This window comes from Rutidosis leptorrhynchoides, chromosome 8 (genome assembly GCF_046630445.1).
Source record: "Rutidosis leptorrhynchoides isolate AG116_Rl617_1_P2 chromosome 8, CSIRO_AGI_Rlap_v1, whole genome shotgun sequence".
Classification (NCBI taxonomy): domain Eukaryota; kingdom Viridiplantae; phylum Streptophyta; class Magnoliopsida; order Asterales; family Asteraceae; genus Rutidosis; species Rutidosis leptorrhynchoides.
In genome coordinates, this window is record NC_092340.1 from 36,244,781 (window position 1) to 36,316,869 (window position 72,089).

Below are 72,089 nucleotides of genomic sequence, written 5' to 3' on the forward strand. Positions count from 1 at the left end.
GTCAATGTGGTTAAGGAACAAGTTAAGCTTGTTCTACAAGAAGATAATGTGGGAAGGCGGGACTTCTTTTATAAGAATTTCAAGGATTTTCAACCTCCCACTTTTGATGGCAAAAGGGATCCACTAAAAAGCAATCGTTGGATCTCCGATATGGAGGGGGCTTTTCGAACTTGTGAATGCCCTCTCAAAAAGAAGATGAGGTATGGTTGTAGCATGTTACGGGGTGATGCCAAGTTATGGTCGGACGCGAAAATCCAACTCTACGGTGAAGAACAATGTATGGATTTCACTTAGGACGAGTTCAAGGCGGATTTTTTCAACGAATATCGAACTTCGGCCGATCTTACTAGACTTAAGGACGAGTTGCGTGTCTTGAGGCAAGGGTCGATGGATTTAAACACTCTCAAATCCGTTTTCTTGTCAAAGACCCAATTTTACCCGGAGTATGTCGGGAATGATAAAATGTTGAAAGAAGATTTCTATCGAATCTTGAACGACAACTATCAAGATAAGATTAGTGTAAACGTGGTGAAAAGTTTTGATGAGTTGTTTGATATGGCCAAGGGTTTTGAGTCGCTCGCTTTGAGAAAGAGTGGCTTTACTTTTGGCAAAAGGAAGTTTGAAGCTACTAGTCATTCGAACAAGAAAAGTAAGGGTGCGAGTGAGAGTGTTGGTAGTGTGAAGAAAGGTACGTCCGGGGGTTTTGGACCCAAATGTTATAATTGTGGGCGACAAGGACACATGGCTCGCGATTGCACCAAGCCATCTTCTACAACCAAACTCACTTGTTATAATTGTGGTAAGGAAGGGCACCGAAGGCCGGAGTGTCCCGATTTGAACACCGACCATGTTAAGAAGTTGGAAAAGGCGGCGGGTACGGCTCGGGGACGTAATTATTTGATGACACATGATGAGGCCAAGCAATCCAACGAAGTCGTCTCAGGTACTTTCATGGTTAACTCTAATTCGGCAAGGATACCATTTGATAGCGGTGCTAATTTATCGTTTGTGTCTCCGCGATTTGTGTCTAAGCTTGATAAACCACTAGCTAAGTTAAGACATCCGGTAGAAGTTGAAATAGCGGATGGTAAGACGGTGCTAGGGGTTGATGTTTATAATGATTGTGATATCGTGTTAGGTTCCAAAACGTTTAAAATTGATCTTATCCCGATGACTTTGGGTGAATTCGATATTGTTGTTGGCATGGATTGGCTCGATCATTATAGAGCCGATATTGCATGCCATGAAAAGTCTATCCGTGTAAAGACCCCCAGTGGGGGAGAGTTAATCATTCATGGCAAAAGACGGAGAAGACTTGTGTCACTATGCACTATTGCACGGGCACGTCGTTTTCTTACTAGCGGTGGTATGGATTTTCTTGCCCATGTAGTTGATACTCGTGAAGAGCCACTATCCATTCGTGAAATTCTGGTGGTTAATGAATTCGAAGACGTTTTTTCGGATGAATTACCGGGTGTTCCGGCGAAAAGACAAGTTGAATTTCGCATTGAGTTGGTTCCGGGGGCTACTCCCATTGCTAAAGCTCCTTATCGTTTAGCACCAACGGAAATACAAGAGTTGTTAAATTAAACCCAAGAATTACTTGAAAAGGGTTTTATTCGACCGAGTGTTTCTCCATGGGGTGCTACGGTTTTATTCGTGAAGAAGAAGGATGGTAGTATGTGGATGTGCATCGATTATCGAGAGTTGAATAAAGTGACGATAAAGAATCGTTATCCGTTGCCTCGGATTTACGATTTGTTTGACCAACTCCAAAGTGCAACGTATTTCTCTAAGATTGACCTACGGTCCGGCTATCACCAAATGCGGGTTTGTGAGGAAGATATTGAGAAAACGGCTTTTAGAACGCGTTACGGGCATTATGAGTTTGTAGTTATGCCTTTCGGTCTTACGAATGCACCGGCGGCATTCATGGATCTTATGAACCGAGTGTGCCAACCTATGTTGGACAAGTCGGTAATTGTGTTCATTGACGACATACTTGTCTATTCGAAGAGTATGAAGGAACATGAACACCATTTGCGGGGTGTGTTGAGGACGCTGCAGAAGGAGAAATTATATGCTAAGCTCTCCAAATGTGAATTTTGGCTAAGAGAAGTTCAATTCCTTGGTCACATTGTGAACAAAGATGGTATTCAAGTAGATCCGGGGAAGATTGAGACGGTAAAGAGTTGGGGATGACCGACTACACCTACGGAAATCCGAAGTTTTCTCGAATTGGCCGGTTATTATCGTCGGTTTATCCAAGACTTTTCTAAGATTGCTTCTCCATTGACGAAGTTGACGAGGAAGAACGCTAGATTTAATTGGGAAAACGAGCAAGAAATTGCTTTCCAATTGTTAAGAGAGAAGTTGTGTCAAGCTCCGGTATTAGTGTTGCCGGAAGGTGTAGAAGACATGACGGTGTATTGTGATGCCTCATTGAATAGGCTCGGGTGTGTTCTAATGCAAAGAGGTAAAGTCATCGCTTATGCCTCTCGACAATTAAAGGAACACGAAATGAGATATCTGACTCATGATCTTGAGTTGGCGGCGGTTGTGTATGCGTTGAAAATTTGGCGCCACTACTTGTATGGTGTCAAGTGTACGATTTATTCTGATCATAAGAGTTTGAAACATCTTTTTGATCAACGAGATTTGAATTATCGTCAACGTAGGTGGATGGATGTGGTGAAAGACTACGATTGTGAGATACTTTATCATCCGGGCAAGGCGAATTTGGTCGCGGATGCGTTGAGTCGAAACAGTCAACATCTGGTAATACGAGTAGGATCGTTACGCATGATTATCACTAACAATTTTCTAGTAAAGCTTGGTGAGATTCAAATTGAAGCTTTTGTTAACAACAAACATGAGGAACGAATCGTAGGGCAAACGGAGTCTATTACCTTAGGCCCGCATGGTTTGTTGTCCTTTCCAGGAAGGGTGTGGGTGCCTAATATGGGGGATAATCGACGAGTGCTACTTGATGAAGCACATAAGTCAAAGTATTCCATTCATCCGGGCGCGACGGAAATGTACCTTGATCTGAGAAAAGAGTATTGGTGGCCGGGCATGAAACTAATGTTGTTAAGTATGTTGAACAATGCGTCACGTGTTTGCAAGTTAAAGCCGAACACCAAAAGTCGTATGGTATGTTACAACCATTAGAAATCCCGAAATGGAAATGGGAGCACATTACCATGGATTTTATTACAAAGTTACCAAAGACGGCGAGAACCCAATTTGATTCGATTTGGGTGATAGTTGATCGACTGACGAAAAGTGCTTTGTTTCTTCCCATTCGGGAAGCGATATCGTCGGAGACTTTGGATAAGTTGTTTATCAAGGAAGTGATATCAAGGCATGGGGTTCCTATATCTATTATTTAGGATCAAGATACTCGTTTCACATCTCGGTTTTGGGAAAAGTTTCATGAAGATATGGGTACACAATTGAAATTGAGCACGGCGTACCATCCTCAAACGGACGGTCAAACCGAACGTACGAATCAAACATTGGAGGATATGTTACGAGCGTGTATTATCGATTTCAGTGGTAGTTGGGATGAGCACTTATGTGACTAAACGATTTATAATGTTAGTTGATATATATACATATATACGAGATATATATAAAGGTATATATATATATATGCGTATGGATGTATACGTGTAGTTTAAGTGTTTATGTGAAGCTAAAATGGGGTGTACGAGTCGGGTTAGGACATTTGGGTTTGCAAACCAAAAGCTGGTCAAAAGTGGGCGTTGGGCCGCGCCGCGGCGGGCACCTCCGCGCCGCGACATATAAGCGAATCAAGAACCAGGAACCAGATTAAATAGCTCGCATTTTATGTTAAATGTCGCGCCGCGGCAAAGGGGGTCGCGCCGCTGTAAAGACCCGTCCTAATCCATAAGAACTAATACAATAACATTTGGTTACATCGCGAGGTACTTGACCTATATATGATACATTTTACAAACATTGCATTCGTTTTTAAAAGACAAACTTTCATTACATCGAACGATGACGGCATGCATACCATTTCATAATATATCCAACTATAATTGACTTAATAATAATCTTGATGAACTCAATGACTCAAATGCAACGTCTTTCGAAATATGCCATGAATGACATCAAGTAATATCCTTAAAATGAGCTAATGCACAACGGAAGATTTCTTTCATACCTGAGAATAAACATGCTTTAAAGTGTCAATCAAAAGGTTGGTGAGTTCATTAGTTTATCATAAACGATCATTTTCATAATTTTAATAGACCACACGATTTTCATTTCCATTTCTCATAAACATAATCTCATATCAGGCATTTCGCACGGCATAGAGATAAAAATCATTCATATGGTGAACGCTTGATAACCGAACTAACATGATGCATATAGAATATCCCCATCATTCCGGGACTCTCATCGAACATGATAATCGAAGTACTAAAGCATTCGTAACCCGAATGGGACATGTCAAGGTCCATAGATCTATCTTTAGGATTCGCGTCAATTAGGGGCCATTTCCCTAATTCTTAGGCTACCAAGCTAAAAAGGGGCATATTCGATTCGATAATCCAACCATAGAATGTAGTTTCGATTACTTGTGTCTATTTCGTAAAACATTTATAAAAGCAGCGCATGTATTCTCAGTCCCAAAAATATATATTGCAAAAAATTTAAAAAGGGAGCAAATGAAACTCACAATACTGTATTTTGTAGAAAAAATACATATGACAACATTGAACAACTGAACAATGCAGGGTTGGCCTTGGATTCACGAACCTATATCATTTGTATATATATTAAAATATATAATCATAATCGAGTAAGTTTATATATTATATCTTAAATTATATATTATATATATTTAATTTGTATGTATCTTTAAAGTGACTAATATTTATATAGTTAACTTATATCTATTAAATATCTCCTATAACTAATAATAATAATAATGTTAGTAATATTAATTTTAAAAAAAATGATAATTTTAATAATAATGTTGTTTTTTTAATAATAATGATAGTAAAAATGATAATTTTAATAAGAATGATGATTTTAATAATGATTATAACTTTTAATAATAATGCTACTTTTCATAATAATAATAATGATAATAGTAGTAATAATAATGTTAGTAATACTAAAATAACGATAAAAATAATAATAATAATAATAATTCTGATGATACTTGAGTTAATAATTAATACTAATAATAATAATAATAATAATAATAATAATAATAATAATAATAATAATAATAATGATAATAATAAATTTTAAAAAAAATTATACCCATTAAGATAATGATAGTAATAATACTAGTTAGATAATAGTAATCATAAAAATAATAATAATAATAAAACTTATAATAATAATGATAATAGAAATCTTATTGATAAAGATATTATTATTAATCATACTACTAATAATAATACTTATAATGATATTAATATTAGTAATAACAATAATCATGATAATCATCATAATTGTAACTAGGGTTATAATGATAATAATAATAATAAAGAGTAACTAATACTTGTATTAGTAATAATATTAACAACAACTAATGTTCGTAATATCTACTAATAATACTAATAACGATTATAATTCTAATACTTAATGATAATAATATTTATAATAATAATAATAATAATATTCATAACAATAGTAATTATAATCATAATAACATTAATAATAATCATAATAATTACTAATAATAATAATAAGAATAAGAATTAAGAGTATATACCCTTTAAAGGCCTTTTCTAAAAAAAATGCTCCAAGCGGGATTCAAACCCAAGACCTCCTGTTAACCCAACAAATGCCTTAACCGTTCCTCCAGTTCCTCTTTTCTGTTTTAATGTCCCGTTTATTTATATGTAACCCATATATGTTTCGTTACCTCTTCTTCTTTGTTCAAATCGAAAAAAAATATAGCAATCATCAAAACAAAGCTTTAAATACTTAAAAATAATAATAACAATTTAATATCAAAGATTTAAATTAATTGAAAAAAAATTATAACAGCAGCTATCTGGCTTGCTGTTCGACGAGCTGGACCAAAAAAAATTGGTTTCGCATTTTTAAACAATATTAGACCTTGTTATCTACTTGAACTATCTTTAAAATCATCATTAAAATGCACTAGCATCATCAATTGAGCCTTATTTGTAACAGATTTCCCTAATCCATTCGAAGAAAAACGTTTGACTTTTTAAAAATAAAACTTTGACTTCGAAATTCGAGTTCGTTTTGAGGATTTGGAACTTGTAATTTTGCAGAAAGTTTAAGTCAAGGATTCCTAACAAGACTGCATTAATACATTTTAAAATTGATTTCGAATTCGAGCTTTTTAAATTTTGAGTTTAAGAACATAAACTCAAATTTTTGATTATGAAATTAAGATTGTTTTAGATAATAATTTCTACATTAAATATGTTCTAAATGATCCTTGAAAACTTTCTGGATCATTAATTGATCCCAGAACATCAAAATGAGTTCGAATTTTTGGATGAACAAAAATAGTTGACTTTTTGAAATTTATCTTTGACTCGTAAATTGGAAATTTATAGAAAGAATTAGGAGTTGTAAACTTACAGTTAGTTTATTTGGATCATTCCTAACCACTCTGCATTTCTAGATTTTGTTAGTTCATTAGAAATTAAAGTTTTGTGAATTGGGTTCACGAACAGAGGAAGAGCGAGCACTCTTAAATATTTTTGGTTTTTAATTCACTCAATTTTTGCAGTAATCAGTATATATCCAAAGATTTATTGTTTTAAATTGTATCTGAGAATGACTTGTAACTAAACCCGAAATTTCTAAATTTTATTCACAGTGTCAATAGATATGCATATCAATTCGTACCTTTTATTATATTTATTTATTTATTTAATTTAATATACTAAAGTTTGTTAAGTAATGGAGTTCGTATGGGGTCAGTGAGGAAATAGGAGTACATCGTGATTAAATTGATAGCCGCCTACTTTCTTGACCCGTGTATTTAGGAACTGTTATTTTGTGCTTCCTTGTTAACCAGTGGCGGATAAAAGTCCTCGAAAAACTCTCAAAATTTTAAATTAGCTATATTTATTTATTTTGGTCATTATAGTATAAAATTCGATCATTAACTATTAAGTAAAAATTACATTAATTATTCACTCCCATCCCCCAAGTAAAATATAAAAAGTTTTAAAACTTGACAAACAACTTCTAAATATATTATTACTAAGCCTAAAATTTATAAAACTCATTCTCGAATCACCGTTTATTTTAAAATCACATAAGTTTGAATTAAACTTCTCTAAATAATAATTGAAATGTGTAACGAGTATTACAATTATTAAATAACTACATTTGCTCTACTCTATATATATATATATATATATATATATATATATATATATATATATATATATATATATATATATATATATATATATATATATATATATATATATATCATTATTTAATATTATTTTACATATTTAATTATAACAACAAGTTCATATAAAAGATTAATAACATTTATTATATAAATATATTTATTTATATATATATATATATATATATATATATATATATATACTTATCTATTTACAAATAGTTGTTCGTGAATCCGAGAAAAGTCGAAGGGTAATTGTATATATGAAACAGTTCAAAATTTCTGAGACTCAACTGTACATACTTTGCTTATCGTGTGGAAATCATATAAGATTAAGTTTAAATTTGTGTGGAAATCATATAAGATTAAGTTTAAATTTGGTTGGAAATTTTCGGGTCGTCACAGCCACGACCCTACTGCTGTGCTGACTCGTTTTTCTGATTTAAAAATGAGTGGTCCGAGGGTATTTTTGTCTTTTTGCTTGTGGATCAGATTTGTGGCTCAAATATCAGCCACTTATCTCATTTAATTCACTTTCTTTTCTCTTTTCTTTCCATCTTCTCTTCCAAAACATAAAACCCATTTGGATTAAAAGTGAGATTCGAAGGTGAAGACTTGTGATTCGATCTTTGGAGCAAATAGAAAATTTGTTCTCCTCGTTCTTAGCTACGACTTGATAGTATTGGTATGTCTTAACTCCATGTTTTGAGCTTTAGTAAATTTATGGCTAGGTTTGGTCATTTGAGTCTTGTAAGACCCATTTGGGGGTTAAATGGGTGAATTTGGGTTAAATTGATTTAAGGAAATCCTAATGACTATGATTTAGGGTTTGGTCATGAATATTGGAAATTGTAAGTGTTAATTGTGTTGTTAGTCACTAATACACTTGTAAAATGATGAAAGATTGTTAATGGGTTAAGTTTGACCAAAACTTGTAAGACTAAATGTTAAAATGGGTCAAATGGGTAATGGTTGACCTAGTTGGGTATGAATTACCCATAATTTGTGTTATTTAGTGTTAAGTAGACTATAATCACTAGCTTTTAGTGATTTATGACGAGTCTTGGCCATTAATGGGCGGTTTTGGTGTAGTTGAGTCATTAAATGCTTTTGGGTCATTAAATGCTCAAGAGTTAAGTATTGGTGGTTAGCTCCACAAGTTTGTATGTTGATTTGGATACTTAATGTATTAGGTACTTCGCTTGAGGCGTGCGGATTATAATCATCACCTTGGTGTTAAAGTGAGTGGGATATTTATGCATGTATGTATATAGTATATTTATTTGTATGCTATGGCATGACCCACGGAGCCGGGAGTGCCATAGTGTGTGTGAGTGCTCTATGATGTGAACCACGGAGCCGGTAGCATCATGGTGCATGTGTTGTGATGTGAACCACGGAGCCGGTAGCATCAAAGTGTGAACCACGGAGCCGGTAGCACTATAAAATGAAGTGTGAACCACGGAGCTGGTAGCACTATAAAAGAGTATGACTCGAATGCGTAGTGACATGAACCACGGATCTGGTAGTGTCATAGCATTACGTATGGTGTGAACCACGGAGTCGGTAGCACCATGACGTGTGTATGGTTAACCATATAGTTTGTGTATGTATTGTAGTGTAACATATTATATTTGGAGTATATGCTATTGATTTATGCTAGTTGCGGTAATGAAGGTTATTAGCGTTATATTTGGAGTTCGTATGCTAATATAATATTGCTAGCATGTTTGTGGTATGTGAGTAGGTGATTGCAAGTAGGTATATTATATATGCATGTGTATACTTATTGCACTCACTAAGCGCTAGCTTACCCCTCTCGTTGTTTACTTTTTAGATGCAGGTACGGAGAAAGGGAAAGGGGTTGTTGGGCATTAGATTTCCCATGTTGGTTGCTAAGTGGAGCTTTTGGAAGTCGGCCAATTGTTTTGGGTAGTTTAACCCCAAACCATGCTCGTGTGTCGTTTGGTCTAAAACTATCATATTAAGGTCGAACTTGTATTACATTTGATTAATGGCCTTCGTGCCAAGTATGTAAAATTTGGACGATTAAACGTTTTGTAAGAAATGGTTCATTTCATGTAACCGTTTAAGTGGCACATTAATGGTTATATTATTATATATATAAAAAAAAATTATTCGGGTTGAATACGGGTTGGGTTGTTTCAAGATATGAGCACCGCTTATCACCCACAGACAGATGGTCAAAGTGAAAGAACAATACAAACATTAGAAGACATGTTACGGGCATGCGTGATTGACTTTGGAACCAGTTGGGATCGACACTTACCCTTGGCATAATTCTCATACAATAATAGCTATCATACGAGCATCAACGCAGCGCCATTTGAAGCACTTTATGGTAGAAAGTGCAGATCTCCTATTTGTTGGAGTGAAGTAGGAGAAAGACAACGTACTGGACCATAAATTATTCACGAAACCACCAAAAAGATCATTCAAATACAACAACGATTGAAAATGGCCATGAGTCGCCAAAAGAGTTATGCTGATGTAAGAAGAAAACCGCTAGAATTTCAAGTGGGCAACAAAGTCATGTTGAAAGTGTCACCCTGGAAAGGCATTGTACGATTCGGTAAACGAGAAAAGCTAAGTCCTAGGTACGTAGGACCCTTTGAAATCACCGAAAGAATTGGAACAGTTGCTTATCGATTAAAATTACCGCAAGAACTTAGTAGTGTTCACGACACATTTCACGTGTCAAATCTAAAGAAATGTTTAGCGGAAGAGGATGTCGTAATTCCTCTTGATGAAATACGAATCAATGATAAACTCCATTTTATCGAAGAACCTGTTGAAATCATGGACCGTGAGGTCAAACAATTAAAACAAAGCAAAATACCGATATTTAGAGTTCGTTGGAACGCTAGACGAGGACCCGAGTTTACTTGGGAACGTGAAGATCAAATGAAGCAAAAGTATCCACATTTGTTTACTGATATCGCTCATAAAACTGGTACTACTCAAATTTTCGGGACGGAATTTTCTTTAACGGTGGGGTACTGTGATGACCCAGAAAAATGGCATTAATAAATTAATTACAGGATAAAATGTTTACGGCACAATAAGCAAAACATGTTATGATGAGTCTTAAAACTTTTGAAATGTTTTCATACATTCATATTACCTTTCGACCATTCTAACGATTCACGGACTATATTATGTGTATAAATGTATATATATGTACATAACTAACTTGAAACTATAAGAATTAAGTGTCTTATGAAACACCTTATCAAAGTATTACACATACAATTTTATACTACAAGCTTATTGGTTTTCAAACCAAAATATATATTAGATATTTAACGACGTAATAAAACTTATTATAAAACGTATTATTGTTTATGTAATACAAGTAATTTTTAATATTGAATTCTATAAATAAATAATAAGTTATTTAGTAATGTTAAATTATGGCATGTACATGTAAATATAAATAAATCCGGAGTATATGAGTTAGTTGATATGTCACTCATTTAATAAATAATTTAATTAATTTAATAATAATTGTGAAATTCTTCTTTTGAAATTAAAGTTGGTTGGGTGTCATATTGTAGAATGTAGAATTCATATTCATATTAACAAACAAATTAGTTGATAAGGTAGAATTAAATTAAAATATAAGATACACTTTACAGCTTATATCCTTATCAATTCTTATCAATTTAGTCTTAAAGGTTAATTAAATATGTGACTAACAATTACTGTGTGAACTATTAAATAGCACAAAATAAATATACACACTTTGCTTAAGTAAATAACTACCAAGCATAATTATTATCCTATATTATATTATTTTAATGAAAAGTATATTCAATAATAACTTGCAAGAGATTTCGATAAGATCTTATTACACATGTGATTTCAATTTTAATAGAAAACACTAATATAGACAAAGAATGATGTGGAAAGTGGATACCACCTCTGGACTTATCCCTCAATTAGCTATCAACTTTGCTATTATATATATCTACTTTACATCCCGTGATTTCAAAACGCCGTCCGTGATTTACCACTTTTAAGGCTATATATATATAGACTTATATCCATAACTCATTCACAAGAAATCCAAATTTATTTATACACTAGTAACCACCCACATCATTCATTCAAAAATCAAGATAATTAAGAAACAAAGGAATCACGTTGGGGAGTACGATCGTATAACTCGATTTCTGTTAAAGGTTGAAGTCTACGGTTGTACGTTACATGTTACTGTCACGTTTAAGTGATTTATTGCTGAAGCTTTCAAGTTAGTTTATAGATCCCTTTTTAAATGCTTTAAATATTTTTGGGCTGAGAATAAATGCACTTTATTTTATACGCAATGGGCACAAGTACATACTTAATTCTACACTGAGTATAAACCGAAAATCCCTTAGCTTTGGTAACTAGTAACTGTCAGTACATATGATGTAGACTGGTGGGCGCGAGTAATTGTATATGGATCCATAGGGCTTGACATCCCCGTCCGAGCTAGAGCGCTAGCCTTTTAACGGACGTATGTTACTTGAGATTACGACACGTTGATTTGCGTGTATTAAAACAACATGGGTAATTATTATTATAGCGTTAAGTTTAGTTACCAGGGTGCTCTGTTACGTAGAATCTATTGATAAACTTTTGATGAAATCTTGTGGTCCATCTTATTATACTTACTCGAGCAGTAAAACCAATAACTCACCAACATTCGTGTTGACCTTTTTAGCATGTTTTATTCTCAGGTCCTTAGACTGCTTTCGCTGTGATATGCTTGTTGCCTGCAGGAAGTCTCTCATGCTTTGTATAAAGTTTATTGCATTCGAAACATAACTACATTGTGTAATAAATAATTTGACTGTGATGTCAACCTCTAAAATAAAGACTTATGTATTTTGGGGATTTGCTTATACTTAAGCACTCGCCCACATGTTTATATCTTTCTATGTTTAGAAAGTTACTTATTTTAATGAATGCAATATTTTATCAAAACGTATCATATAGAGGTCAAAGCCTTACTATGGAATCAATGAATAACGTGCCGCGTCAATAGCGATTTTGACGGGTCGTTACACTTTAATATGTAGATGACGTTTCTAGTGTTTTTTTTAATAAAGTATTAATAATTTATATTTCACTTTTCTTGTATATGACTTTTTTTCTTCAAACATCCTAGCTTTTTAGTTATGCCCAACCAATCTTTGAACTGTGTATTTTAATTTCATAAATGATGATGTCATTAATATTTTATATATTAATTCTATTAAATCCCGCTTAATTAATTAAATATTAAAAAACACGATAATGCCATAAAAACATACAAAATAAAAACAAATTTTACGATTATTATGGAAAAAAATAAAACACCCTTATGACTGTATGTACAATATTTGAAACATTATGTACAATCTTATGGTAAAACATCATATTTGAAACATTATGTACAACCTTAGGATAAAACACCCACATGATCATATTTACAAACTTTAAAACAAATTGTACAATCTTCTAAAGAACACCCAATGAACACATTTACAAATTTTAGAGCATGTTGTACAACTTTATATAATAATTGTATTTTTATTTTCTAAAAAAAATTCAAAAACCATTTATTATTACTATTAATTATTATTAAAAATATAAATACTCAACTTTAAGAAAACTTTATTATTATTATTATTATTATCATCATTATTATTATTATTATTTATTTTTATTATAATAATTATAACTATAATTATCATATTATCAATATTCAAATATGAATTCTATTTACGAGATTAACAACGTTACATACGTATGCGAAAATACATGTCTCTATATATTTGTAAAAACAACGACATGTTTCTTAGTCGAATCCATGGTTCTACGGGTTATTAAAATAAATGACTTTAGCATTTACATTCACTTAATACCTAAACATGTCATTAAATTGTTTCGTTTAAACAAACCCGTGACTCCACGGGACATTTCACTAGTTTATATAAATAATACTGACATATTTCGTGTATCTTTTTAATAAACTTCCAGTTGATTCGAGCATGAAAGTATCAAATCAAGTCACTAAAGGGCCCTTGGCCTAGCGGTATGAGATGAACTCTTCAACCAAGAGTTTATGGGTTCAAGCCTCACTTAGAAGGTTATGGGTTCAAGCCTCACTTGAGGCAGTAAGATGTATATATTTGTGGTTTCGTGTGTAGATTGTAGGTTTGCCTTTCAATAAAAAAAAAAGTATCAAATCAAGTCAAATTGAACAACCACGTCAACATCAAGAACTGTTAAATCTAATCTAATGTAACTTAATAGTATTATTTTATGATAACTATTTTAGATGAGTATTAAAACTAGTAACGGAGTCAAGTCGAGCCAAGTCTAGCTTAAAAGTATCAACAAAAGAGCTCGACCTTGAAAATTCAAAATCGATCGAGATTGTTGGGCTGCAAATTATAGCCTGATAATGGAGATGTGAATTGCGGGTTTGGCCTATATGTAAGGCTTGTGCTACGACTCCAAGGTATAAATAGCACAAGCCCACCTCATTAGTCACATAATGACTCTTAAGTCATAACCTTATTAGCCTTATTCCCTTAACGCTCTTGGCAACACATCTAGGGAACGAATCACCAATCTAGCGATAATCGTGCAGGGACGAGTTTAGGCTTTAAGGTGTGGGGTCCTATGACCCCATTAGAGTATGAACACCACTAAATTTAAGTATAGGACACCATATATCTTTAAAATGTATGTTTTTTAGAGTTAAACAACCACTAAAATACCTTTCAAATATAATTAGTCTTGAAAAAACATTTAGGACCCCATTGGATTTATAATAAGTTTAGCCACTGTAATCGTGTAATCGTAACGTTCATATTCAAGATCAATTATACGTTTGGTTGATCTTGTTCTTATTTATATTATTAGATTCATCATCTTTATCATATACACATATACGTAATGTATTTCCGATCTCATACACGAATTAACCCAAGTTGGGAACAACAGAGATTTATAATACAATCTCAATGAAGCTCGAATAAACTACTTGTTTTAACTCTTGCAGTAGACTAATTCTGAATATAACAAGGCTATACAATTACTATAGTCTCTTTCGTGCAATAGTCGATAAAATGGATTCTTATATGGTTAGTTTGATTATATTATTAGACCATAGTCACCAGTAACATAGGCTATTGATCTGATCAACACTTGATATAGGAACCAAACATAGATCTCTGTTGTGTAAGCCTGATTCTACCTCCTCATTGTTCTTTGTATCTTGCAGAAACTTCTGTTCACATAACAAAATTCCTAATAAGTATAATGGTTTCGTTGCTTATGACTTAACATTAACGATAAGTATACCTGAATTTGGTCATGTAAGAGATTGATAAAGATATGAGCTTCTTGAAGCACTGAAGCCGTGTCAGTCTAAATAAGGCACCATTTAGGCTGTAAGATACGTCTGCATTTTTTTTAGAAAATCCATAAAAAGTAAAGATAATGGTCGAAAAATAGAACCTTTCCGTAAGGAGAGACGAGTTTTTGGAGGGCTGTGATCTTATCAGCTAGCTTTTGGCTTCTTCTCATAGGCACCTGTATCATATATCATAATTTTAAATTTCATTAGCTTAAATTGTACGTAAAACGAACCGTTCTATAAACAAGGGACCTAATTACTACTCCGGTAGTTAATTGTACATACTTGTTCTCTTACACATCTAAGTCGTTTTATCTGTTCCGGATGTGAAAGTTTTTTGTTCAAAACCTTTTGATCACAAACACCATTCATACGTTTCTTAAGATTCTCCATTGGCTGAAAACTCTAGATCAATAAAAATCTTACAAGAACGAAAACTTTTATTTTTGCAACCTGCAACTATAAATTTTAAAATACAGAATATATAATTAAATAAACCTGCTGACACCTCCAATCTGAAAGTTGCATTATGGGAGCTAATGGTTGATGTAAAACAGGACTACGACTATCATCAATCACTGCAGATTGGTAGGCATTCATAAAAGGCTGCTGATAGTGGTAGTTATGCACTTCTGGGTCGACCCAGAATTTGTTGCTGTAGAAAGTTTTGTTAATATCAGTAAGTTTATACCATTACATTGATACAAGTATGCTCATAACTATGGGTTGAACATACATATGTATGTAACTGTATATATATACACTAAAAGGAAAATCAAATTGAATTAGTTGTACATTCTGCAAAGGGTAAGACAGTTTTTGTTGGAAATTTTGGATAAAACAAATGGTTTTTACCAAACTTTGGACACACATTAATATATGATAACGTAATACATATTAGTAGCTATATAGTGGATTTTGTAGTCCTTGACGAGGACTTTAAAATGAGTTAAAGTGTGTCCAAAACGGATAGAATGTGAATGAGATATCGAGTCTCAATGTTGTGTGTTTGATGTAAAAATATGGAAATCTAGTGAAATGCATCTTGTCCCACATAGGAGTGGAGATAAACTTATGAGAGGTATATAAGTTCTTATCTCCAAACCTATGTCAAGACCTTATGTCATATTTTACTCTAGCACCTACTCTCGCGCAGGGGTGCAAAAACTTGGGATTTCCTGCGATCCAATGGGCGTGCCCGCACGACTTGCGAACACGAAAATTTCGGCCCGTGCGTGGCCTGTTTTTGCAATACGATTTATTTTTGGTCCATACAGTTAGCTGGGTCATGAATAAATAGTGGCTAAGTCTGCAGAAACGAATGCAATGGGCGTGCCCGCACGACCTGCGGACACGATTTATTTTTGGTCCATACAGTTAGCTGGGTCATGAATAAATAGTGGCTAAGTCTGCAGAAACGAATGCAATGGGCGTGCCCGCACAACCTGCGGACACGAATGCAGCTCCGAAAATTCCGACCTTATGCCATATTTTACTCTAGCACCTACTCTCGCGCAGGGGGTGCAAAAACTTGGGATTTCCTGCGATCCAATGGGCGTGCCCGCACGACCTGCGGACACGAAAATTCCGGCCCGTGCGTGGTGTAACGACCCGGCTTTTTCGACTTGCTTTTGTGCCTTGTGTTTTTGCGAAACTGCGTATTTGTGCGTACTGTGTTACTTTATACTCTGGAAACTTGATTTACGTGGTTTACTTCCATTTATATGTTAAAACGTGCCTTAGAGTACGTAGGATATATAACTTGATCATTGGAAGCCTTTATAACCGTTAGTGTTATTTGACGTTTCGAATAAACCGCGAACTTGCGCGCACGTTTAACTTTTGTCATAATCGGAATATTATGACTGCGAAATATTAATTATTATTTTATAATAATAATTACCTGGATTTTTGGATGCTTAATTACGCGTAGTAATTTAATTATGCACAATAGTTAGTCTTGTTGGACTTTCTACCTTGTTGGGCTCAAGCCCACCCTACTCTAGCTAGTGACCCAATTAATTAGCCCTTGTCCATGTCATCAATCCTTGTCAAATTCCTTGCTTATAAATACTAGCCCTTGTCCATGTCATCAATCCTTGTCAAATTCCTTGCTTATAAATACTAGCCCTTGTCCATGTCATCAATCCTTGTCAAATTCCTTGCTTATAAATACTAGCCCTTGTCCATGTCATCAATCCTTGTTAAATTCCTTGCTTATAAATACTAGCCATTTACCTCTCATTCAAATCACTTGCTCATTTGGTTTTCACACACACTTGTTCTTTCTTTCTTCCCTTTCTAGTATTGCTTGTTGACGACCTTTCGGACCGACTTACTACTTGCGTACTTTCATTACCGACTTTACCGCTTTTATCACTGTGAGTTATAACATTCCCTTTTTACTTTAACTTATTTTGGGAACTGAGAATACATGCGGATTTTATGTTTTACATACTAGGCACGAGTACTTAAACTTATATATGTGTGGGTTATACAACGGCATAAACATTCCCTTTAGCTTGGTAACGTTTAATCATTGGTTTTTGAACCATGAACGCGAATCTTAGATATGGATCAATAGGGTTTGACATCCCCACTCGAGCTAGTCGCGCTAGCATTTAACGAGTATTTAATACTTCGTAGACATACGCACTTGCCAAGTGTACTTTCAGGGGGTATAAACGTTAAGTTAGTTACCGAGTGCCCACGGTTATACATATACTTTATCATACTGATTTGAATTACTGATTTGAAATGCTTGTTTGAAGCACTGAAATCTCGTGGCCTACATTACATTACTGAATACAAACAAACTATAGCTCACCAACATTCGTGTTGACTTTTTAAGCATGTATTTCTCAGGTGTTTAGACGTTGTTGCTTCTGCTGTTAGCCTTGCTGTTCTAGTCTCGGTGTATAGACTTGCTGTTATAGACTTGTTGTGTTAGACTTCCGCTGCATCACTTAGAGATGTCTCAAACATGAAACTTTTACTTTGCATTCCCAACTTATGTTATTTTCAAAACAATAGCTTTGTAATGACCTTAGTATCATGTACTCATGTTAATGTTTCCTATTCATCTTTTGTAAAACGTTATCTGTTCATGAATGCAAAACTGGTTTTCAAACAGCATATAGTGTTTGACCTTGTAATGATCCTGTTGTTGATGTACCGTACACGATGATTTTGTACGGGGCGTCACAGTTGGTATCAGAGCATTGGTTGTAGGGAATTAGGTTGCATTAGTGAGTCTAGGACCGACCCAAGTAGGATTCACTAATAGGACTAATCTACAACTTGCTAGTTTACTTGTTTCTGCGGAACCTGCTGCATGCTACTGTGTTATATTACTACATGTTACTGCTTACTACTACTGCATGCCACTGCTTACTTTTACTACCGTATGAACTTGCTGCATGCTACCGTTTCCTTTTACTGCTATGTAAACTCGCTGCATGCTTTTGCTTATTCTAGCTACTGCATGCTACTATCTGCTTTCGATTGCATGTTACTTCTGTTTAGTACTGTTAATATTGCCATGCTATATACTGCTGTAAACGAGCTAGGTTGCTGTAGTGCCTGATTACGTGTTTGCTTCATGCCTGCTATTCGCTGCACCTACTTGGAAAAACTTACCTTTCCTAGTTCAGATGTTCTTCTGAACCCATTTTCCACACGTCTAACCCTAAGGACTAGTATTGTAATCCACCTGTTACTACTGTTCCACCGTTCCAGGGATCGAAACGATTCTTCACGCAATCTAGGAGGAGTACCCCTCGGATTACACGCCCACTAAAGTCGATCCTCGGAGGAGGAGATATTGGAGGATTTGTCGGAGTAACCGCACCCCGAGCTCACTCTAAATAGCCACGTACGACGTGTGAACATTCGAAGGTTGTTCAGTTCCTGCAAGATGGCTCGTATCTCGTACGCTTTCATGACCGTCACTTATCTCTTTCGTTCTTCACCACTGCTCGACGATCTGACGATATTTCTGGATTTAGTACCCTAACACTCTTAGGCATTGGGGAAGTCGGGAGGACATCTCCTTTCACAAGGTCAGAGTGCCTTCTACTGATACTCAACCATACCCAAAGACTTGGGAGTCGCCTCAAGACATATCGTACTACTACTTGCTACACATACAACTCGACGCGAGACCCTGATTAAATTTCTAGAAAGGAACCTAACGATGTACCTGAACCTGAACATTTTGAAGAAATTTTAGGACATTTAGGCATTGGTGCATGACCTATGGAACTTACGCACCCACACCGAGAAACCGTGAGATTAATTATGTAGATTTTGTTTTGAGATAGCATAGATAAAGCACCGTTGGATGAAATTGAGTAGAACTGAAAGTGATCACGTTACATTTGTAGTGACCCGAACTTTTCCATGTTTATATATATTGATGTCAAAGCAGAGGGGTATAAAATACTATTAAATTTTTGCAGGAAAAACTATTAAATACGATACAATTTTACACAAGATATTTATTTATTTATAGAATGGATATACTTAAACCTTGCTACAACACTTATAGGCAGTGTACCTAATCGTACAGTAGTGTAGTTTTTAGTAAGTCCGGTTCGTTCCACAGGGAAATCTTTAAACAAAGCTCAACGCTATATTAGTTTACTTTTATAAAAATACAAACATATATATAAGTAATATTATTATTATAAAGGGGGGGTTTTACCGTTTAATGACCGGTTTGTCGATTTTAAGATTTTAGTCGCAGTTAAAACCTAATGTAAAATATAAAATAAATACAAGACTTAAATTAAAGCGTAAAGTAAATAACGATAATGAAATTGCGAATAATAAAAGTGCGATAAAATAAAATTGCGATAATTAAAAAGTACGATAATTAAAAGTGCGATTAAATACCAATAAATAAAAGTGCGATAATTAGAAGTGCAATTAAATATAAAATAAAGGAAATTAAATATGAAATAAAAGAATTATGCTTATTTAAACTTCCGTAATCATGATGTTTGACGTGTTGATTTTAGTTTTATGCCCATGGGTTAATTGTCCTTTGTCCTGGATTATTTAATATGTCCGTCTGGTTTTTGTCCATAACAGTCCATCAGTCATAAATATAAAATGCAAGTGTCCTCGTCAAATTATTATTATACCCGAAGTTAAATATTCCAACTAATTGGGGATTCGAATTGTAACAAGGTTTTAATACTTTGTTTAATGAATACACCAGGTTATCGACTGCGTGTAAACCAAGGTTTTACTACTTTGTTAACAATTACACCAATTACCCTTGAATGTAATTTCACCCCTGTTTTAATTATTCTAGTGGCTATTAATCCATTCCCGTGTCCGGTTAAATGAACGATTATTCGTACATATAAATACCCCGCCCATCGTGTCCGATCGAGTGTATATGGTAATTTATAGGGACGCCCAATTGTAAATCTGTATATTAACATTAACAAACTTTCATTTAGTTAAACAAATATAAAGCCCATTAATAGCCCATAGTCTAATTTCCACAAGTGTCGTTCTTTTGTCCAAACCCCAATTATGGTACAAAGCCCAATTACCCAATTTTAGTAATTAGCCCAACATCATGATTACTTCGTTTTAAATAAGCATAATAATAACTTAGCTACGAGACATTAATATAAAAAGGTTGAACATAACTTACAATGATTAAAAATAGCGTAGCGTTACACGGACAGAATTTCGACTTACACCTTTACAACATTCGCTAACATACCCTTATTATTAGGATTTAAAATTAAAATTAAAATTAAAATATAAATTATATATATATATTACGTATATATTGAGAGAGAGATAGAAATAGAATATGAAATTTGATCAGAATTCGGTTTGCTTTATAGCCAGAGTTGAAAATTGGGGCTCCGCGACTCGCAGCAAAATCCCCTTCAAACTCCGCGAGTCGCGGAGATAGAAATTACAGCTCAGTCCTTGGAGTTTTCTCTGCCGACGGTTTTTAATATATATATATAATATATATATAATTAATATAATTAATTATATATTATATTATATTTATATACATAGTTAACTTGTAATTTTTAGTCCGTTGCGTCGAGCGTTAAGAGTTGACTCTAGTCCCGGTTTCGGATTTTCGAACGTCCTTGCGTACAATTTTATATTTTGTACTTTGCGTTTTGAATCTTGTACTCTTGTAATTTCGAGACGTTTCTTATCAATAATTGGAACCTTTTTGATTGTCTTTTGTACTTTTGAGCTTTTTGGTCGTTTGCGTCTTCAATTCGTCGAATCTGTCTTTTGTCTTCACCTTTTATTATTTAAACGAATATCTCTTGTAAATAGAACAATTGCAACTAAAAGCTTGTCTTTCTTGAGGAATAATGCTATGAAATATATGTTCGTTTTTAGCATTATCAAATATTCCCACACTTGAGCGTTGCTTGTCCTCAAGCAATATTGTCTTGAAATACTAGAATCACTTCTTTATTCTTCACACTTTGTACATCAGTGATTTCTATACGGCGGTATAAACAATGGTAGTAACGATATGGTTTACAGTCCCACATGACTATAAAAAATTTAGATCCATTAAGGAAATTGGATCTTTATGAAAACATTTGATCTTTTGAAAATTAAATCTAGTTTTTACCCTAGATAAGTTTTCCGGAATAACCCTTTACCGGTGTTTGCAAAATATTTTTGTGGGTTTGGTGGGTTTCAGATTTGAAAATTTTAGCTCAAAACTTGCGGTTTTGTGTCACCCACTTGCTAACCTTGTATTTGGAAAGCAACACGTCCAGTTTACTTGTCCCGTATATTACCTTTCGGCAAACTACCGTCCGGTTGTAAAGGAAAGCGTTGAACAAGCAACTGTTAAGGCAATGTCCCGTGACATGCTTTTGATTATGGTCTATAACGTGTCGGACGCAATTACTATCCTTGGTAGGAGCAATAGTAAAGCTCACCCTTATAATTTGTCGGTTTGACACAAGGTCCTGTCTTTGACCATGCTATGCAACCACCGTTCTTACGGTTGACACCCGATTTAGTTCAGGTGACCTAATGAATTCCAGGTGAATTCCTAGGATTTTACGTTCAATGGTAATGAACGCATTGAAAATAGGGTTTTCAGAAAACAAATCGGTTTGTAATTTTGATCAAAATATTTTCTCGTTTAAGCTCGAGTTTAGATATCATCGAATTCCATGAGTTTGTAATTCTCAATCTTTAAGGTCAATCTCTAGGATTGAGTAATATCAGTCTTAAAAGCTGATTTTTAATCTTTAAGGAGATTATCCTTTCTGGGGATCTGATTCATTAGTCTTATCCAGCTAATTTGCATGGTGCCCCCCCATTGTACGAGATAAATCCTTCTCATGGTTAGGATAAACCTGACCACTTGGCGACCCTGTTTAATGCTGAGGTCCGTGGATTTCCTGCTGATTTTAGTGATGACTTTTCTAGATTTTTCGTCAACCTACAGCTGGTCTGGACGACAACTTCATGACCTAAATCAAGAAGCGCGTTTCTTTTTCGGAAGACTTTACTTCCTTTTAATGATGGAATTGATTCATCGTCTAGATCCATCTCTTCTTTTCTTTCATCGGGTAAAATAGTTTAATTTAGTCCAAAGCAAAAGTATTTTCAGTTATTTGTTACAGATATATGTGACATATGTTTAAGATAACTTGGTAAATTTTCCCACACTTGGCTTTTATTTTCCTTTTTATCGTCCTCTATTCCATTTTAAATGAATTTTAACATTTTAGTTTGTTTCTCAATTTATGTCCTTTCCGAGGTAACAATAATTTCGGTGTTAAAACCTAGTTTTATCGTTCATAAATATGTATAAACATGATTTTGAATTCATTTAATTGAAAATTTTGAAAAATTTTACTAGAATTAGGTAGTCAGTATATAAGACTAGGGCTGTTCTTTTTTATCAGAGAGCACTAGATTCTAATACAACTACTGCTTTACTAGTATTTTTAATGGTAACCAAGTGTTTAATATAAAAATTTTTAAAATCCGAAAGAATTTAACCCCTTCCCACACTTAAGATCTTGCAATGCCCTCATTTGCAAGAAATCAGTAACAATTTAAATTATTGAGGGTGATTTGTGTGAAAATGATTAAATTTTTACCAAAGTTTCCAAATATATTGGCGTTTGTTTGCTGAATGATAAATGGTGCACATCATTTGTTCATTCCGTCTTGTTGTTATTTCACATATATTTTGCATCTTGTCGTCAAAATTAGTTGCTTTTGCTGAACTTAATGCCAGTCTTTGAAAATGCGTTGTTTTACCCTGTTGTGTACATAAGATAAACTGCAAACATATATACATATTTTTGAAGTTTGGTATATTACCCCACATTCAAAAATTATTAAAATCTAAGAATAAAAGTTAGATAATTATAAAAATGATTACAATATTAACAAAAATATTAAATGTATCAATAATTACAAATTACAAAATAAAAAAAATAATAATAAACTAAGGATGATATTGGTACCAATAGGGGTTCCAGGCATAACCATAAGTGCTATAGAATGCTTCGGCAGGGTCATACGTAGGATATGGTGGCTGCATCTCTATCGACCAAGGAGGGAAGACGGGTTTCGGTGTAGGAATATAGTTTCTACCTATGTGTTGGCAATGAGCTATGATCTGGTTCTGATGAACTTGCCAATCTTCAAATGCTCTCTGTCTAGCATTTTCGTATTCCTGAGAAGCTATAAACCTATGCATTTCTTGCATCTCATTCCCCCCCTCCTACATTACCTTGCTCCTGGTTTCTCTCCACCTGTGGATGTCTACCATGGTATCGTACTGCGGCGTTATTTCGCCTCTTCAAAACTTTCGCACCATGGTATACATTTAAACCTATAGTATCGCGGGGTTCCGGCTCTTCTAGTAATAATCCCCCCCGACTTATATCCACACCGAGATATTCACCAATCAAAGTAATAAAAATACCACCTCCTATTATGCTATGTGGTCGCATCCCTCGAACCATAGCTGATAAATAATAACCCACACAATATGGTATACTTACAGCGCTTTGTGGGTCTCGAATACACATATGGTAAAACAAATCTTGTTCATTTACTTTTTCTTTGTTCTTACCCCTTTGTGTAATCGAATTAGCTAAAAACCTATGTATCACTCTTAATTCGGCTCTATCTATATCCAAATAAGAGTAGTTTCCCCCTTTGAAACGGTGATGGCTTGTCATTTGACTCCACACACCGTGTGTATCAAAATTCTCATCTATCTTTCTACCGTTTAGTATCAATCCTCTACAATCGGCAGATGCTAACTCCTCAGGCGTATATATACGTAAAGCCTGAGCCATGTCCAGTAAAGACATGTGGCGCATCGAACCGCCTAACAAAAATCTAATAAAAGAACGATCGGTTAAACTAGCTACCCGATCATTCAACTCTATACTACATAACAACTCTTCACACCATACTTTATATACAGGTCTGCGTATGGTGAATAAACATATCCAGTCATTAAAAGAAGAATTACCATACCTCTGTACAAGTAATTCCCTAATTGGCCCGGCCAATTCTACAGCTTCTAAGGGTCCCCATTCTATGACCCTCGGTACCTCAACAACCTTAGAGTGAAGAGTATGCAAACCCCGTTGATATTTTGGATAATCTATCCAAAGTCTGTCAAATCTCAGGTTCGGGTGCAACTCTTTCAAATGCATATCGGAAAAGGTCATGACTGGATGAGGTACATCCTGCTTGTAGTAGTTATCTACCTCCTGTTGTTCCAAATTCTCGGCAGGAGCATTGCGGGCTTGGGATGAAGATTCACCCCTTTCATTCTGCAAAACACATCAAACACAAATTTTGTGCATCCAAATATGCATTAGTGTCAGCAAAATCATCAATCAAAATAATTACAATGACATTATCAATTTATATCAAACTTAAGCTTATTTTCACATTTTTATCAAATCTACACTTTTTCAAATAAGCATATACGAAAATTTTCGCCAAGTTCATAAGCATTCAACTCAAATAACATGTCAAAATAATCATTACTAGCAATCAAACAAGTCTCAAATGGCATTATCTTTCAAAAATCAAGTTCATGAATTTTAGACTTGAAAAAGTCCACTTTAATTCTCAAAATCATGTTTAGGCTCAAAGTTTGGATCATTTAACTACCTAGACATGTTACACTACTCAATTTAGCAACAATTCATGACAAAAATCGGCCATAACCTGTTTATATCAAAAAGCCCCAAATTGCTCAAGAACACAAACCCTAGATTATTCAAAATTTGAAGTTTAAGGCTTCTAATCATGTTAAACAACATCAATCTAGGTTATACAAGCATAATACATAAACAATTTAAGTCTAATTACACTAAAAAGCATCAAAATCAAATTGGGGAAAAAATAGCTCAAGAACACCAAAATTCGAATTAAATGGTGTTTAGGTGTAGAAATTTACCGTTTTTCTTGAGTAATTCTTAGATAGCATCCTTCTCAACATGATTTTAGCAAAAGATTTGGTGATTAACGGTTAAAAATTGTGATTTTTGGGGTTTTTTCTCGGGTTTTTTCGGGTTTTTTCGCTGTGAAATTCGCAGTGTTTTGTGTGGGAGAGTGAACTGATCGTTCAGCTCTTTATATTTTTTTTCTGTAATTTGGTCCCTCCGCGAGTCGCGGAGATTTAGGCTCCAAACTCCGGGAGTCACGGAGTTTGGTATTTTTTTTTTTTTTTATTTATAATCATTAACTTTTGAAAACAATTAAGAAATTAATTTTAAAATTTTGTTTCCCTTGTTATTTAGGACGAGGTCGTTTCGGATCGATGTCCTAGTCCGTCCTTCGACAAAATTTTAAAATTTGTCTTTTAGTAGCGATTGTTTTAAAAGCTAAGATTTTTGGGTTTTTTAATGTTTTTGGCATACTTTAAATCAATAAGATTAAAAATAATGATAATAAAAGTTCTCGTCCCTCCTTCGGGTAAAGCAATTTCGGTTCAAAGACCTAGTCTTCAACTTACGACGAATTTTAAAAATCATATTTTTAACTTAATGAGATAAAGTAAATTTTTGTTTTTAAATTCACACAACTTAAATATAAAATTCAAAATTTAAAAATTAAAAATTAAAAATTCACACCAAACTTAATTTAAAAATTTATAAATTCATATCAAACTTATATTAATTTTTCAAATATTTTAAATATATTGTTTTTACAAAGTTTACAATATTAATTTAAGATTTAAATATTAATTTTTAAAAATATGGTAAAAATAAAATTAAAAATCTTTTTGTCTTTTTATCCCACTTTAATCAATCAAATATTATCAAAAATATGCGCCCCTCTTTTCGGTAAAGTAATTTCGGTTTCAAGACCTAATTTAACTCATGACGAATTTTTGAAATATTTTGGGTTGATTGATTAAAGATATTTATACCTTAAGAATAAACGTTAAATTTCGCAGTGATGTAATAAATTTTTGAATGATATCAATAATTTCGGTCGCCAAACCTAATTTTATTTAATACCAATTTAATACTTTTTAGCGAACAAATTAGCGTTTATTATCAAAAGGTTAAAAATAAAAATAAAAATAAAAACTGTACAGACATACCTGTGAAATAGATTTCTTAGTTATATGATCTATTCCATTCATAAGATAGTCGGTTTAATTGATTTTCCATGGCTACATAGGCGTAACCTCGAGCATTCAGTGTCTTTTCTTCTAAACATATGAACGATCCGTCTCTGCATAAAGTAACAAATTCGGTATTTGAATAGGTTTGATTATTTGAACATTTACCTCCATGTGACCATTTTCCGCATTTGTGACATCGTTCTAGGTGTCGTGCTCTTCTTTTCGCTGCGGATTTTGATTTTCCTTTACCAAATTGTAACTTATTATCTTCGCATCTGGATTCTTTTCTAACTCCGTCCATTCTTTCTCTGATTACTGATACTAATTCACTCGGTAGTATGTCATTATTACGTTTAGTGATCAAAGCGTGTAGCATTAGACCATGGTTTAGTTCACAGGCAGTCTTCATTTTGTAAAAACCTAAAAAAAATAAAAATTCAGAATGGGGGGAGAAGACTAGTTCTTTAGGGTCTGCTAGGGAAAGACCATACGTGTTCCATTTTCGAGAACTACACGAAAACAGACAATCTAACTCTAACAGAAATATATATTATCCTTTAAAGACTTGATTCTCCCCACACTTAGTTAGCTGTGGTGTCGAAATTGTGATTAACTTCGTTGTCGACTTCCATCGGACCATGTATGTAATGTTTAACTCTGTGACCATTAACTTTAAATTCCATCCCATTTGAATTTATTAATTCTATCGTTCCGTATGGGAAAACTCTTTTGACTATGAATGGTCCAGACCATCTTGATTTCAATTTTCCAGGAAATAGCTTGAATCGTGAATTGAAAAGAAGAACTCTGTCTCCTTCTTTAAATTCTTTTGAACTTCTGATTCTTTTATCATGCCATTTCTTCGTTCTTTCTTTATAGATTAACGAATTTTCGTATGCTTCATGTCTTAATTCTTCTAATTCGTTTAGTTGACTTAATCGTAGACGTCCAGCTTCATGTAAATCAAGATTACATGTCTTCAAAGCCCAAAATGCTTTGTGTTCAATTTCTACTGGAAGATGACATGCTTTTCCATAAACAAGTCTAAAAGGTGTGGTTCCAATTGGAGTTTTGTAGGCTGTTCTAAAAGCCCAGAGTGCATCCTCCAATTTAATGGACCATTCCTTCGGATTTGATCCTACGGTTTTCTCTAGAATACGTTTTAAAGCTCGGTTGGTATTTTCAACTTGTCCACTTGTTTGTGGATGATATGCGGTGGAGATTTTATGAGTTACTCCATATCTTTTAAGAACTTTCTCAAGTTGATTATTACAGAAATGAGTACCCCGATCACTTATTAAAGCTTTCGGTGTTCCAAACCTTGCAAAAAGACGTTTTAAAAAGTTGACTACAACTCGTGCATCGTTAGTTGGGAGAGCTTGTGCTTCCGCCCATTTAGATACATAATCAATGGCTACGAGTATATATAGATTATTATTAGATTTTGGAAATGGACCCATAAAGTCAATACCCCAAATGTCAAATACTTCACATACTTGGATGACATTTTGTGGCATTTCATCACGTTGACTTATTTTTCCGGCCCTTTGACATGCATCACAGGATTTGCAAAGAAGGTGTGCGTCTTTGTAAATTGTAGGCCAATAGAATCCAGCTTCATAAACTTTTCTTGCTGTTAGTTGAGGCCCATAATGCCCTCCTGTTGGTCCTGTGTGACAATGGTTTAAAATTTTACTAGCTTCATCTCCAAATACACATCGGCGTATTATTCCATCGGGACAACTTTTAAACAGATGTGGATCTTCCCAGAAATAGTGTTTTATATCACTGAAGAATTTCTTTCGTCTTTGGTACGATAATCCTTTTTCAAGGAATCCACAAACTAAGTAGTTTGCATAGTCTGCAAACCATGGGATTTCTTTATAATCTATCTTCAATAGATATTCATCAGGAAAGTTGTCTTGTATGGCCGATTCATTCAGAACTTCTAATTCGGAATTTTCAAGACGAGAAAGATGATCAGCGGCGAGATTTTCTGCTCCTCTTTTATCTCGGATTTCAATATCAAACTCTTGTAAGAGTAAGATCCATCGGATTAATCTTGGTTTAGCATCTTGTTTTGAAAATAGGTATCTAAGAGCAGAATGGTCGGTATAGACCACCGTTTTTGCTAGAACGAGATATGATCGAAATTTGTCAAAAGCAAAGACAATAGCAAGGAGTTCTTTTTCAGTAGTTGTATAGTTCGTTTGTGCTCCTTGTAACGTCTTAGTAGCATAATATATAGGTTGAAATCGTTTTTCAATCCTTTGTCCTAAAACGGCTCCCATTGCAAAAATCACTTGCATCGCACATTAGTTCAAATGGTAGATTCCAATTTGGTGTTATCATGATCGGTGCATTAGTGAGTTTTTCTTTAAGAATATTAAAAGATTTGATACACTCATCTGAAAAGATGAATGGCGCATCCTTTTCTAGGAGTTTATTCATAGGAGTGGCAATTTTAGAAAAATCTTTTATAAAACGTCGGTAAAAACCGGCATGCCCTAGAAAACTCCTAACTCCTCTAACATTGGTGGGATGTGGAAGTTTAGCAATTACATCTACTTTAGCTCTATCCACTTCAATTCCTTCTTTTGAAATTTTATGTCCAAGAACGATGCCTTCTTTAACCATGAAATGGCATTTCTCCCAATTAAGTACTAGATTTGATTTTTCGCATCTAATTAGCATTCGTTCCAGATTAACTAGACATGATTTAAATGTATCACCGAAGACTGAAAAGTCATCCATGAATACTTCCATGCATTCTTCTATCATGTCGTGAAAAATCGCCATCATACACCTTTGAAAGGTTGCAGGGGCGTTGCAAAGTCCAAATGGCATGTGTTTGTAAGCAAAAGTACCATAAGGGCACGTGAATGTGGTTTTCTCTTGATCTTCGGGTGCTATTGGAATTTGAAAATATCCGGAAAATCCATCTAGAAAACAATAGTAACTATTTCCGGCTAATCTTTCCAACATTTGATCTATGAAAGGTAAGGGAAAGTGATCTTTTCTGGTGGCGTCATTTAATTTTCTATAATCAATACATACACGCCATCCTGTTACAGTCCTAGTAGGAATAAGCTCATTTTTCTCATTTGTAATGACAGTCATGCCACCCTTCTTAGGCACGCATTGAACTGGGCTTACCCATGGACTATCAGAGATTGGATATATCAAACCTGCATCTAGCAGTTTAATAATCTCTTTCTTAACTACATCTTGCATATTAGGATTTAGTCTTCGTTGGCGTTGCACATACGTTTTATGACCTTCTTCCATAAGGATTTTATGTGTGCAATACGAAGGACTTATTCCTTTAATATCATGAATCTTCCATGCAATGGCTGGTTTATGAGCTTTCAACACAGAAATGAGTTGTGATTTCTCATTTTCAGTAAGAGAAGACGATATTATTACAGGTAATTCAGATTCACCATGTAAATAAGCATATTCCAAATGGTTTGGAAGTGGCTTTAACTCTAATTTCGGAGGTTCTTCTATCGATGATTTATATCGATATCTGTCTTCTTCTTTTAGCATTTGAATTTCTTCTGTTGTTGGTTCATATCCATTAGCTATAAGTGTAGCTAACATTTCAGCTTCATCAATTGGTTCATTACCTTCTCCTAAAGAACATTCTCCTGTTCCTTGTAATTCTGGAAATTCTTTTAATAATTCTGCATGTGCATCTATAGTTTGAATATAATAACATGTATCATCTGCAGATTGCGGTTGTTGCATTGCTCTATCAACTGAAAAGGTAACACTCTCATCCTCTATACTTAGGGTCAGTTTCTTACCGAACACGTCTATCATTGCTTTAGCCGTGTTTAAGAATGGTCTTCCTAATATGAGAGGAACTTGAGAATCTTCTTCCATGTCTAAAACAACAAAATCTACTGGAAATACTAAAGTACCAACTTTAACTAGCATGTTCTCCATTATCCCTCTAGGATATTTTATTGATCTATCGGCTAGTTGTATGCTTATTCTGGTTGGTTTCAATTCTCCAAGGTCTAGTTTAGCGTATAGTGAATACGGCATTAGATTTATACTAGCACCTAAGTCTGCCAATGCTTCTATTGAACTAAGACTACCCAGAAAACATGGAATTGTGAAACTTCCTGGATCAGATAGTTTTTCTGGTATCTTATTCAACAGCACTGCTGAACAATTAGCATTCATAGTAACAGCCGAGAGTTCTTCCATTTTCTTTCTATTCGTGATTAGATCTTTTAAGAATTTAGCATATCTTGGCATTCCTGAAATCACATCAATGAAAGGAAGATTTACATTTATCTGTTTAAACATATCCAAGAATTTGGATTGCTCGGCTTCAAGTTTCTCATTCTTCATTTTACTCGGGTAAGGAAGTGGTGGTTGGTATGGTTTAACATAAGGTTTATCCTTAACTGTGTTATCTTCATTAACCTTTTCAACTACCGGTTCTTTTTCCTTATCTTGATCAGGTTGTGGTTCTTGTGGAGTAGGAATAGTTTCATCAGAAGTTACAGGTATTTCAGGTGGTTTAAGTGTTGTACCACTTCTTGTGGTAATGGCTTTAGCTGTTTCATTCCGGGGGTTAGCATTTGTATCACTAGGTAGACTTCCCGGTTTTCTTTCACCTATTAACCTTGCTAGGTTACTTACTTCTTGTTCCAGATTTTGAATAGAAGCTTGTTGATTTCTAAATGCTTGAGCATTTTGTTCATTGGTTTGTTTCTGAGATGTGAAAAACTGCGTTTGAGTTTCAACTAGCTTCGTCATCATATCTTCTAAATTCGGCTTTTTATCATCGGTTTGTTGTGGTGGTTTGTTTTGAAAATTCGGTCTTTGCTGATTGTAAGTATTATTGGATACTTGTTGATTGCTAGGACCTTGTTGGTTGTTGTATGGAATATTTCGGTTATAATTCTGGTTTTGATTGTAAATTGGTCTTGGCGGTTGATAATTATTCTGATAATTATTTCCAGGCCTTTGGTTTATGTATGAAATATTCTCTCTTTGTTCCATTGTTAATTCAATACTGAGACAATCTTTTGTCAAATGTGGTCCTCCACACTGCTCACAACTAATTCGTATTGAGTGAATATCTTTAGTCATCTTTTCCATTCGTCTCTCGAAAGCATCTATCTTTGCCGAAATGGAATCTAAGTCATGACTAGAATCGGCTCTAGCTGCTTTAGATGATCTAATGATATCTTTTTCTTGGTGCCACTCATGTGAGTGGGAAGCAGTGTTATCAATAATTTTGTAAGCATCAGTTTCGGTTTTCTTCATAATAGAACCACCAGCTGCTATATCTATGTCTTTTCTTGTAGTGATGTCGCATCCTCGGTAGAATATTTGTACTATTTGACAGGTGTCTAAACCATGTTGCGGACATCCTCTTAATAATTTTCCATATCTTGTCCACGCCTCATATAGAGTTTCATTTGGCTTCTGTGTGAACGTAACAATTTCTGCTTGAAGTCTTACGGCTTTAGATGCAGGAAAGAATTGTTTAAGAAATTTGTCAATTAAAACGTCCCATGTATCAATCGCCCCTTCAGGTAACGATTCCAACCAATCTTTGGCTTCTCCCTTTAAAGTCCAGGGAAATAACATGAGATATATCTGTTCATCCTCCACTTCTCGTATTTTAAATAGTGTGCAGATTCTATTAAAGGTACGTAGATGTTCATTTGGATCTTCCTTCGGCGCACCACTAAATTGGCATTGATTAGTCACCATGTGTAGAATTTGTCCTTTGATTTCATAATCTGGCGCATTAATGTCTGGATGAGTAATTGCGTGACCTTGGCCAGTGCGTTTAGCTCTCATTCGGTCTTCCATACTTAAAGGTTCCAGATTTTCCATAATTGAATTTGTTGAATCGGTATCACTAGATGATTCTGATTTAATAGTTCGTTCCTCAACAATCTCTGTTTGAATGATTGGTGGTTCCGGAGGAAAGTTTAATGGTTCAGGATCTATGAACCGTTCCTGAATATTTTCTGGATTCTCAATTGTGAGGTTTGTTTCAAAAACTGGATTATCGGAAATTTGAGTTTGAGGATTTGGTCGACTTGATGACGATTCTAAAGAAAAATCAACGGCGGCGATATTCGTTAAACGATGTCTTGATCGAGTTACAGGTGGTGAACGTATAAAAGGTGATGAACGTCTTGCTCGGTGCATTCACTGAATATCCTATTAGTTTTAAAAAGGAAAGAAAAATTATAATAAGTTATCCAATCAATAGACTTTTCTGATTTTGCCCACGTTTCGAATAGCCAAAAGATGCAGCAGAGGGGCAGGATTCGTTTGGTCTCAATATAATTGAGGACTGTTTGGCTCCAATAACCCGGTCCACGTACAAATCCAACTATTACTACGAACCAGAAAATTTTGATGTCTATTAATTTAACCACTTAAAATAAATTTTAGTAATTTTAAGAAATTTAGATAAGAAGTAGAAAAAAAATTCTAAGTCCTAAAACTAGAATAGCGAGAAATAAGAGAGAAAAAGAGTTCGTCAAAAAATGTCGAAAAAGAAAAAAATATGGTTGAAAAATAAAAGGTGACGGAAAAATAAAAGAAACTTATAAAACTTAAAAATACTTTACTAACCTAACCTTATTACTATAACTAACTTAAAATTATAATCGCAAATTGAAATTACTAATTGGAATGATAATTGATACATAGTAAAAGGTGTCTAAAAATATTAAAGCTTACAAGGAAAAACTAAATCCCAAATGGAAATAATTTAAAAAGAAACTAAAACTTAAAAAGGCGTCGCAAAATTCTAAAGCACCTAAATCTTAGTCTAAAGAAAAAGTACTTAAGGAATTCTACGGCAAAGCTTAAAAATCTTGGAGTAAAAATAACTATAGCAAAAACTAAGTTTAAAATTAAAAATGAGCTAAAAATACAAATATTACGCTACAACGATTAAAAAGGGACAAAATATAAAAATATACAAAAAGTTGTAAAAATTACAATTTTTTATAAAAATATTATTTTTATATTATTTATTTTATTAAACTATTAATTTTACAATTTTAATAAAACTAATTAAACAAAATACATAAATTAAATAAAAAGTAAAAATAAAACTAAAACTAATAATAATAATAATAATAATTAGGTTAAAATAATAATAATTAATAATTACCGTAATTAATGCTCGATTAGGGCTTCCTGTGCGCGTGTCAGAGAAGCTCCGCGAGTTGCGGTGATTAATGAAGAAAACCCCGCGAGTCGCGGGGTTCAGAAATTCAGTTGACAGCTTTCAATATTCGACGCATTTTTTTTTTCTTTATTTTTTTTTTATTTTCTGTTTTCTGTTTTTTTTTTTATAAATAAAAGATGTTTAATAAAATTTATATTATTATAAACTAAAATAAAGATAAAGAAACTTATAAAACTTAAATATTTAACAAAATCTTAAAAATGCTTATATTTTTGTTTTTCTTTTTATATTTTCAAAACGTATTTTTACAAAAACGAATTTTAATAAAAGTTAACTAAAATTTTTTTTTTTATATATTAGCGTTGCGCTTCCGGATTTTAAGATATTCCCCGGCAGCGGCGCCAAAAATACTTGATGTCAAAGCAGAGGGGTATAAAATACTATTAAATTTTTGCAGGAAAAACTATTAAATACGATACAATTTTACACAAGATATTTATTTATTTATAGAATGGATATACTTAAACCTTGCTACAACACTTATAGGCAGTGTACCTAATCGTACAGTAGTGTAGTTTTTAGTAAGTCCGGTTCGTTCCACAGGGAAATCTTTAAACAAAGCTCAACGCTATATTAGTTTACTTTTATAAAAATACAAACATATATATAAGTAATATTATTATTATAAAGGGGGGTTTTACCGTTTAATGACCGGTTTGTCGATTTTAAGATTTTAGTCGCAGTTAAAACCTAATGTAAAATATAAAATAAATACAAGACTTAAATTAAAGCGTAAAGTAAATAACGATAATGAAATTGCGAATAATAAAAGTGCGATAAAATAAAATTGCGATAATTAAAAAGTACGATAATTAAAAGTGCGATTAAATACCAATAAATAAAAGTGCGATAATTAGAAGTGCAATTAAATATAAAATAAAGGAAATTAAATATGAAATAAAAGAATTATGCTTATTTAAACTTCCGTAATCATGATGTTTGACGTGTTGATTTTAGTTTTATGCCCATGGGTTAATTGTCCTTTGTCCTGGATTATTTAATATGTCCGTCTGGTTTTTGTCCATAACAGTCCATCAGTCATAAATATAAAATGCAAGTGTCCTCGTCAAATTATTATTATACCCGAAGTTAAATATTCCAACTAATTGGGGATTCGAATTGTAACAAGGTTTTAATACTTTGTTTAATGAATACACCAGGTTATCGACTGCGTGTAAACCAAGGTTTTACTACTTTGTTAACAATTACACCAATTACCCTTGAATGTAATTTCACCCCTGTTTTAATTATTCTAGTGGCTATTAATCCATTCCCGTGTCCGGTTAAATGAACGATTATTCGTACATATAAATACCCCGCCCATCGTGTCCGATCGAGTGTATATGGTAATTTATAGGGACGCCCAATTGTAAATCTTTATATTAACATTAACAAACTTTCATTTAGTTAAACAAATATAAAGCCCATTAATAGCCCATAGTCTAATTTCCACAAGTGTCGTTCTTTTGTCCAAACCCCAATTATGGTACAAAGCCCAATTACCCAATTTTAGTAATTAGCCCAACATCATGATTACTTCGTTTTAAATAAGCATAATAATAACTTAGCTACGAGACATTAATATAAAAAGGTTGAACATAACTTACAATGATTAAAAATAGCGTAGCGTTACACGGACAGAATTTTGACTTACACCTTTACAACATTCGCTAACATACCCTTATTATTAGGATTTAAAATTAAAATTAAAATTAAAATATAAATTATATATATATATTACGTATATATTGAGAGAGAGATAGAAATAGAATATGAAATTTGATCAGAATTCGGTTTACTTTATAGCCAGAGTTGAAAATTGGGGCTCCGCGACTCGCGGCAAAATCCCCTTCAAACTCCGCGAGTCGCGGAGATAGAAATTACAGCTCAGTCCTTGGAGTTTTCTCTGCCGACGGTTTTTAATATATATATATAATATATATATAATTAATATAATTAATTATATATTATATTATATTTATATACATAGTTAACTTGTAATTTTTAGTCCGTTGCGTCGAGCGTTAAGAGTTGACTCTAGTCCCGGTTCCGGATTTTCGAACGTCCTTGCGTACAATTTTATATTTTGTACTTTGCGTTTTGAATCTTGTACTCTTGTAATTTCGAGACGTTTCTTATCAATAATTGGAACCTTTTTGATTGTCTTTTGTACTTTTGAGCTTTTTGGTCGTTTGCGTCTTCAATTCGTCGAATCTGTCTTTTGTCTTCACCTTTTATTATTTAAACGAATATCTCTTGTAAATAGAACAATTGCAACTAAAAGCTTGTCTTTCTTGAGGAATAATGCTATGAAATATATGTTCGTTTTTAGCATTATCAAATATTCCCACACTTGAGCGTTGCTTGTCCTCAAGCAATATTGTCTTGAAATACTAGAATCACTTCTTTATTCTTCACACTTTGTACATCAGTGATTTCTATACGGCGGTATAAACAATGGTAGTAACGATATGGTTTACAGTCCCACATGACTATAAAAATTTAGATCCATTAAGGAAATTGGATCTTTATGAAAACATTTGATCTTTTGAAAATTAAATCTAGTTTTTACCCTAGATAAGTTTTCCGGAATAACCCTTTACCGGTGTTTGCAAAATATTTTTGTGGATTTGGTGGGTTTCAGATTTGAAAATTTTAGCTCAAAACTTGCGGTTTTGTGTCACCCACTTGCTAACCTTGTATTTGGAAAGCAACACGTCCAGTTTACTTGTCCCGTATATTACCTTTCGGCAAACTACCGTCCGGTTGTAAAGGAAAGCGTTGAACAAGCAACTGTTAAGGCAATGTCCCGTGACATGCTTTTGATTATGGTCTATAACGTGTCGGACGCAATTACTATCCTTGGTAGGAGCAATAGTAAAGCTCACCCTTATAATTTGTCGGTTTGACACAAGGTCCTGTCTTTGACCATGCTATGCAACCACCGTTCTTACGGTTGACACCCGATTTAGTTCAGGTGACCTAATGAATTCCAGGTGAATTCCTAGGATTTTACGTTCAATGGTAATGAACGCATTGAAAATAGGGTTTTCAGAAAACAAATCGGTTTGTAATTTTGATCAAAATATTTTCTCGTTTAAGCTCGAGTTTAGATATCATCGAATTCCATGAGTTTGTAATTCTCAATCTTTAAGGTCAATCTCTAGGATTGAGTAATATCAGTCTTAAAAGCTGATTTTTAATCTTTAAGGAGATTATCCTTTCTGGGGATCTGATTCATTAGTCTTATCCAGCTAATTTGCATGGTGCCCCCCCATTGTACGAGATAAATCCTTCTCATGGTTAGGATAAATCTGACCACTTGGCGACCCTGTTTAATGCTGAGGTCCGTGGATTTCCTGCTGATTTTAGTGATGACTTTTCTAGATTTTTCGTCAACCTACAGCTGGTCTGGACGACAACTTCATGACCTAAATCAAGAAGCGCGTTTCTTTTTCGGAAGACTTTACTTCCTTTTAATGATGGAATTGATTCATCGTGTAGATCCATCTCTTCTTTTCTTTCATCGGGTAAAATAGTTTAATTTAGTCCAAAGCAAAAGTATTTTCAGTTATTTGTTACAGATATATGTGACATATGTTTAAGATAACTTGGTAAATTTTCCCACACTTGGCTTTTATTTTCCTTTTTATCGTCCTCTATTCCATTTTAAATGAATTTTAACATTTTAGTTTGTTTCTCAATTTATGTCCTTTCCGAGGTAACAATAATTTCGGTGTTAAAACCTAGTTTTATCGTTCATAAATATGTATAAACATGATTTTGAATTCATTTAATTGAAAATTTTGAAAAATTTTACTAGAATTGGGTAGTCAGTATATAAGACTAGGGCTGTTCTTTTTTATCAGAGAGCACTAGATTCTAATACAACTACTGCTTTACTAGTATTTTTAATGGTAACCAAGTGTTTAATATAAAAATTTTTAAAATCCGAAAGAATTTAACCCCTTCCCACACTTAAGATCTTGCAATGCCCTCATTTGCAAGAAATCAGTAACAATTTAAATTATTGAGGGTGATTTGTGTGAAAATGATTAAATTTTTACCAAAGTTTCCAAATATATTGGCGTTTGTTTGCTGAATGATAAATGGTGCACATCATTTGTTCATTCCGTCTTGTTGTTATTTCACATATATTTTGCATCTTGTCGTCAAAATTAGTTGCTTTTGCTGAACTTAATGCCAGTCTTTGAAAATGCGTTGTTTTACCCTGTTGTGTACATAAGATAAACTGCAAACATATATACATATTTTTTAAGTTTGGTATATTACCCCACATTCAAAAATTATTAAAATCTAAGAATAAAAGTTAGATAATTATAAAAATGATTACAATATTAACAAAAATATTAAATGTATCAATAATTACAAATTACAAAATAAAAAAAATAATAATAAAGTAAGGATGATATTGGTACCAATAGGGGTTCCAGGCATAACCATAAGTGCTATAGAATGCTTCGGCAGGGTCATACGTAGGATATGGTGGCTGCATCTCTATCGACCAAGGAGGGAAGACGGGTTTCGGTGTAGGAATATAGTTTCTACCTATGTGTTGGCAATGAGCTATGATCTGGTTCTGATGAACTTGCCAATCTTCAAATGCTCTCTGTCTAGCATTTTCGTATTCCTGAGAAGCTATAAACCTATGCATTTCTTGCATCTCATTCCCCCCTCCTACATTACCTTGCTCCTGGTTTCTCTCCACCTGTGGATGTCTACCATGGTATCGTACTGCGGCGTTATTTCGCCTCTTCAAAACTTTCGCACCATGGTATACATTTAAACCTATAGTATCGCGGGGTTCCGGCTCTTCTAGTAATAATCCCCCCCGACTTATATCCACACCGAGATATTCACCAATCAAAGTAATAAAAATACCACCTCCTATTATGCTATGTGGTCGCATCCCTCGAACCATAGCTGATAAATAATAACCCACACAATATGGTATACTTACAGCGCTTTGTGGGTCTCGAATACACATATGGTAAAACAAATCTTGTTCATTTACTTTTTCTTTGTTCTTACCCCTTTGTGTAATCGAATTAGCTAAAAACCTATGTATCACTCTTAATTCGGCTCTATCTATATCCAAATAAGAGTAGTTTCCCCCTTTGAAACGGTGATGGCTTGTCATTTGACTCCACACACCGTGTGTATCAAAATTCTCATCTATCTTTCTACCGTTTAGTATCAATCCTCTACAATCGGCAGATGCTAACTCCTCAGGCGTATATATACGTAAAGCCTGAGCCATGTCCAGTAAAGACATGTGGCGCATCGAACCGCCTAACAAAAATCTAATAAAAGAACGATCGGTTAAACTAGCTACCCGATCATTCAACTCTATACTACATAACAACTCTTCACACCATACTTTATATACAGGTCTGCGTATGGTGAATAAACATATCCAGTCATTAAAAGAAGAATTACCATACCTCTGTACAAGTAATTCCCTAATTGGCCCGGCCAATTCTACAGCTTCTAAGGGTCCCCATTCTATGACCCTCGGTACCTCAACAACCTTAGAGTGAAGAGTATGCAAACCCCGTTGATATTTTGGATAATCTATCCAAAGTCTGTCAAATCTCAGGTTCGGGTGCAACTCTTCCAAATGCATATCGGAAAAGGTCATGACTGGATGAGGTACATCCTGCTTGTAGTAGTTATCTACCTCCTGTTGTTCCAAATTCTCGACAGGAGCATTGCGGGCTTGGGATGAAGATTCACCCCTTTCATTCTGCAAAACACATCAAACACAAATTTTGTGCATCCAAATATGCATTAGTGTCAGCAAAATCATCAATCAAAATAATTACAATGACATTATCAATTTATATCAAACTTAAGCTTATTTTCACATTTTTATCAAATCTACACTTTTTCAAATAAGCATATACGAAAATTTTCGCCAAGTTCATAAGCATTCAACTCAAATAACATGTCAAAATAATCATTACTAGCAATCAAACAAGTCTCAAATGGCATTATCTTTCAAAAATCAAGTTCATGAATTTTAGACTTGAAAAAGTCCACTTTAATTCTCAAAATCATGTTTAGGCTCAAAGTTTGGATCATTTAACTACCTAGACATGTTACACTACTCAATTTAGCAACAATTCATGACAAAAATCGGCCATAACCTGTTTATATCAAAAAGCCCCAAATTGCTCAAGAACACAAACCCTAGATTATTCAAAATTTGAAGTTTAAGGCTTCTAATCATGTTAAACAACATCAATCTAGGTTATACAAGCATAATACATAAACAATTTAAGTCTAATTACACTAAAAAGCATCAAAATCAAATTGGGGAAAAAATAGCTCAAGAACACCAAAATTCGAATTAAATGGTGTTTAGGTGTAGAAATTTACCGTTTTTCTTGAGTAATTCTTAGATAGCATCCTTCTCAACATGATTTTAGCAAAAGATTTGGTGATTAACGGTTAAAAATTGTGATTTTTGGGGTTTTTTCTCGGGTTTTTTCGGGTTTTTTCGCTGTGAAATTCGCAGTGTTTTGTGTGGGAGAGTGAACTGATCGTTCAGCTCTTTATATTTTTTTTCTGTAATTTGGTCCCTCCGCGAGTCGCGGAGATTTAGGCTCCAAACTCCGCGAGTCGCGGAGTTTGGTATTTTTTTTTTTTTATTTATAATCATTAACTTTTGAAAACAATTAAGAAATTAATTTTAAAATTTTGTTTCCCTTGTTATTTAGGACGAGGTCGTTTCGGATCGATGTCCTAGTCCGTCCTTCGACAAAATTTTAAAATTTGTCTTTTAGTAGCGATTGTTTTAAAAGCTAAGATTTTTGGGTTTTTTAATGTTTTTGGCATACTTTAAATCAATAAGATTAAAAATAATGATAATAAAAGTTCTCGTCCCTCCTTCGGGTAAAGCAATTTCGGTTCAAAGACCTAGTCTTCAACTTACGACGAATTTTAAAAATCATATTTTTAACTTAATGAGATAAAGTAAATTTTTGTTTTTAAATTCACACAACTTAAATATAAAATTCAAAATTTAAAAATTAAAAATTAAAAATTCACACCAAACTTAATTTAAAAATTTATAAATTCATATCAAACTTATATTAATTTTTCAAATATTTTAAATATATTGTTTTTACAAAGTTTACAATATTAATTTAAGATTTAAATATTAATTTTTAAAAATATGGTAAAAATAAAATTAAAAATCTTTTTGTCTTTTTATCCCACTTTAATCAATCAAATATTATCAAAAATATGCGCCCCTCTTTTCGGTAAAGTAATTTCGGTTTCAAGACCTAATTTAACTCATGACGAATTTTTGAAATATTTTGGGTTGATTGATTAAAGATATTTATACCTTAAGAATAAACGTTAAATTTCGCAGTGATGTAATAAATTTTTGAATGATATCAATAATTTCGATCGCCAAACCTAATTTTATTTAATACCAATTTAATACTTTTTAGCGAACAAATTAGCGTTTATTATCAAAAGGTTAAAAATAAAAATAAAAATAAAAACTGTACAGACATACATGTGAAATAGATTTCTTAGTTATATGATCTATTCCATTCATAAGATAGTCGGTTTAATTGATTTTCCATGGCTACATAGGCGTAACCTCGAGCATTCAGTGTCTTTTCTTCTAAACATATGAACGGTCCGTCTCTGCATAAAGTAACAAATTCGGTATTTGAATAGGTTTGATTATTTGAACATTTACCTCCATGTGACCATTTTCCGCATTTGTGACATCGTTCTAGGTGTCGTGCTCTTCTTTTCGCTGCGGATTTTGATTTTCCTTTACCAAATTGTAACTTATTATCTTCGCATCTAGATTCTTTTCTAACTCCGTCCATTCTTTCTCTGATTACTGATACTAATTCACTCGGTAGTATGTCATTATTACGTTTAGTGATCAAAGCGTGTAGCATTAGACCATGGTTTAGTTCACAGGCAGTCTTCATTTTGTAAAAACCTAAAAAAAATAAAAATTCAGAATGGGGGGAGAAGACTAGTTCTTTAGGGTCTGCTAGGGAAAGACCATACGTGTTCCATTTTCGAGAACTACACGAAAACAGACAATCTAACTCTAACAGAAATATATATTATCCTTTAAAGACTTGATTCTCCCCACACTTAGTTAGCTGTGGTGTCGAAATTGTGATTAACTTCGTTGTCGACTTCCATCGGACCATGTATGTAATGTTTAACTCTGTGACCATTAACTTTAAATTCCATCCCATTTGAATTTATTAATTCTATCGTTCCGTATGGGAAAACTCTTTTGACTATGAATGGTCCAGACCATCTTGATTTCAATTTTCCAGGAAATAGCTTGAATCGTGAATTGAAAAGAAGAACTCTGTCTCCTTCTTTAAATTCTTTTGAACTTCTGATTCTTTTATCATGCCATTTCTTCGTTCTTTCTTTATAGATTAACGAATTTTCGTATGCTTCATGTCTTAATTCTTCTAATTCGTTTAGTTGACTTAATCGTAGACGTCCAGCTTCATGTAAATCAAGATTACATGTCTTCAAAGCCCAAAATGCTTTGTGTTCAATTTCTACTGGAAGATGACATGCTTTTCCATAAACAAGTCTAAAAGGTGTGGTTCCAATTGGAGTTTTGTAGGCTGTTCTAAAAGCCCAGAGTGCATCCTCCAATTTAATGGACCATTCCTTCGGATTTGATCCTACGGTTTTCTCTAGAATACGTTTTAAAGCTCGGTTGGTATTTTCAACTTGTCCACTTGTTTGTGGATGATATGCGGTGGAGATTTTATGAGTTACTCCATATCTTTTAAGAACTTTCTCAAGTTGATTATTACAGAAATGAGTACCCCGATCACTTATTAAAGCTTTCGGTGTTCCAAACCTTGCAAAAAGACGTTTTAAAAAGTTGACTACAACTCGTGCATCGTTAGTTGGGAGAGCTTGTGCTTCCGCCCATTTAGATACATAATCAATGGCTACGAGTATATATAGATTATTATTAGATTTTGGAAATGGACCCATAAAGTCAATACCCCAAATGTCAAATACTTCACATACTTGGATGACATTTTGTGGCATTTCATCACGTTGACTTATTTTTCCGGCCCTTTGACATGCATCACAGGATTTGCAAAGAAGGTGTGCGTCTTTGTAAATTGTAGGCCAATAGAATCCAGCTTCATAAACTTTTCTTGCTGTTAGTTGAGGCCCATAATGCCCTCCTGTTGGTCCTGTGTGACAATGGTTTAAAATTTTACTAGCTTCATCTCCAAATACACATCGGCGTATTATTCCATCGGGACAACTTTTAAACAGATGTGGATCTTCCCAGAAATAGTGTTTTATATCACTGAAGAATTTCTTTCGTCTTTGGTACGATAATCCTTTTTCAAGGAATCCACAAACTAAGTAGTTTGCATAGTCTGCAAACCATGGGATTTCTTTATAATCTATCTTCAATAGATATTCATCAGGAAAGTTGTCTTGTATGGCCGATTCATTCAGAACTTCTAATTCGGAATTTTCAAGACGAGAAAGATGATCAGCGGCGAGATTTTCTGCTCCTCTTTTATCTCGGATTTCAATATCAAACTCTTGTAAGAGTAAGATCCATCGGATTAATCTTGGTTTAGCATCTTGTTTTGAAAATAGGTATCTAAGAGCAGAATGGTCGGTATAGACCACCGTTTTTGCTAGAACGAGATATGATCGAAATTTGTCAAAAGCAAAGACAATAGCAAGGAGTTCTTTTTCAGTAGTTGTATAGTTCGTTTGTGCTCCTTGTAACGTCTTAGTAGCATAATATATAGGTTGAAATCGTTTTTCAATCCTTTGTCCTAAAACGGCTCCCATTGCAAAAATCACTTGCATCGCACATTAGTTCAAATGGTAGATTCCAATTTGGTGTTATCATGATCGGTGCATTAGTGAGTTTTTCTTTAAGAATATTAAAAGATTTGATACACTCATCTGAAAAGATGAATGGCGCATCCTTTTCTAGGAGTTTATTCATAGGAGTGGCAATTTTAGAAAAATCTTTTATAAAACGTCGGTAAAAACCGGCATGCCCTAGAAAACTCCTAACTCCTCTAACATTGGTGGGATGTGGAAGTTTAGCAATTACATCTACTTTAGCTCTATCCACTTCAATTCCTTCTTTTGAAATTTTATGTCCAAGAACGATGCCTTCTTTAACCATGAAATGGCATTTCTCCCAATTAAGTACTAGATTTGATTTTTCGCATCTAATTAGCATTCGTTCCAGATTAACTAGACATGATTTAAATGTATCACCGAAGACTGAAAAGTCATCCATGAATACTTCCATGCATTCTTCTATCATGTCGTGAAAAATCGCCATCATACACCTTTGAAAGGTTGCAGGGGCGTTGCAAAGTCCAAATGGCATGTGTTTGTAAGCAAAAGTACCATAAGGGCACGTGAATGTGGTTTTCTCTTGATCTTCGGGTGCTATTGGAATTTGAAAATATCCGGAAAATCCATCTAGAAAACAATAGTAACTATTTCCGGCTAATCTTTCCAACATTTGATCTATGAAAGGTAAGGGAAAGTGATCTTTTCTGGTGGCGTCATTTAATTTTCTATAATCAATACATACACGCCATCCTGTTACAGTCCTAGTAGGAATAAGCTCATTTTTCTCATTTGTAATGACAGTCATGCCACCCTTCTTAGGCACGCATTGAACTGGGCTTACCCATGGACTATCAGAGATTGGATATATCAAACCTGCATCTAGCAGTTTAATAATCTCTTTCTTAACTACATCTTGCATATTAGGATTTAGTCTTCGTTGGCGTTGCACATACGTTTTATGACCTTCTTCCATAAGGATTTTATGTGTGCAATACGAAGGACTTATTCCTTTAATATCATGAATCTTCCATGCAATGGCTGGTTTATGAGCTTTCAACACAGAAATGAGTTGTGATTTCTCATTTTCAGTAAGAGAAGACGATATTATTACAGGTAATTCAGATTCACCATGTAAATAAGCATATTCCAAATGGTTTGGAAGTGGCTTTAACTCTAATTTCGGAGGTTCTTCTATCGATGATTTATATCGATATCTGTCTTCTTCTTTTAGCATTTGAATTTCTTCTGTTGTTGGTTCATATCCATTAGCTATAAGTGTAGCTAACATTTCAGCTTCATCAATTGGTTCATTACCTTCTCCTAAAGAACATTCTCCTGTTCCTTGTAATTCTGGAAATTCTTTTAATAATTCTGCATGTGCATCTATAGTTTGAATATAATAACATGTATCATCTGCAGATTGCGGTTGTTGCATTGCTCTATCAACTGAAAAGGTAACACTCTCATCCTCTATACTTAGGGTCAGTTTCTTACCGAACACGTCTATCATTGCTTTAGCCGTGTTTAAGAATGGTCTTCCTAATATGAGAGGAACTTGAGAATCTTCTTCCATGTCTAAAACAACAAAATCTACTGGAAATACTAAAGTACCAACTTTAACTAGCATGTTCTCCATTATCCCTCTAGGATATTTTATTGATCTATCGGCTAGTTGTATGCTTATTCTGGTTGGTTTCAATTCTCCAAGGTCTAGTTTAGCGTATAGTGAATACGGCATTAGATTTATACTAGCACCTAAGTCTGCCAATGCTTCTATTGAACTAAGACTACCCAGAAAACATGGAATTGTGAAACTTCCTGGATCAGATAGTTTTTCTGGTATCTTATTCAACAGCACTGCTGAACAATTAGCATTCATAGTAACAGCCGAGAGTTCTTCCATTTTCTTTCTATTCGTGATTAGATCTTTCAAGAATTTAGCATATCTTGGCATTCCTGAAATCACATCAATGAAAGGAAGATTTACATTTATCTGTTTAAACATATCCAAGAATTTGGATTGCTCGGCTTCAAGTTTCTCTTTCTTCATTTTACTCGGGTAAGGAAGTGGTGGTTGGTATGGTTTAACATAAGGTTTATCCTTAACTGTGTTATCTTCATTAACCTTTTCAACTACCGGTTCTTTTTCCTTATCTTGATCAGGTTGTGGTTCTTGTGGAGTAGGAATAGTTTCATCAGAAGTTACAGGTATTTCAGGTGGTTTAAGTGTTGTACCACTTCTTGTGGTAATGGCTTTAGCTGTTTCATTCCGGAGGTTAGCATTTGTATCACTAGGTAGACTTCCCGGTTTTCTTTCACCTATTAACCTTGCTAGGTTACTTACTTCTTGTTCCAGATTTTGAATAGAAGCTTGTTGATTTCTAAATGCTTGAGCATTTTGTTCATTGGTTTGTTTCTGAGATGTGAAAAACTGCGTTTGAGTTTCAACTAGCTTCGTCATCATATCTTCTAAATTCGGCTTTTTATCATCGGTTTGTTGTGGTGGTTTGTTTTGAAAATTCGGTCTTTGCTGATTGTAAGTATTATTGGATACTTGTTGATTGCTAGGACCTTGTTGGTTGTTGTATGGAATATTTCGGTTATAATTCTGGTTTTGATTGTAAATTGGTCTTGGCGGTTGATAATTATTCTGATAATTATTTCCAGGCCTTTGGTTTATGTATGAAATATTCTCTCTTTGTTCCATTGTTAATTCAATACTGAGACAATCTTTTGTTAAATGTGGTCCTCCACACTGCTCACAACTAATTCGTATTGAGTGAATATCTTTAGTCATCTTTTCCATTCGTCTCTCGAAAGCATCTATCTTTGCCGAAATGGAATCTAAGTCATGACTAGAATCGGCTCTAGCTGCTTTAGATGATCTAATGATATCTTTTTCTTGGTGCCACTCATGTGAGTGGGAAGCAGTGTTATCAATAATTTTGTAAGCATCAGTTTCGGTTTTCTTCATAATAGAACCACCAGCTGCTATATCTATGTCTTTTCTTGTAGTGATGTCGCATCCTCGGTAGAATATTTGTACTATTTGACAGGTGTCTAAACCATGTTGCGGACATCCTCTTAATAATTTTCCATATCTTGTCCACGCCTCATATAGAGTTTCATTTGGCTTCTGTGTGAACGTAACAATTTCTGCTTGAAGTCTTACGGCTTTAGATGCAGGAAAGAATTGTTTAAGAAATTTGTCAATTAAAACGTCCCATGTATCAATCGCCCCTTCAGGTAACGATTACAACCAATCTTTGGCTTCTCCCTTTAAAGTCCAGGGAAATAACATGAGATATATCTGTTCATCCTCCACTTCTCGTATTTTAAATAGTGTGCAGATTCTATTAAAGGTACGTAGATGTTCATTTGGATCTTCCTTCGGCGCACCACTAAATTGGCATTGATTAGTCACCATGTGTAGAATTTGTCCTTTGATTTCATAATCTGGCGCATTAATGTCTGGATGAGTAATTGCGTGACCTTGGCCAGTGCGTTTAGCTCTCATTCGGTCTTCCATACTTAAAGGTTCCAGATTTTCCATAATTGAATTTGTTGAATCGGTATCACTAGATGATTCTGATTTAATAGTTCGTTCCTCAACAATCTCTGTTTGAATGATTGGTGGTTCCGGAGGAAAGTTTAATGGTTCAGGATCTATGAACCGTTCCTGAATATTTTCTGGATTCTCAATTGTGAGGTTTGTTTCAAAAACTGGATTATCGGAAATTTGAGTTTGAGGATTTGGTCGACTTGATGACGATTCTAAAGAAAAATCAACGGCGGCGATATTCGTTAAACGATGTCTTGATCGAGTTACAGGTGGTGAACGTATAAAAGGTGATGAACGTCTTGCTCGGTGCATTCACTGAATATCCTATTAGTTTTAAAAAGGAAAGAAAAATTATAATAAGTTATCCAATCAATAGACTTTTCTGATTTTGCCCACGTTTCGAATAGCCAAAAGATGCAGCAGAGGGGCAGGATTCGTTTGGTCTCAATATAATTGAGGACTGTTTGGCTCCAATAACCGGGTCCACGTACAAATCCAACTATTACTACGAACCAGAAAATTTTGATGTCTATTAATTTAACCACTTAAAATAAATTTTCGTAATTTTAAGAAATTTAGATAAGAAGTAGAAAAAAAATTCTAAGTCCTAAAACTAGAATAGCGAGAAATAAGAGAGAAAAAGAGTTCGTCGAAAAAGGTCGAAAAAGAAAAAAATATGGTTGAAAAATAAAAGGTGACGGAAAAATAAAAGAAACTTATAAAACTTAAAAATACTTTACTAACCTAACCTTATTACTATAACTAACTTAAAATTATAATCGCAAATTGAAATTACTAATTGGAATGATAATTGATACATAGTAAAAGGTGTCTAAAAATATTAAAGCTTACAAGGAAAAACTAAATCCCAAATGGAAATAATTTAAAAAGAAACTAAAACTTAAAAAGGCGTCGCAAAATTCTAAAGCACCTAAATCTTAGTCTAAAGAAAAAGTACTTAAGGAATTCTACGGCAAAGCTTAAAAATCTAGGAGTAAAAATAACTATAGCAAAAACTAAGTTTAAAATTAAAAATGAGCTAAAAATACAAATATTACGCTACAACGATTAAAAAGGGACAAAATATAAAAATATACAAAAAGTTGTAAAAATTACAATTTTTTATAAAAATATTATTTTTATATTATTTATTTTATTAAACTATTAATTTTACAATTTTAATAAAACTAATTAAACAAAATACATAAATTAAATAAAAAGTAAAAATAAAACTAAAACTAATAATAATAATAATAATAATTAGGTTAAAATAATAATAATTAATAATTACCGTAATTAATGCTCGATTAGGGCTTCCTGTGCGCGTGTCAGAGAAGCTCCGCGAGTTGCGGTGATTAATGAAGAAAACCCCGCGAGTCGCGGGGTTCAGAAATTCAGTTGACAGCTTTCAATATTCGACGCGTTTTTTTTTCTTTATTTATTTTTTTTTTATTTTCTGTTTTCTGTTTTTTTTTTTATAAATAAAAGATGTTTAATAAAATTTATATTATTATAAACTAAAATAAAGATAAAGAAACTTATAAAACTTAAATATTTAACAAAATCTTAAAAATGCTTATATTTTTGTTTTTCTTTTTATATTTTCAAAACGTATTTTTACAAAAACGAATTTTAATAAAAGTTAACTAAAATTTTTTTTTTATATATTAGCGTTGCGCTTCCGGCTTTTAAGATATTCCCCGGCAGCGGCGCCAAAAATACTTGATGTCAAAGCAGAGGGGTATAAAATACTATTAAATTTTTGCAGGAAAAACTATTAAATACGATACAATTTTACACAAGATATTTATTTATTTATAGAATGGATATACTTAAACCTTGCTACAACACTTATAGGCAGTGTACCTAATCGTACAGTAGTGTAGTTTTTAGTAAGTCCGGTTCGTTCCACAGGGAAATCTTTAAACAAAGCTCAACGCTATATTAGTTTACTTTTATAAAAATACAAACATATATATAAGTAATATTATTATTATAAAGGGGGGGTTTTACCGTTTAATGACCGGTTTGTCGATTTTAAGATTTTAGTCGCAGTTAAAACCTAATGTAAAATATAAAATAAATACAAGACTTAAATTAAAGCGTAAAGTAAATAACGATAATGAAATTGCGAATAATAAAAGTGCGATAAAATAAAATTGCGATAATTAAAAAGTACGATAATTAAAAGTGCGATTAAATACCAATAAATAAAAGTGCGATAATTAGAAGTGCAATTAAATATAAAATAAAGGAAATTAAATATGAAATAAAAGAATTATGCTTATTTAAACTTCCGTAATCATGATGTTTGACGTGTTGATTTTAGTTTTATGCCCATGGGTTAATTGTCCTTTGTCCTGGATTATTTAATATGTCCGTCTGGTTTTTGTCCATAACAGTCCATCAGTCATAAATATAAAATGCAAGTGTCCTCGTCAAATTATTATTATACCCGAAGTTAAATATTCCAACTAATTGGGGATTCGAATTGTAACAAGGTTTTAATACTTTGTTTAATGAATACACCAGGTTATCGACTGCGTGTAAACCAAGGTTTTACTACTTTGTTAACAATTACACCAATTACCCTTGAATGTAATTTCACCCCTGTTTTAATTATTCTAGTGGCTATTAATCCATTCCCGTGTCCGGTTAAATGAACGATTATTCGTACATATAAATACCCCGCCCATCGTGTCCGATCGAGTGTATATGGTAATTTATAGGGACGCCCAATTGTAAATCTTTATATTAACATTAACAAACTTTCATTTAGTTAAACAAATATAAAGCCCATTAATAGCCCATAGTCTAATTTCCACAAGTGTCGTTCTTTTGTCCAAACCCCAATTATGGTACAAAGCCCAATTACCCAATTTTAGTAATTAGCCCAACATCATGATTACTTCGTTTTAAATAAGCATAATAATAACTTAGCTACGAGACATTAATATAAAAAGGTTGAACATAACTTACAATGATTAAAAATAGCGTAGTGTTACACGGACAGAATTTCGACTTACACCTTTACAACATTCGCTAACATACCCTTATTATTAGGATTTAAAATTAAAATTAAAATTAAAATATAAATTATATATATATATTACGTATATATTGAGAGAGAGATAGAAATAGAATATGAAATTTGATCAGAATTCGGTTTGCTTTATAGCCAGAGTTGAAAATTGGGGCTCCGCGACTCGCGGCAAAATCCCCTTCAAACTCCGCGAGTCGCGGAGATAGAAATTACAGCTCAGTCCTTGGAGTTTTCTCTGCCGACGGTTTTTAATATATATATATAATATATATATAATTAATATAATTAATTATATATTATATTATATTTATATACATAGTTAACTTGTAATTTTTAGTCCGTTGCGTCGAGCGTTAAGAGTTGACTCTAGTCCCGGTTCCGGATTTTCGAACGTCCTTGCGTACAATTTTATATTTTGTACTTTGCGTTTTGAATCTTGTACTCTTGTAATTTCGAGACGTTTCTTATCAATAATTGGAACCTTTTTGATTGTCTTTTGTACTTTTGAGCTTTTTGGTCGTTTGCGTCTTCAATTCGTCGAATCTGTCTTTTGTCTTCACCTTTTATTATTTAAACGAATATCTCTTGTAAATAGAACAATTGCAACTAAAAGCTTGTCTTTCTTGAGGAATAATGCTATGAAATATATGTTCGTTTTTAGCATTATCATATATTAATTGAGATTGATTTTTACATGATTAAATGTTTCCAACATGTTAAGCAATCAAACTTGTTAAGACTTGATTTAATTGAAATATGTTTCATATAGACAATTGACCACCCAAGTTGACCGGTGATTCACGAACGTTAAAACTTGTAAAAATTATACGATGACATATATATGGTTATATATATAGTTAACATGTTTTTATTATAAGTATGTATCTCATTAGGTATTTTAACAATGAGTTATATACATAAAAATGAGACTATTAATTTAAGAAACTCGAAAACGATATATATAACGATTATCGTTATAACAACGTCTTACTAGGTACATATGAATCATATTAAGATATTGATACACTTGGTTAATTATTTCAAATGATAAGTAAATATATTATTAAGTGTATTAACAATGAAATACATATGTAAAAATAAGACTACTAACTTAATGATTTCGAAATGAGACATATATGTAACGATTATCGTTGTAACGACATTAAACTGTATATACATCATACTGAGATATATTATATATCATAATATCATGATAATATAACAATTTAACATCTCATTTGTTATAATAAACAATGGGTTAACAACATTCAACAAGATCATTAACCTAAAGGTTTCAAAACAACATTTACATGTAACGACTAACGATGACTTAACGACTCAGTTAAAATGTATATACATGTAGTGTTTTAATATGTATTCATACACTTTTGAAAGACTTCAAGACACTTATCAAAATACTTATACTTAACAAAAATGCTTACAATTACATCCTCGTTCAGTTTCATCAACAATTCTACTCGTATGCACCCGTATTCGTACTCGTACAATACACAGCTTTTAGATGTATGTACTATTGGTATATACACTCCAATGATCAGCTCTTAGCAGCCCATGTGAGTCACCTAACACATGTGGGAACCATCATTTGGCAACTAGCATGAAATATCTCATAAAATTACAAAAATATGAGTAATCATTCATGACTTATTTACATGAAAACAAAATTACATATCCTTTATATCTAATCCATACACCAACGACCAAAAACACCTAAAAACACTTTCATTCTTCAATTTTCTTCATCTAATTGATCTCTCTCAAGTTATATCTTCAAGTTCTAAGTGTTCTTCATATATTTTACAAGTTCTAGTTACATAAAATCAAGAATACTTTCAAGTTTGCTAGCTCACTTCCAATCTTGTAAGGTGATCATCCAACCTCAAGAAATCTTTGTTTCTTACAGTAGGTTATCATTATAATACAAGTTAATAATCATATTCAAACTTTGGTTCAATTTCTATAACTATAACAATCTTATTTCAAGTGATGATCTTACTTGAACTTGTTTTCGTGTCATGATTCTGCTTCAAGAACTTCGAGCCATTCAAGGATCCATTGAAGCTAGATCCATTTTTTTCTTTTCCAGTAGGTTTATCCAAGAAACTTAAGGTAGTAATGATGTTCATAACATCATTCGATTCATACATATAAAGCTATCTTATTCGAAGGTTTAAACTCGTAATCACTAGAACATAGTTTAGTTAATTCTAAACTAGTTCGCAAACAAAAGTTAATCCTTCTAACTTGACTTTTAAAATTAACTATACACATGTTCTATATCTATATGATATGCTAACTTAATGATTTAAAACCTGGAAACACGAAAAACACCGTAAAACCGGATTTACGCCGTCGTAGTAACACCGCGGGCTGTTTTGGTTTAGTTAATTAAAAACTATGATAAACTTTGATTTTAAAGGTGTTATTCTGAGAAAATGATTTTTATTATAAACATGAAACTATATCCAAAAATTATGATTAAACTCAAAGTGGAAGTATGTTTTCTAAAATGGTCATCTAGACGTCGTTCTTTCGACTGAAATGACTACCTTTACAAAAACGACTTGTAACTTATTTTTCCGACTATAAACGTATACTTTTCTATTTAGATTCATAAAATAGAGTTCAATATGAAACCATAGCAATTTGATTCACTCAAAACGGATTTAAAATGAAGAAGTTATGGGTAAAACAAGATTGGATAATTTTTCTCATTTTAGCTACGTGAAAATTGGTAACAAATCTATTCCAACCATAACTTAATCAACTTGTATTGTATATTATGTAATCTTGAGATACCATACACACGTATACAATGTTTCGACCTATCATGTCGACACATCTATATATATTTCGGAACAACCATAGACACTCTATATGTGAATGTTGGAGTTAGCTATACAGGGTTGAGGTTGATTCCAAAATATATATAGTTTGAGTTGTGATCAATACTGAGATACGTATACACTGGGTCATGGATTGATTCAAGATAATATTTATCGATTTATTTCTGTACATCTAACTGTGGACAACTAGTTGTAGGTTACTAACGAGGACAGCTGACTTAATAAACTTAAAACATCAAAATATATTAAAAGTGTTGTAAATATATTTTGAACATACTTTGATATATATGTATATATTGTTATAGATTCGTGAATCAACCAGTGGCCAAGTCTTACTTCCCGACGAAGTAAAAATCTGTGAAAGTGAGTTATAGTCCCACTTTTAAAATCTAATATTTTTGGGATGAGAATACATGCAGGTTTATAAATGATTTACAAAATAGACACAAGTACGTGAAACTACATTCTATGGTTGAATTATCGAAATCGAATATGCCCCTTTTTATTAAGTTTGGTAATCTAAGAATTAGGGAACATACACCTTAATTGACGCGAATCCTAAAGATAGATCTATTGGGCCTAACAAACCCCATCCAAAGAACCGGATGCTTTAGTACTTCGAAATTTATATCATATCCGAAGGGTGTCCCGGAATGATGGGGATATTCTTATATATGCATCTTGTTAATGTCGGTTACCAGGTGTTCACCATATGAATGATTTTTATCTCTATGTATGGGATGTGTATTGAAATATGAAATCTTGTGGTCTATTATTATGATTTGATATATATAGGTTAAACCTATAACTCACCAACATTTTTGTTGACGTTTTAAGCATGTTTATTCTCAGGTGATTATTAAGAGCTTCCGCTGTAGCATACTTAAATAAGGACGAGATTTGGAGTCCATACTTGTATGATATTGTGTAAAAACTGCATTCAAGAAACTTATTTTGTTGTAACATATTTGTATTGTAAACCATTATGTAATGGTCGTGTGTAAACAGAATATTTTAGATTATCATTATTTGATAATCTACGTAAAGCTTTTTAAAACCTTTATCTATGAAATAAAGGTTATGGTTTGTTTTAAAAATGAATGCAGTCTTTGAAAAACGTCTCATATAGAGGTCAAAACCTCGCAACGAAATCAATTAATATGGAACGTTTTTAATCAATAAGAACGGGACATTTCAGTTGGTATCAGAGCATTGGTCTTAGAGAACCAGAATTTTACATTAGTGTGTCTTATCGAGTTTGTTAGGATGCATTAGTGAGTCTGGACTTCGACCGTGTTTACTTGAAAAATGATTGCTTAACAAATTTTGTTGGAAACTATATATTTTTAACATGTGAATATTATATGATATATTAATCTCTTAACGCGTTTGATATTATGTGATAGATGTCTACCTCTAGAAAAAGTCCCATTGACTCACCTAATAATAATGAAGAGTCAAATGTAAATTGGAATGATTCGTGGACTGATTCACAAGTTCCCGAAGAGGAACCGGAAGAAGAGTCGGAACCGGAAGAAGAATCGGAACCGGATGAAGAAATAGAACTGGTGGGGGAAATAATAAAAAGGTTAAGTAAAAGAAAATCCTCAACCAACCGACCAAGGTTAATTATGGTCAATGGTGTTTCCGCCAAGGAAGCAAAATATTGGGAGGATTACCAATTCTCCGATGAATCGGATTCCGACGAGAATTCCAATGATGTTATAGAAATTACCCCAACTGAATTTAAAAAGGCAAAAGAAAATAATAAGGGAAAGGGCATAAAAATAGAGAAATCTAATTCCAACCCCGATGAACTTTATATGTATCGTCAACCCCCGAAGTTCTTAAGTTGTAACAATGACCCGGGAACCTCTAAACCACCAGGTTTTTCTAAACCAATGTGGACAACGACGGCTCGTATTAGGGGAACATCATATATCCCTAGAAACTTGGCAAAACGAACCAAAACTGAAGAAGAAGAAACGAGCGAGTCGGAATAAGATAGTTGTATTCGTGTGGTGTAATATATGTAATATAGTGTTCTTATGCTTTATGATATATGTAAAAATTGCTTGTATTAATAAGTATTTTTTTATGAATCTAACTCTTGTCTATTTTACAGTTTAAAAACACAAAATGGATAGACAACCCAATATTTTAAGAGACCTACCCGGAGACATGATTGATGAAATCTTGTCTAGAGTCGGCCAGAATTCCTCGGCACAACTATTTAAGGCGAGATCAGTTTGTAAGACATTCGAAGAACGTTCCAAGAATGTCTTGGTTTATAAGAGACTTTCGTTTGAAAGATGGGGGATATCACATTGGGAAACCCATAAGTTACGATGTGTTTACTTTGACGCATATATTGCGGGGAACCCAAATGCTATTTTACGCAACGGGTTAAGAAATTATTTTGACTCAATATATCCGAATATTGGACTTCGTGATTTAGAAAAAGCGGCTAACATGCAACATAAAGAAGCATGTTATGCTTACGGATTAGTAATGTTCGCTTCTCACCAAAGTGAGAACAAGAACATCGGGCTACAACTATTAAACAAAACGTTTCCACAAGTGATGGAGTCGGTAATTGGGGTAAGAAATGAGGTTTTTAGATTATTACGGGACTGTTGAACATTATGTAACCCTCGTCCCTTTGAGGACGTTACAACACGCTATCTTATCAATGGCCATAACGGTTATGTTGCACAAGACCAAGGATGGGAAGTAGTCCTAGTAAAACCAGAATGCATGACTTGTTTCTGGACGTATGAATTACGTGTCTTTATTGCCTTTGTTGAACGACTTGTGTACTAGCTAGAATTATCTTCACAACTATCTTGTATCAAAGTTATTGTGTGCTATATTTCATGCTTTATGTAAAATAAGCGGTATTGTAAGTTTGTAACATATTGTATAAAAGTTTGAACGCGAAATATTATTATAATCAGTTTTTCATATAGAATTGTAGTAGTTGAATTGTATATTAGCTACTAAGTATGAACTTAACGGGTAGGTACTACCCGAATTTAAACTTATAAAACGCTAATATGAAGAAAAAGCTTTTATAAATGAGTTCATATTATGCTACGAAATACTATTAACTACTCTTAATATTCTGTATGATTAACTTGTTCCATTTGACTATTTTGAAGGAAATGGCACCGACTACTCGACACACCGTGAATATGAATGAAGAGGAATTCCGTACTTTTCTAGCTTCAAACATAGCCGCAGTACAGGCTGCGCTACATACCAACAATAACCTTGGATCTAGCAGTACAGGAAATCGTGTAGGATGTGAAATGTCCCGTTCTTATTGATTAAAAACGTTCCATATTAATTGATTTCGTTACGAGGTTTTGACCTCTATATGAGACGTTTTTCAAAGACTGCATTCATTTTTAAACAAACCATAACCTTTATTTCATCAATAAAGGTTTAAAAAGCTTTACGTAGATTATCAAATAATGATAATCTAAAATATCCTGTTTACACACGACCATTACATAATGGTTTACAATACAAATATGTTACAACAAAATAAGTTTCTTGAATGCAGTTTTTACACAATATCATACAAGCATGGACTCCAAATCTTGTCCTTATTTAAGTATGCGACAGCGGAAGCTCTTAATAATCACCTGAGAATAAACATGCTTAAAACGTCAACAAAAATGTTGGTGAGTTATAGGTTTAACCTATATATATCAAATCGTAACAATAGACCACAAGATTTCATATTTCAATACACATCCCATACATAGAGATAAAAATCATTCATATGGTGAACACCTGGTAACCGACAATAACAAGATGCATATATAAGAATATCCCCATCATTCCGGGACACCCTTCGGATATGATATAAATTTCGAAGTACTAAAGCATCCGGTACTTTGGATGGGGTTTGTTAGGCCCAATAGATCTATCTTTAGGATTCGCGTCAATTAGGGTGTCTGTTCCCTAATTCTTAGATTACCAGACTTAATAAAAAGGGGCATATTCGATTTCGATAATTCAACCATAGAATGTAGTTTCACGTACTTGTGTCTATTTTGTAAATCATTTATAAAACCTGCATGTATTCTCATCCCAAAAATATTAGATTTTAAAAGTGGGACTATAACTCACTTTCACAGATTTTTACTTCGTCGGGAAGTAAGACTTGGCCACTGGTTGATTCACGAACCTATAACAATATATACATATATATCAAAGTATGTTCAAAATATATTTACAACACTTTTAATATATTTTGATGTTTTAAGTTTATTAAGTCAGCTGTCCTCGTTAGTAACCTACAACTAGTTGTCCACAGTTAGATGTACAGAAATAAATCGATAAATATTATCTTGAATCAATCCACGACCCAGTGTATACGTATCTCAGTATTGATCACAACTCAAACTATATATATTTTGGAATCAACCTCAACCCTGTATAGCTAACTCCAACATTCACATATAGAGTGTCTATGGTTGTTCCGAAATATATATAGATGTGTCGACATGATAGGTCGAAACATTGTATACGTGTCTATGGTATCTCAAGATTACATAATATATAATACAAGTTGATTAAGTTATGGTTGGAATAGATTTGTTACCAATTTTCACGTAGCTAAAATGAGAAAAATTATCCAATCTTGTTTTACCCATAACTTCTTCATTTTAAATCCGTTTTGAGTGAATCAAATTGCTATGGTTTCATATTGAACTCTATTTTATGAATCTAAACAAAAAAAGTATAGGTTTCTAGTCGGAAAAATAAGTTACAAGTCGTTTTTGTAAAGGTAGTCATTTCAGTCGAAAGAACGACGTCTAGATGACCATTTTAGAAAACATACTTCCACTTTGAGTTTAACCATAATTTTTGGATATAGTTTCATGTTCATAATAAAAATCATTTTCTCAGAATAACAACTTTTAAATCAAAGTTTATCATAGTTTTTAATTAACTAACCCAAAACAGCCCGCGGTGTTACTACGACGGCGTAAATCCGGTTTTACGGTGTTTTTCGTGTTTCCAGGTTTTAAATCATTAAGTTAGTATATCATATAGATATAGAACATGTGTTTAGTTGATTTTAAAAGTCAAGTTAGAAGGATTAACTTTTGTTTGCGAACAAGTTTAGAATTAACTAAACTATGTTCTAGTGATTACAAGTTTAAACCTTCGAATAAGATAGCTTTATATGTATGAATCGAATGATGTTATGAACATCATTACTACCTTAAGTTCCTTGGATGAACCTACTGGAAAAGAGAAAAATGGATCTAGCTTCAATGGATCCTTGGATGGCTCAAAGTTCTTGAAGCAAAATCATGACACGAAAACAAGTTCAAGTAAGATCATCACTTGAAATAAGATTGTTATAGTTATATAAATTGAACCAAAGTTTGAATATGATTATTACCTTGTATTAGAATGATAACCTACTGTAAGAAACAAAGATTTCTTGAGGTTGGATGATCACCTTACAAGATTGAAAGTGAGCTAGCAAACTTGAAAGTATTCTTGATTTTATGAAACTAGAACTTTTGGAATTTATGAAGAACACTTAGAACTTGAAGATAGAACTTGAGAGAGTTCAATTAGATGAAGAAAATTGAAGAATGAAAGTGTTTGTAGGTGTTTTTGGTCGTTGGTGTATGGATTAGATATAAAGGATATGTAATTTTGTTTTCATGTAAATAAGTCATGAATGATTACTCATATTTTTGTAATCTTATGAGATATTTCATGCTAGTTGCCAAATGATGGTTCCCACATGTGTTAGGTGACTCACATGGGCTACTAAGAGCTGATCATTGGAGTGTATATACCAATAGTACATACATCTAAAAGCTGTGTATTGTACGAGTACGAATACGGGTGCATACGAGTAGAATTGTTGATGAAACTGAACGAGAATGTAATTGTAAGCATTTTTATTAAGTAGAAGTATTTTGATAAGTGTATTGAAGTCTTTCAAAAGTGTATAAATACATATTAAAACACTACATGTATATACATTTTAACTGAGTCGTTAAGTCATCGTTAGTCGTTACATGTAAGTGTTGTTTTGAAACCTTTAGGTTAACGATCTTGTTAAATGTTGTTAACCCAATGTTTATAATATCAAAAGAGATTTTAAATTATTATATTATCATGATATTATGATGTACGAATATCTCTTAATATGATATATATACATTAAATGTCGTTACAACGATAAACGTTACATATATGTCTCGTTTCAAAATCATTAAGTTAGTAGTCTTGTTTTTACATATGTAGTTCATTGTTAATATAATTAATGATATGTTTACTTATCATAATATCATGTTAACTATATATATAACTATATATATGTCATCATATAGTTTTTTTACAAGTTTTAACGTTCGTGAATCACCGGTCAACTTGGGTGGTCAATTGTCTATATGAAACCTATTTCAATTAATCAAGTCTTAACAAGTTTGATTGCTTAACATGTTGGAAACATTTAATCATGTAAACATCAATCTCAATTAATATATATAAACATGGAAAAGTTCGGGTCACTACAGTACCTACCCGTTAAATAAATTTCGTCCCGAAATTTTAAGCTGTTGAAGGTGTTGACGAATCTTCTGGAAATAGATGCGGGTATTTCTTCTTCATCTGATCTTCACGCTCCCAGGTGAACTCGGGTCCTCTACGAGCATTCCATCGAACCTTAACAATTGGTATCTTGTTTTGCTTAAGTCTTTTAACCTCACGATCCATTATTTCGACGGGTTCTTCGATGAATTGGAGTTTTTCGTTGATTTGGATTTCATCTAACGGAATAGTGAGATCTTCTTTAGCAAAACATTTCTTCAAATTCGAGACGTGGAAAGTGTTATGTACAGCCGCGAGTTGTTGAGGTAACTCAAGTCGGTAAGCTACTGGTCCGACACGATCAATAATCTTGAATGGTCCAATATACCTTGGATTTAATTTCCCTCGTTTACCAAATCGAACAACGCCTTTCCAAGGTGAAACTTTAAGCATGACCATCTCTCCAATTTCAAATTCTATATCTTTTCTTTTAATGTCAGCGTAGCTCTTTTGTCGACTTTGGGCGGTTTTCAACCGTTGTTGAATTTGGATGATCTTCTCGGTAGTTTCTCGTATAATCTCCGGACCCGTAATCTGTCTATCCCCCACCTCACTCCAACAAATCGGAGACCTGCACTTTCTACCATAAAGTGCTTCAAACGGCGCCATCTCAATGCTTGAATGGTAGCTGTTGTTGTAGGAAAATTCTGCTAACGGTAGATGTCGATCCCAACTGTTTCCGAAATCAATAACACATGCTCGTAGCATGTCTTCAAGCGTTTGTATCGTCCTTTCACTCTGCCCATCAGTTTGTGGATGATAGGCAGTACTCATGTCTAGACGAGTTCCTAATGCTTGCTGTAATGTCTGCCAGAATCTTGAAATAAATCTGCCATCCCTATCAGAGATAATAGAGATTGGTATTCCATGTCTGGAGACGACTTCCTTCAAATACAGTCGTGCTAACTTCTCCATCTTGTCATCTTCTCTTATTGGTAGGAAGTGTGCTGATTTGGTGAGACGATCAACTATTACCCAAATAGTATCAAAACCACTTGCAGTCCTTGGCAATTTAGTGATGAAATCCATGGTAATGTTTTCCCATTTCCATTCCGGGATTTCGGGTTGTTGAAGTAGACCTGATGGTTTCTGATGCTCAGCTTTGACCTTAGAACACGTCAAACATTCTCCTACGTATTTAGCAACATCGGCTTTCATACCCGGCCACCAAAAATGTTTCTTGAGATCCTTGTACATCTTCCCCGTTCCAGGATGTATTGAGTATCTGGTTTTATGAGCTTCTCTAAGTACCATTTCTCTCATATCTCCAAATTTTGGTACCCAAATCCTTTCAGCCCTATACCGGGTTCCGTCTTCCCGAATATTAAGATGCTTCTCCGATCCTTTGGGTATTTCATCCTTTAAATTTCCCTCTTTTAAAACTCCTTGTTGCGCCTCCTTTATTTGAGTAGTAATGTTATTATGAATCATTATATTCATAGATTTTACTCGAATGGGTTCTCTATCCTTCCTGCTCAAGGCATCGGCTACCACATTTGCCTTCCCCGGGTGGTAACGAATCTCAAAATCGTAATCATTCAATAATTCAATCCACCTACGCTGCCTCATATTCAGTTGTTTCTGATTAAATATGTGTTGAAGACTTTTGTGGTCGATATATATAATACTTTTGACCCCATATAAGTAGTGCCTCCAAGTCTTTAATGCAAAAACAACCGCGCCTAATTCCAAATCATGCGTCGTATAATTTTGTTCGTGAATCTTCAATTGTCTAGACGCATAAGCAATCACCTTCGTTCGTTGCATTAATACACAACCGAGACCTTGCTTTGATGCATCACAATAAATCACAAAATCATCATTCCCTTCAGGCAATGACAATATAGGTGCCGTAGTTAGCTTTTTCTTCAATAACTGAAACGCTTTCTCTTGTTCATCATTCCATTCAAATTTCTTCCCTTTATGCGTTAATGCAGTCAAGGGTTTTGCTATTCTGGAAAAGTCTTGGATGAACCTTCTGTAGTAACCAGCTAGTCCTAAAAACTGGCGTATGTGTTTCGGAGTTTTCGGGGTTTCCCACTTTTCAACAGTTTCTATCTTTGCCGGATCCACCTTAATACCTTTTTTGTTCACTATGTGACCGAGGAATTGAACTTCTTCCAACCAAAATGCACACTTTGAAAATTTAGCGTACAATTCTTCCTTCCTCAATACTTCTAACACCTTTCTCAAATGTTCACCGTGTTCTTGGTCATTCTTTGAGTAAATAAGTATGTCATCAATGAAAACAATGACAAACTTGTCAAGGTATGGTCCACACACTCGGTTCATAAGGTCCATGAACACAGCTGGTGCATTAGTTAAACCAAATGGCATGACCATAAACTCGTAATGACCGTAACGTGTTCTGAAAGCAGTCTTTGGAATATCATCTTCTTTCACCCGCATTTGATGATACCCGGAACGTAAGTCAATCTATGAATAAACAGATGAGCCTTGTAGTTGATCAAATAAGTCGTCGATTCTCGGTAGTGGGTAGCGGTTCTTGATGGTAAGTTTGTTCAACTCTCGGTAGTCGATACACAACCTGAATGTACCATCTTTCTTCTTGACAAACAAAACAGGAGCTCCCCACGGTGATGTGCTTGGTCGAATGAAACCACGCTCCAAAAGTTCTTGTAATTGGCTTTGCAATTCTTTCATCTCGCTGGGTGCGAGTCTGTAAGGAGCACGAGCTATTGGTGCAGCTCCTGGTACAAGATCTATTTGAAATTCAACGGATCGATGTGGGGGTAATCCCGGTAATTCTTTCGGAAATACATCGGGAAATTCTTTTGCAATGGGAACATCATTGATGCTCTTTTCTTCAGTTTGTACTTTCTCGACGTGTGCTAGAACAGCATAGCAACCTTTTCTTATTAGTTTTTGTGCCTTCAAATTACTAATAAGATGTAGCTTCGTGTTGCCCTTTTCTCCGTACACCATTAAGGGTTTTCCTTTTTCTCGTATAATGCGAATTGCATTTTTGTAACAAACGATTTCTGCTTTCACTTCTTTCAACCAGTCCATACCGATTATCACATCAAAACTCCCTAACTCTACTGGTATCAAGTCAATCTTAAATGTTTCGTTAACCAGTTTAATTTCTCGATTCTGACATATATTATCTGCTGAAATTAATTTACCATTTGCTAATTCGAGTAAAAATTTACTATCCAAGGGCGTCAATGGACAACTTAATTTAGCACAAAAATCTCTACTCATATAGCTTCTATCCGCACCCGAATCAAATAAAACGTAAGCAGATTTATTGTCAATAAGAAACGTACCCGTAACAAGCTCCGGGTCTTCCTGTGCCTCTACCGCATTAATATTGAAAACTCTTCCACGGCCTTGTCCATTCGTGTTCTCCTGGTTCGGGCAATTTCTAATAATGTGGCCTGGTTTTCCACATTTATAACAAACTACATTGGCATAACTTGCTCCGACACTACTTGCTCCACCATTACTCGTTCCGACACCATTTGTTCCTTTCGTTCTATTAACCCCTGGTCCGTAGACCTCACACTTCGCCGCGCTATGACCATTTCTTTTACACTTGTTGCAAAATTTAGTGCAGAACCCCGAGTGATTCTTTTCACACCTTTGGCATAGTTGCTTCTGATTGTTGTTGTTGTTGCGGTTATTATTGTTGTTGGGATGATTGTTGTAGTTGCTGTTGTTGTTGTTGTTGTTGTTGTTGTTGGGCCGTTTGTTGTAGTTGCGATTGATGTTGCGATTGTTGGGATAATTGTTGCGATTATTGTTGTAATTGCTGTTGTTGTTGTATTGGTGATTCTTATCACCGTTTTCCTCCCACTTTCTTTTGACTTGCTTCACATTGGCCTCTTCAGCAGTCTGTTCTTTAATTCTTTCTTCAATCTGGTTCACTAGTTTGTGAGCCATTCTACATGCCTGTTGTATGGAGGCGGGCTCGTGTGAACTTATATCTTCTTGGATTCTTTCCGGTAATCCTTTCACAAACGCGTCGATCTTCTCTTCCTCATCTTCGAATGCTCCCGGACACAATAGGCACAATTCTGTGAATCGTCTTTCGTACGTGGTAATATCAAATCCTTGGGTTCGTAACCCTCTAAGTTCTGTCTTGAGCTTATTGACCTCGGTTCTGGGACGGTACTTCTCGTTCATCAAGTGCTTGAATGCTGACCACGGTAGTGCGTACGCATCATCTTGTCCCACTTGCTCTAGATAGGTATTCCACCATGTTAACGCAGAACCTGTGAAGGTATGCGTAGCGTACTTCACTTTGTCCTCTTCAGTACACTTACTTATGGCAAACACCGATTCAACCTTCTCGGTCCACCGTTTCAATCCGATCGGTCCTTCGGTTCCATCAAATTCCAAAGGTTTGCAGGCAGTGAATTCTTTGTAGGTGCATCCTACACGATTTCCTGTACTGCTAGATCCACGGTTATTGTTGGTATGTAGCGCAGCCTGTACTGCGGCTATGTTTGAAGCTAGAAAAGTACGGAATTCCTCTTCATTCATATTCACGGTGTGTCGAGTAGTCGGTGCCATTTCCTTCAAAATAGTTAAATGGAACAAGTTAATCATACAGAATATTAAGAGTAGTTAATAGTATTTCGTAGCATAATATGAACTCATTTATAAAAGCTTTTTCTTCATATTAGCGTTTTATAAGTTTAAAGTCGGGTAGTACCTACCCGTTAAGTTCATACTTAGTAGCTAATATACAATTCAACTACTACAATTCTATATGAAAAACTGATTATAATAATATTTCGCGTTCAAACTTTTATACAATATTTTACAAACTTACAATACCGCTTATTTTACATAAAGCATGAAATATAGCACACAATAACTTTGATACAAGATAGTTGTGAAGACAATTCTAGCTAGTACACAAGTCGTTCAGCAAAGGCAATAAAGACACGTAATTCATACGTCCAGAAACAAGTCATGCATTCTGGTTTTACTAGAACTACTTCCCATCCTTGGTCTTGTGCAACATAACCGTTATGGCCGTTGATAAGACAGCGTGTTGTAACGTCATCAAAGGGACGAGGGTTACGTAATGTCCAACAGTCCCGTAATAATCTAAAAACCTCATTTCTTACCCCAATTACCGACTCCGTCACTTGTGGAAACGTTTTGTTTAATAGTTGTATCCCGATGTTCTTGTTCTCACTTTGGTGAGAAGCGAACATTACTAATCCGTAAGCATAACATGCTTCTTTATGTTGCATGTTAGCCGCTTTTTCTAAATCACGAAGTCCAATATTCGGATATATTGAGTCAAAATAATTTCTTAACCCGTTGCGTAAAATAGCATTTGGGTTCCCCGCAATATATGCGTCAAAGTAAACACATCGTAACTTATGGGTTTCCCAATGTGATATCCCCCATCTTTCAAACGAAAGTCTCTTATAAACCAAGACATTCTTGGAACGTTCTTCGAATGTCTTACAAACTGATCTCGCCTTAAATAGTTGTGCCGAAGAATTCTGGCCGACTCTAGACAAGATTTCATCAATCATGTCTCCGGGTAGGTCTCTTAAAATATTGGGTTGTCTATCCATTTTGTGTTTTTAAACTGTAAAATAGACAAGAGTTAGATTCATAAAAAAATACTTATTAATACAAGCAATTTTTACATATATCATATAGCATAAGAACACTATATTCCATATATTACACCACACGAATACAACTATCTTATTCCGACTCGCTCGTTTCTTCTTCTTCGGTTTTGGTTCGTTTTGCCAAGTTTCTAGGGATATATGATGTTCCCCTAATACGAGCCGTCGTTGTCCACATTGGTTTAGAAAAACCTGGTGGTTTAGAGGTTCCCGGGTCATTGTTACAACTTAAGGACTTCGGGGGTTGACGATACATATAAAGTTCATCGGGGTTGGAATTAGATTTCTCTATTTTTATGCCCTTTCCCTTATTATTTTCTTTTGCCTTTTTAAATTCAGTTGGGGTAATTTCTATAACATCATCGGAATTCTCGTCGGAATCCGATTCATCGGAGAATTGGTAATCCTCCCAATATTTTGCTTCCTTGGCGGAAACACCATTGACCATAATTAACTTTGGTCGGTTGGTTGAGGATTTTCTTTTACTTAACCGCTTTATTATTTCCCCCACCGGTTCTATTTCTTCATCCGGTTCCGATTCTTCTTCTGGTTCCGATTCTTCTTCCGGTTCCGACTCTTCTTCCGGTTCCTCTTCGGGAACTTGTGAATCAGTCCACAAATCATTCCAATTTACATTTGACTCTTCATTATTATTAGGTGAGTCAATGGGACTTGTTCTAGAGGTAGACATCTATCACATAATATCAAACACGTTAAGAGATTAATATATCACATAATATTCATATGTTAAAAATATATAGTTTTCAACAAAAATGTTAAGCAATCATTTGTAAAGAAAACACGGTCGAAGTCCAGACTCACTAATGCATCCTAACAAACTCGATAAGACACACTAATGCAAATTTTCTGGTTCTCTAAGACCAACGCTCGGATACCAACTGAAATGTCCCGTTCTTATTGATTAAAAACGTTCCATATTAATTGATTTCGTTACGAGGTTTTGACCTCTATATGAGACGTTTTTCAAAGACTGCATTCATTTTTAAACAAACCATAACCTTTATTTCATCAATAAAGGTTTAAAAAGCTTTACGTAGATTATCAAATAATGATAATCTAAAATATCCTGTTTACACACGACCATTACATAATGGTTTACAATACAAATATGTTACAACAAAATAAGTTTCTTGAATGTAGTTTTTACACAATATCATACAAGCATGGACTCCAAATCTTGTCCTTATTTAAGTATGCGACAGCGGAAGCTCTTAATAATCACCTGAGAATAAACATGCTTAAAACGTCAACAAAAATGTTGGTGAGTTATAGGTTTAACCTATATATATCAAATCGTAACAATAGACCACAAGATTTCATATTTCAATACACATCCCATACATAGAGATAAAAATCATTCATATGGTGAACACCTGGTAACCGACAATAACAAGATGCATATATAAGAATATCCCCATCATTCCGGGACACCCTTCGGATATGATATAAATTTCGAAGTACTAAAGCATCCGGTACTTTGGATGGGGTTTGTTAGGCCCAATAGATCTATCTTTAGGATTCGCGTCAATTAGGGTGTCTGTTCCCTAATTCTTAGATTACCAGACTTAATAAAAAGGGGCATATTCGATTTCGATAATTCAACCATAGAATGTAGTTTCACGTACTTGTGTCTATTTTGTAAATCATTTATAAAACCTGCATGTATTCTCATCCCAAAAATATTAGATTTTAAAAGTGGGACTATAACTCACTTTCACAGAATTTTACTTCGTCGGGAAGTAAGACTTGGCCACTGGTTGATTCACGAACCTATAACAATATATACATATATATCAAAGTATGTTCAAAATATATTTACAACACTTTTAATATATTTTGATGTTTTAAGTTTATTAAGTCAGCTGTCCTCGTTAGTAACCTACAACTAGTTGTCCACAGTTAGATGTACAGAAATAAATCGATAAATATTATCTTGAATCAATCCACGACCCAGTGTATACGTATCTCAGTATTGATCACAACTCAAACTATATATATTTTGGAATCAACCTCAACCCTGTATAGCTAACTCCAACATTCACATATAGAGTGTCTATGGTTGTTCCGAAATATATATAGATGTGTCGACATGATAGGTCGAAACATTGTATACGTGTCTATGGTATCTCAAGATTACATAATATATAATACAAGTTGATTAAGTTATGGTTGGAATAGATTTGTTACCAATTTTCACGTAGCTAAAATGAGAAAAATTATCCAATCTTGTTTTACCCATAACTTCTTCATTTTAAATCCGTTTTGAGTGAATCAAATTGCTATGGTTTCATATTGAACTCTATTTTATGAATCTAAACAAAAAAAGTATAGGTTTCTAGTCGGAAAAATAAGTTACAAGTCGTTTTTGTAAAGGTAGTCATTTCAGTCGAAAGAACGACGTCTAGATGACCATTTTAGAAAACATACTTCCACTTTGAGTTTAACCATAATTTTTGGATATAGTTTCATGTTCATAATAAAAATCATTTTCTCAGAATAACAACTTTTAAATCAAAGTTTATCATAGTTTTTAATTAACTAACCCAAAACAGCCCGCGGTGTTACTACGACGGCGTAAATCCGGTTTTACTGTGTTTTTCGTGTTTCCAGGTTTTAAATCATTAAGTTAGTATATCATATAGATATAGAACATGTGTTTAGTTGATTTTAAAAGTCAAGTTAGAAGGATTAACTTTTGTTTGCGAACAAGTTTAGAATTAACTAAACTATGTTCTAGTGATTACAAGTTTAAACCTTCGAATAAGATAGCTTTATATGTATGAATCGAATGATGTTATGAACATCATTACTACCTTAAGTTCCTTGGATGAACCTACTGGAAAAGAGAAAAATGGATCTAGCTTCAATGGATCCTTGGATGGCTCAAAGTTCTTGAAGCAAAATCATGACACGAAAACAAGTTCAAGTAAGATCATCACTTGAAATAAGATTGTTATAGTTATATAAATTGAACCAAAGTTTGAATATGATTATTACCTTGTATTAGAATGATAACCTACTGCAAGAAACAAAGATTTCTTGAGGTTGGATGATCACCTTACAAGATTGGAAGTGAGCTAGCAAACTTGAAAGTATTCTTGATTTTATGAAACTAGAACTTTTGGAATTTATGAAGAACACTTAGAACTTGAAGATAGAACTTGAGAGAGTTCAATTAGATGAAGAAAATTGAAGAATGAAAGTGTTTGTAGGTGTTTTTGGTCGTTGGTGTATGGATTAGATATAAAGGATATGTAATTTTGTTTTCATGTAAATAAGTCATGAATGATTACTCATATTTTTGTAATCTTATGAGATATTTCATGCTAGTTGCCAAATGATGGTTCCCACATGTGTTAGGTGACTCACATGGGCTACTAAGAGCTGATCATTGGAGTGTATATACCAATAGTACATACATCTAAAAGCTGTGTATTGTACGAGTACGAATACGGGTGCATACGAGTAGAATTGTTGATGAAACTGAACGAGAATGTAATTGTAAGCATTTTTATTAAGTAGAAGTATTTTGATAAGTGTATTGAAGTCTTTCAAAAGTGTATAAATACATATTAAAACACTACATGTATATACATTTTAACTGAGTCGTTAAGTCATCGTTAGTCGTTACATGTAAGTGTTGTTTTGAAACCTTTAGGTTAACGATCTTGTTAAATGTTGTTAACCCAATGTTTATAATATCAAAAGAGATTTTAAATTATTATATTATCATGATATTATGATGTACGAATATCTCTTAATATGATATATATACATTAAATGTCGTTACAACGATAAACGTTACATATATGTCTCGTTTCAAAATCATTAAGTTAGTAGTCTTGTTTTTACATATGTAGTTCATTGTTAATATAATTAATGATATGTTTACTTATCATAATATCATGTTAACTATATATATAACTATATATATGTCATCATATAGTTTTTTTACAAGTTTTAACGTTCGTGAATCACCGGTCAACTTGGGTGGTCAATTGTCTATATGAAACCTATTTCAATTAATCAAGTCTTAACAAGTTTGATTGCTTAACATGTTGGAAACATTTAATCATGTAAACATCAATCTCAATTAATATATATAAACATGGAAAAGTTCGGGTCACTACAGGATGCACCTACAAAGAATTCACTGCCTGCAAACCTTTGGAATTTGATGGAACCGAAGGACCGATCGGATTGAAACGGTGGACCGAGAAGGTTGAATCGGTGTTTGCCATAAGTAAGTGTACTGAAGAGGACAAAGTGAAGTACGCTACGTATACCTTCACAGGTTCTGCGTTAACATGGTGGAATACCTATCTAGAGCAAGTGGGACAAGATGATGCGTACGCACTACCGTGGTCAGCATTCAAGCACTTGATGAACGAGAAGTACCGTCCCAGAACCGAGGTCAATAAGCTCAAGACAGAACTTAGAGGGTTATGAACCCAAGGATTTGATATTACCACGTACGAAAGACGATTCACAGAATTGTGCCTATTGTGTCCGGGAGCATTCGAAGATGAGGAAGAGAAGATCGACGCATTTGTGAAAGGATTACCGGAAAGAATCCAAGAAGATATAAGTTCACACGAGCCCGCCTCTATACAACAGGCATGTAGAATGGCTCACAAACTAGTGAACCAGATTGAAGAAAGAATTAAAGAACAGACTGCTAAAGAGGCCAATGTGAAGCAAGTTAAAAGAAAGTGGGAGGAAAACGGTGATAAGAATCACCAATACAACAACAACAGCAATTACAACAATAATCGCAACAATTATCCCAACAATCGCAACATCAATCGCAACTACAACAAACGGCCCAACAATAACAACAATAACAACAACAACAACAACAACAACAACAACAGCAACTACAACAATCATCCCAACAACAATAATAACCGCATCAACAACAACAATCAGAAGCAGCTATGCCAAAGGTGTGAAAAGTATCACTCGGGGTTCTGCACCAAATTTTGCAACAAGTGTAAAAGAAATGGTCATAGCGCGGCGAAGTGTGAGGTCTACGGACCAGGGGTTAATAGAACGAAAGGAACAAATGGTGTCGGAACGAGTAATGGCGGAGCAAGTAGTGTCGAAGCAAGTTATGCCAATGTAGTTTGTTATAAATGTGGAAAACCGGGCCACATTATTAGAAATTGCCCGAACCAGGAGAACACGAATGGACAAGGCCGCGGAAGAGTTTTCAATATTAATGCGGCAGAGGCACAGGAAGACCCGGAGCTTGTTACGGGTACGTTTCTTATTGACAATAAATCTGCTTACGTTTTATTTGATTCGGGTGCGGATAGAAGCTATATGAGTAGAGATTTTTGTGCTAAATTAAGTTCTCCATTGACGCCTTTGGATAGTAAATTTTTACTCGAATTAGCAAATGGTAAATTAATTTCAGCAGATAATATATGTCGGAATCGAGAAATTAAACTGGTTAGCGAAACATTTAAGATTGATTTGATACCAGTAGAGTTAGGGAGTTTTGATGTGATAATCGGTATGGACTGGTTGAAAGAAGTGAAAGCAGAGATCGTCTGTTACAAAAATGCAATTCGCATTATACGAGAAAAAGGAAAACCCTTAATGGTGTACGGAGAAAAGGGCAACACGAAGCTACATCTTATTAGTAATTTGAAGGCACAAAAACTAATAAGAAAAGGTTGCTATGCTGTTCTAGCACACGTCGAGAAAGTACAAACTGAAGAAAAGAGCATCAATGATGTTCCCATTGCAAAAGAATTTCCCGATGTATTTCCGAAAGAATTACCGGGATTACCCCCACATCGATCCGTTGAATTTCAAATAGATCTTGTACCAGGAGCTGCACCAATAGCTCGTGCTCCTTACAGACTCGCACCCAGTGAGATGAAAGAACTGCAAAGCTAATTACAAGAACTTTTAGAGCGTGGTTTCATTCGACCAAGCACATCACCGTGGGGAGCTCCTGTTTTGTTTGTCAAGAAGAAAGATGGTACATTCAGGTTGTGCATCGACTACCGAGAGTTGAACAAACTTACCATCAAGAACCGCTACCCACTACCGAGAATCGACGACTTATTTGATCAACCACAAGGCTCGTCTGTTTATTCAAAGATTGACTTACGTTCCGGGTATCATCAAATGCGGGTGAAAGAAGATGATATTCCAAAGACTGCTTTCAGAACACGTTACGGTCATTACGAGTTTATGGTCATGCCATTTGGTTTAACTAATGCACCAGCTATGTTCATGGACCTTATGAACCGAGTGTGTGGACCATACCTTGACAAGTTTGTCATTGTTTTCATTGATGACATACTTATTTACTCAAAGAATGACCAAGAACACGGTGAACATTTGAGAAAGGTGTTAGAAGTATTGAGGAAGGAAGAATTGTACGCTAAGTTTTCAAAGTGCGCATTTTGGTTGGAAGAAGTTCAATTCCTCGGTCACATAGTGAACAAAGAAGGTATTAAGGTGGATCCGGCAAAGATAGAAACTGTTGAAAAGTGGGAAACCCCGAAAACTCCGAAACACATACGCCAGTTTTTAGGACTAGCTGGTTACTACAGAAGGTTCATCCAAGACTTTTCCAGAATAGCAAAACCCTTGACTACATTAACGCATAAAGGGAAGAAATTTGAATGGAATGATGAACAAGAGAAAGCGTTTCAGTTATTGAAGAAAAAGCTAACTACGGCACCTATATTGTCATTGCCTGAAGGGAATGATGATTTTGTGATTT